Source organism: Rhinoraja longicauda, chromosome 4 (assembly GCF_053455715.1).
Source record: "Rhinoraja longicauda isolate Sanriku21f chromosome 4, sRhiLon1.1, whole genome shotgun sequence".
NCBI lineage: Eukaryota > Metazoa > Chordata > Chondrichthyes > Rajiformes > Arhynchobatidae > Rhinoraja > Rhinoraja longicauda.
The window spans coordinates 8,487,467-8,559,555 of NC_135956.1; the positions used below are offsets into that span (position 1 = coordinate 8,487,467).

At 47.4% G+C, this 72,089-nt stretch overlaps 2 protein-coding genes across 3 annotated transcripts in view; one reads left to right on the forward strand and one right to left on the reverse strand.

The window, feature by feature from the left end:
* Positions 1 to 13,731: 13,731 nt before the first annotated feature.
* tmie (transmembrane inner ear) lies at positions 13,732 to 45,493 on the reverse strand. The gene is made up of 4 exons (XM_078398183.1): positions 45,371 to 45,493; positions 26,315 to 26,429; positions 18,252 to 18,401; positions 13,732 to 14,102 (listed from the first exon to the last, which is right to left on the reverse strand). The coding sequence occupies exons 1-4, from the start codon at positions 45,491 to 45,493 to the stop codon at positions 13,996 to 13,998; spliced, it is 495 nt and encodes a 164-aa protein (XP_078254309.1). The 3' UTR covers positions 13,732 to 13,995.
* Positions 45,494 to 60,277: 14,784 nt separating this feature from the next.
* Positions 60,278 to 72,089, forward strand: part of LOC144592559 (RNA-binding protein 43-like) — a 16,838-nt gene continuing 5,026 nt past the window's right edge. Inside the window, exons 1-3 of one of the 2 annotated variants that reach the window (XM_078397145.1) lie at positions 60,278 to 60,489; positions 67,472 to 67,600; positions 69,883 to 70,085. In XM_078397145.1, the coding sequence (XP_078253271.1) occupies positions 60,452 to 60,489; positions 67,472 to 67,600; positions 69,883 to 70,085 (370 nt within the window). In that variant the 5' untranslated portion in view covers positions 60,278 to 60,451. The remainder of the gene's footprint in view (positions 60,490 to 67,471; positions 67,601 to 69,882; positions 70,086 to 72,089) is intronic. The other variant, XM_078397146.1, reaches the window with a different exon arrangement.

Consider the following 72,089-nt stretch of genomic DNA (forward strand, 5'->3'; position numbering starts at 1 on the left):
TGTGAATGGGTAATTCAGGGACAGTTTCTTCCCAGCTGTTACCAGGCAACTGAATCATCCTACCACAACCAGAGAGCAGTGCTGAACTACTATCTACCTCATTGGTGACCTTCGGACTATCCTTGATCAGATTTTTCTGGCTTTACCTTGCACTAAACATCAATTTCCTTATCATGTATCTGTACACTGTAAATGGCTCGATTGCAATCATGTTTTGTCTTTCTGCTGACTGGTTTAACATCTGGTTAAAAGCTTTTCCAAAGACGTACAGGTATGTAGGTTAATTAATTGAGTAAATGTTTTTAAAAAAGTCCCTAGTGTGTGTGTAGGATAGTGTTAGTGTGCGGGGATCGCTGGGCGGCGCGGACTCGGTGGGCCGAAGGGCCTGTTTCCGCGCTGTATCTCTAAATCTAAATCTAAATATTTTCACTGTACCTTGTTACACCCGACAATAAACTAAACTGAAACTGAAACTGAACAGCCTGTACGGAGTTTGTACGTTCTCCCTGTGACCTGCATGGGTTTCCTCCGGATGCTCCAGTTTCCTCCCACATCCCAAAGAGGTGTAGGTTTGTGGGTCAATTGGCCCTCTGTAAATTGTAGGAGAGTACTAATGTGCGGGGTAATCGCTGGTCGGCGTGGACTCGGTGGGCCGAAAGGCCTGTTTCCGCACTGTATCTCTAAACTAAACTAAACTAGACTCAAGCCTGCAGGTGCATGTAACATCCTGGTATTCACCTGGTATATCATGAGAGGAATAGATCGGGTAGATGCACAGGTTATTTTACCCAGAGTAGGGGAATCGAGGACCAGAGGACAAAGGTTCAAGGTGAAGGGGAAAAGATTTAATAGGAATCCGAGGGGTAACGTTTTCACACAGAGGGTATTTATTTCACAAAATGCTGGAGTAACTCAGCGGGTCAGGCAGCATCTCAGGTGAGAAGGAATGGGTGACGTTTCGGGTCGAGACCCTTCTTCAGACTGATGTCAGGGGGGCAAGACAAAGGAAGTGTATAGGTGGAGACAGGAAGACAGAGGGAGAACTGGGAAAGGGGAGGGGTGGGTTGAAGAGAGGGGCAGAGGAACTATCTAAAGTTCTCTCCCCCCCCTCCCCCTTCCAATGCTCTCCCTCTATCTTCCTGTCTCCACCTATATCCTTCCTTTGTCCCGCCCCCTGACATCAGTCTGAAGAAGGGTCTCGACCCGAAACGTCACCCATTCCCTCTCTCCTGAGATGCTGCCTGATCTGCTGAGTTACTCCAGCATTTTGTGAACAAATACCTTCGATTTATACCAGCATCTGCAGTTATTTTCCTTCACACAGAGGGTGGTGGGTGTATGGAACAAGCTGCCAGATGAGGTAGTTGAGGCTGGGACTATTCCATCGTTTAAGAAACAGTTGGACATGTACATGTATAGGACAGGTTTGGAGGGTTATGGACCAAGCGCAGGCAGGGTAGGGACTAGGGTAGATGCGACATTGTTGGCCGGTGTGGGCGAGTTGGGCCGAAGGGCCTGTTTCCACACTGTATGAAGCTATGACCTTCTGCACCCTTTTTGAACATAATGACTTCCTCCCTGTAGCTGGGTGACCAGGTCTGCACACAGTGCTCCAAGTGTGGTCTCACCAACAACTTGTACAGCGTCATCATGATGTGCCAATCTTTGTGCTCGATGCCCTTCCCATCGAAGGCAGATGTGCCAAAACACCCACGCAACCCCCGTCACAACTCCGTCTGTTTCTGCTCCCCAATTATCTTAAATATGTACAGTATTTCCAGATAACTGACTGTACTGCCATCAAAAACAACTTCTTCCCATAAACTCCACCAAAACATTCCACGCCTTTGAACACCATCTTCCTTTGACCTTCACTGCTCCAGGGCATCCAGTTGCGTCATTTATAAAGTTTAACGAGCAACAAATTTAACCGGGAAAACCTACCATGGAAAAGTTCTAAATGGGGAGAGAATCCAGAAATCGGAGATGCAAAGGGACTGGTGCAGGATTCCCAAAACATTAATCTGCAAGTCGAATCGGTAGTAAGGAAGGCAAATGCAATTTATTTCAAGAGGGCTTGCATACAAAAACAGGGATGTAATGCTGAGGCTCTATAAGGCACTGGTCAGGCCACATTTGGAGTACTGTGAGCAATTTTAGGCCCCATATCTGAGGAAGGATGTGCTGGCTCTGGAGAGGGTCCAGGGGAGGTTTACGAGAATGATCCCAGGAATGAGTGGGTTAACAAATGATGACCGTTTGATGGTACTGGGCCTGTACTCGTTGGAGTTTAGACGAATTAGGGGGGACCTCATTAAAACGTACCGAATAGTGAAAGGAGTGGATGTGGAGAGGATGTTTCCACTAGTGGGAGAGTCTAGGACCAGAGGTCACAGCCTCAGAATTAAAGGACGTTCCTTTAGGAAAAAGATGAGAATGACATGATCATATTGAATGGCGTTGCAGGCTCGAAGGGCCGAATGGCCTACTCCTGCACCTATTTTCTATGTTTCTATGTTTCTATGAATATCTTCAGTCAGAGGGTGGTGAATCTGTGGAATTCATTGCCACAGACTGCAGTGGAGGCCAAGTCAATGGATATTTTTAAGGCAGAGATAGACAGATTCTTGGCTGGTACGGGTGTCTGTGGTTATGGGGAGAAGACAGGAGAATAGGGTTGAGAGGGTAAGATAGATCAGCCATGATTGAATGGCGGTGTAGACTTGATGGGCCGAATGGCCGAATTCTGCTCCAATAACTTATAACTTATAAACATGAGTTGCCGGAGGAGGTAATTGAGGTTAGTACAATAACTGCATTTGAATGGCACAGTGGCGCAGCGGTAGACTTGCTACCTTACAGTGCCAGGGACCTGTGTTCAATCCTGACTGTGGGTGCTGTCTGTGTGGAGTTTAAACGTTCCCCTGTTACCGTGTGAGTTTTGTCTGGACGATCCGGTTTCGTCCCACATCCCAAAGACGTGCAGGTTTGTAGGTTATTTGCCCCTCGTGTGCAGAGAGTGGATGAGACAGTGGGGTAAGATAGAACCAGTGTAAATGCGTGATCGATGGTCAGCGTGGACTCGGTGGGCCGATGGGCCTGTTTCATTGCTGTGTCTCCAACCTAAACCTAAACGTGAACAGGTACATGGATAGGGAATGTTTAGAGGGATATGGGCCAAACACGGGTAAACGGGACTAGCTTATATGGGGCATTTAGGTCGGCAGGGACGAGTTGGGCTGAAGGGCCTGTTTCCCAGCCGTATGACTCGATGGTTTAGTTTTGTTTTGTTTAGTTTAGTTACTATCAAGTGTACCGAGAAACAATGCAAAGCTTTAGTTGAGTGCTATCCAGTCAGCGGAAAGACAATACATGAATAATATTGAGCCGTCCACAGTGTACAGGTACTTGCTAAAGGGAATAACGTTTAGTGCAATAAAGCCCGATTAAAGATGGTCCGAGGGTCTCCAATGAGGTAGATGGGAGGTGAGGACCACCTCTAGTTGGTGAGAGGATGGTTCAGTTGCCTGATAACAGCTGGAAAGAAACTGCCCCTGAATCTGGAGGTGTGCGTTTTCACACTTCTGTACCTTTTGCCCGCTGGGAGAGGGAGAAGAGGGAGTGGCCAGGGTGAGACTGGTCCTTGATTATGCTACTGGCCTTGCCGAGGCAGCGTGAAGTATAGGTGGAATCAATGGGAGGGAGGTTGGTTTGCGTGTTGGTTTGGGCTGCGTCCACAATTCTCTGCAATTCACTTGGGTCGGACAGGTTTAGAGGGATGTGGGCCAAACGCAGGCAGTGTAGATGGGGCAAGTTGGTCGGCGTGGGCAGGTTGGACTGAAGTGCCTATTTCCACACTGTATGTTTCATGACAAATGTGACCAGCATAGATGTGGCGTCTTGGTTGGCTTGGACGGGTTAGACTCGGGGACCCCAGCAGACCTTTCAGGTGAGGCAGAGGTTCACTTGCACCTCCTCCAACCTCATCTACTGTATCCGTTGTTCAAGATGTGGACATTTATAGATCGGCGAGAGCAAACTGGGCAATCGTTTCTCTGAACATCGTCGCTCAGTCCGCCTGGGCCTACCTGATCTCCCGGTTGCTGAACACACTTTAACTCCCCCTCCCGTTCTCACACTGACCTTTCTGTCCTGGGCCTCCTCTGCTGTCCAAATGAAGCCAATCGCTAATTGGAGGAACAGCACCTCATATTTCGCTTGGGCAGCTTACAACTCAGCAGTATGAACGTTGACTTCTCTAACTTCAAACAACCCTTGCATGCCCTCTCTCTCCACCCCTCCCACACCCAAGTCATTGTACTGGTTTTGAAGTCTGAAGAAGGGTCTCAACCTGAAACGTCACCCATTCCTTCTCTCCTGAGATGCTGCCTGACCTGCTGAGTTACTCCAGCATTTTGTGAAATAAATACCTTCGATTTGTACCAACATCTGCAGTTATTTTCTTACAGTACTGGTTTTGAAAGTCGTCTTGTTGAGTCTTATTGTCTGTAACTCGTTTTCACCTAGCCCACAGCTAACAATGGCCTGTTTCCTTTATTATTCTCACTTTATTTGCATATCTTTCATTCATGTGTTCTACATCTCTCTACATCACCGTCTATGTCTCTCGTTACCCTTTCCCCTGACTCTCAGTCTGAAGAAGGGTCTTGTCCCCCGAAACGTCACCCATTCCTTCTCTTCAGAGATGCTGCCTGTCCCGCTGAGTTACTCCAGCATTTTGTGTCTATCTTTGGGCTTGTTTCATAGTTTAGAGATACAGCGTGGAAACCGGCCTTTCAGCCCACCGAGCCCACGGCTACCATTGATACGCTAACACTATCCTACACACTCGGGACAATTTACAATTTTACCGAAACCAATTAATAAACAAACCTGCACGTCTTTGGAGTGCGGGAGGAAGAAACCCACGCAGGTCACGGGGAGAACGTACAAACTCTGTACAGACAGCACCCGGGGTCAGGATCGAACCAGGGTCTCTGGGGCGGTAAATCAGCAGCTCAAACCCGCTGTGCCACTCTCCCGCCCATCACTGTGCTGCCCCTTTAAAATCATGTTCTATTCCTCTCAGTGATCCGGTTATAATGGACTGCAGTATTTCCCCGGTGGTGAGAGTACAAGTGTCAGTGTGTCCTTTTTGGTCACGGGCGTAATGGACTGGGCTACACCCACAATTCACTGCAACGTCTTGCGGTCTTGGGCAGAGCGGTTCAAAAGCCGTGCTGTGATGCTGTAACCCGACTGCATGGTTTCCTGAGGTGCATCTGTACTCGTTTGTAAGAGTCATTGGAGACATGCCGAGTGCCCTCAGTCACCTGAGGAAGTAGAGGCGTTGGCCGAACCATCAACGTGGCTGGCCCTCGGCAGATCACTGGTAATATGAACTCCAAGGAACTTGAAGTATAAGAAAATAACTGCAGATGCTGGTACAAATCGAAGGTATTTATTCACAAAATGCTGGAGTAACTCAACAGGTCAGGCAGCATCTCAGGAGAGAAGGAATGGGTGACGTTTCGGGTTCAGACTCAGTCTGAAGAAGGGTCTCGACCCGAAACGTCACCCATTCCTTCTCTCCTGAGATGCTGCCTGACCTGCTGAGTTACTCCAGCATTTTGTGAATAAATACCAAGGAACTTAAAGCTCTCAATGTCGTGTAAGAGTCAAAGTGACCATTTCAGCTAAAATGTGAAATGGAGTTGCCAGGTAAATTAGCGGCACTGCATTCCACAGCCCCTTGAAAACAAGATTCAATGCAAGACGACCTTGCAACTGTGGCCATCCTATGGGTGAACAGAATACAACAGCAATAGTTGGGTGGACCACCTGGTAGCGCAGAAATGGTGCAGACAAGGGGGGCTTACGAATGGATCGGGGAGGTGGCAGTGGCATCGTCTGCCCTCAGAAGAAATGGCGAGATGTTGCCAACAGTGCCAGGTGATCGAGAACAGGAGCATCCTGTGGCGTACACACAAAATGCTGGAGTAACTCAGCGGGGTCAGGCAGCATCTCTGGAGAGAAGGAATGGGTGACGTTTCAGGTCGAAACCCTTCTGAATCTGAAGAAGGGTCTAAACGCGAAACGTCACCCATTCCTTCTCTCCAGGGATGCTGCCTGTCCCCCGCTGAGTTACTCCACCATTTTGTGTCTATCTTCGATTTAAACCAGCATCTGCAGTCCTGTCCTACACATCCTTATATACACTGGAATTTAGAAGGATGAGAGGGGATCTTATCGAAACGCATAAAATTATTAAGGGGTTGGACACGTTAGAGGCAGGAAACATGTTCCCAATGTTGGGGGAGTCCAGAACAAGGGGCCACAGTTTAAGAATAAGGGGTAGGCCATTTAGAACGGAGATGAGGAAAAACTTTTTTAGTCAGAGAGTTGTGAATCTGTGGAATTCTCTGCCTCAGAGGGCAGTGGAGGCCAATTCTCTGAATACATTCAAGAGAGAGCTAGATAGAGCTCTTAAGTGGCGGCGCCTAACGGCTGCGGCTCGCTAGCAGTCTGTTCGTCTTTTTTCTTTTTTTTTTTGTTATGTGTCGGTGTTGGGATGGTTTTTTTTTTTTTTTGGTTGTGTATGTGTGGGGGGTGGTGGTGTGGTGGTGTGGGTGTGGGGAAACCTTTCTCTTTTAGGTCTCTTCCTCACGGCGCGGGGTGCGGCTCGGCCGCGGGGCCTTCCATCGCTGGTGCGGCTCGGCCGCGGGACCTAACATCGCCTGGTGCGGCTCGGCAGCTGGACTTAACATCGGCCGGCGCGGCTCGGCCGCTGGACTTAACAGTGCCCGGTGCGGCTCGGCCGCGGGACCTAACATCGCCTGGTGCGGCTCGGCCGCGGGGCCTAACATCGCCCGGCGCGGCTCGGCCGCTGGACTTAACAGTGCCCGGTGCGGCTCGGCCGCGGGGCCTAACATCGCCCGGCGCGGCTCGGCCGCGGGGCCTAACATCGCTGGTGCGGCTCGGCCGAGGGACTTTTCATCACTGGTGCGGCTCGGCCGCGAGGCCTAACATCGCTGGTGCGGCTCGGCCGAGGGACTTTTCATCGCCCGGTGCGGCTCGGCCGCGGGGCCTAACATCGCCCGGTGCGGCTTGGCCGCGGGGCCTAACATCGCCCGGTGCGGCTCGGCCGCGGGACTTAGCTGCGCACGGCTCGGCCACGGGGCCTTCCGTCGCCCGGCTCGGCCGCGAGACGTTTCAGCGCCTGGTGCGACTCGGCCGCGGGGACTTCCATCCCCTTGCGGGGACTGTGCGGGTCAGTCGGGGACAAGCTGTCTGTCCGTGGGCGTGGGGAAGAGAGTGGAAGTTTTGTTGCCTCCATCACAGTGAGGGGGTGTTTGGAGTCACTGTGATGGACGTTTGTGTTGGGGTCATGTGTCTTGTGTTCTTTTTTGTGTGTGACTGCTATGTAGTTTCGTTCGGTACCTTGGTACCGAATGACAAATAAAGCTCTGTTGAACTGTTAAGGATAGTGGAGTCAGGGGGTATGGGGAGAAGGCAGGAACGGGGTACTGATTGAGAATGATCAGCCATGATCACATTGAATGGCGGTGCTGGCTCGAAGGGCCGAATGGCCTCCTCCTGCACCTATTGTCTATTGTCTATCCTGGGGCGTGCTCTGCTGTGTTTGTGAGTGCGTGTGGGGAGATATGGAGATACGTGAGTGTGTGTGCCTTATTTGGTAGTGTAATAAAATGCCTAGTGTACCAAACTCTGTTGTCTGTATCCGGTGATCTATCGAACACGACTCTCAGCCATTCCCACTCCATCGATGCTGACTGGGGCACGTCCTCCACTGCGCATCCTGAAGTCGACAACCGGCTCCTACATCACGCTGACATAACCTTTGCTTCACGCAAGGATATAAAGTGCTGGAATAACTCGGCGGGTCGGGCAGCATCTCCGGAAAACAAGGGTGGGTGACGATTTGGGTCGAGACGGGAAGTAGGGTGTCAACCCGAAACGTCACCTATTCTAACTCTCCAGAGCTGCTGCCTGACCTGCTGAGTTACTCCAGCACTTTGTGTCCTTTTGTGTATGGACCACCATTGAGTCGTAGATAGTCATAGAGTGATACAGTGTGGAAACAGGCCCTTCGGCCCAACTTGCCAACACCGGCCAACATGTCCCAGCTGCACTAGTCCCACCTGCCCGCGTTTGGTCCATATCACTCCAAACCAGCCCTATCCATGTACCCGTCCAACTGTTTCTTAAGCAATGGGAAAGTCTCAGCCTCAACTACCTCCTCTGGCAGCTTGTTCCATACACCCACCACCTTCTGTGTGAAAAAGTTACCCCTCAGATTCCCACTAAATCTTTTCCCCTTCACCTTAAGCCTTTGTCCTCTGGTCCTCGATTCCCCTACTCTGGGCAAGAGACTCTGTGCGTCTACCGGAACTATTCCGCCCATGATTTTACATGCAGTTCTTTGCTTCTATTCTTTGACTTGGCATGAAGTTTGGCAGAGACATTGTCAGCCAAAGAGTTTGTTCCTGTGCTGTACTGTTCTATGCTCTATATTCAACGTTCTTACCATAAAGGAACCAAAGCAAAATCTATTTTTGAATTTCAGACTGGTGTCTGCTCATATCATATTTCCCTTTAATTATTTATTTTATCCTTTGCTACTTTCCAAAATTCTTCTCGCACACATACTGCTGTTCTCGAGACTTTTCTTTCAATAGATCATATTTAATTTAACTTACCGAATAGTGAAAGGCCTGGATAGAATGGATGTGGGGGAGGATGTTTCCACTAGTGGGAGAGTCTAGGACCAGAGGGCACAGCCTCAGAATTAAAGGACGTTTCTTTAGGAAGGAGATGAGGAGGAATTTCTTCAGTCAGAGGGTGGTGTATCTTTGGAATTCATTGCCACAGAAGGCTGTGGAGGCCAAGTCGATGTATGTTTGTAAGGCAGAGATAGATTCTTCATTAGTACGGGTGTCAGGGGTTATGGGGGGAAGTCAGGAGAATGGAGTTAGGAGGGAGAGATAGATCAGCAGTGATAGACTTGATGGGGCGAATGGCCTAATTCTGCTCCTATCACATGATCTTATGACTTTAATTTGCACGCACTGTCTTACCTGTCACGTCTATCTTTCTCAAAGAAATCACAAAATGTTTCTTATTATATTCCTCTACTTATCACAGCAGACCTAATTTTCCCCCCTCAAATTTTGGCCTCCCCTTCTATATTTACCATATGCAATTGATTTTATTTGCTTTTGGCGTAGACCTGTGTTATTCACTTTCAACCATTATAACCATTCTTCCTCTAGGGTTATAACATAGAACATAGAACAGTACACCGCAGGAACTGGTCAGTGGTCTGGCAGTTGTCAGGCCGCATTTGGAGTATTGTCAGCAGTTATGGGCCCCATATCTGAGGAAGGATGTGCTGACTCTGGAGAGGGTCCAGAGGAGGTTTACAACAATGATCGCAGGAATGAGTGGGTTAACATATGACAGCACTGGGCCTGTACTCACTGGAGTTTAGAAGGATGAGGGGGAACCTCATTGAAACGTACAGACTAATGAAAGGCTTGGATAGAGTGGATGTGGAGAGGATGTTTCCACTAGTGGGAGAGTCTAGGACCAGAGGTCACAGCCTCAGAATTAAAGGACCCTCTTTTAGAAAGGAGGTGAGGAAGGAAATTCTTTAGTCAGTGGGAATCTGTGAAAGTCAATCTGTGGAATTCATTGACATTAACTACACAGATCTGTAGTTAATCTGTGGAATTCATTGCAACAGAGGGCTGTGGAGGCCAAGTCAGTGGATATATTTTAAGGCAGAAGTAAACAAATTCTTGATTAGAACGGGTGTCAAAGGTTATAGGGAGAAGGCAGGAAAGTTGGATTTGGAGGCAGAGATCAGCCATGATTGAATGGCGGAGTAGACTCGATGGACCGAATGGCCTAGTTCTACTATAATTTGTGAACTTGTGAACGGGCCCTTCGGCCCACTATGTGTATGCTGAGTTACGTTAAGCTCCTCTGCCTGCACGAGATCCACATTTCTCTATTCCCTGCACTTCCATCATCATCATCATCATATATATACAGCCGGAAACAGGCCTTTTCGGCCCTCCAAGTCCGTGCCGCCCAGCGATCCCCGCACATTAACACTATCCTACACCCACTAGGGACAATTTTTACATTAACCCAGCCAATTAACCTACATACCTGTACGTCTTTGGAGTGTGGGAGGAAACCGAAGATCTCGGAGAAAACCCACGCAGGTCACGGGGAGAACGTACAAACTCCTTACAGTGCAGCACCCGTAGTCAGGATCGAACCTGAGTCTCCAGCGCTGCCTTCGCTGTAAAGCAGCAACTCTACCGCTGCGCTACCGTGCCTATCTGAAAACCTCTTAGGCACCACTATCGTATCTGCCTCCACCACCATCCCTTGCAGTGCGTTCTATGCACCCACTACTGTCTGGATAAGATATTTGCTCTGTACAACTCCTCTCACCTGATAGCTATGCCTCCTAGGTTTGGACATTTCCACCCTGGGAAAAAGGTTCTGACTGTCGACCCCATCTATGCCTCTCATCTTTTATACACTTCTATCGGGTTCCCCCTCAGCCTCTGGCGTTCCGGAGAAAATAATCCACGTTTGGCCAACCTCTCCTTGTAGTTAAACACCCTGTGAATGCAGGCAACATTCTGGTGAACCTCCCCCGCACCCTCTCCAAAGCCCCCACATCCTTCCTGTAATGGGACGACCAGAACTGCACACAACACTCCAAATGCGGCCTGACCTATGTCCCATAAACCTGCATCGTGACTTCCTCACTCATACACTCAATGCCCTGACCGATAGGGGTTGCCAACTTTCTAACTCCCAAATAAGGGACAAAAGGTGATGTCACCGCCAGCGCCCCACGTGACCTCACCCAGCCAGCGGCCACGTGCTCCCGCTCCACCAATGGTGGCGGCCCGGACCGGGAGGCGGGTTGCCACGTAACCTCCGTTAGGCAAACACGCTCGGCCCCGCTCCCCAAACACACTCTGTTAGCCTACACTGTCCGGGCCTACAGCGGCCCCCGGGCCTGCAGTGTCCGTGCCTACACTGTCTGGGCCTACAGCGGCTCCCGTGCCTACAGTGTCCGTGCCTACAGTGCCTACAGTGTCTGGGCCTACAGCACCCCCCGGGCTTAATACGGGACAAGGACGGTCCCGTACGGGACAAATTTCGCCCAATATATGAGATGTCCCGGCTAATACGGGACAGTTGGCAACCCTACTGACCGATGAAGGCAAGTATACCATACGCATTCTTTATTACACTATCTACTTGTGTTGCCACTTACAGAGAACACAGAACAGTACTATTGTGCTATTTATTCCATTGACTCCATCGACACCTCACGCTGCCTCGGCAAGGCCAGCAGCATAATCAAGGACCAGTCGCACCCTGGCCACTCCCTCTTCTCTCATTGGGCAAAAGGTATAGAAGTGTGAAAACACTCACCTCCAGATTCAGGGACAGTTTCTTCCCAGCTGTTATCAGGCAACTGAACCATCCTACCGCAACCAGAGAGCAGTCCTGAACTACTATCTACCTCATTGGTGACCCTCGGACTATCTTAGATCGGACTTTACTGTCTTTACCTTGCACTAAATGTTATTTGTAAGAAGGAACTGCAGATGCTGGATTAAACCGAAGATAGACACAAAATGCTGGAGTAGCTCAGTGGGTTAGGCAGCATCTCTGGAGAGAAGGAATGGGTGACGTTTCAGATTGAGACCCTTCTTCAGATTATGTTATTCCCTTATCATGTATCTGTACACTGTGAATGGCTCGATTGTTATCATGTATTGTGTTTCTGCTGACTGGTTACAAGGCAACAAAAGCTTTTCATTGTACCTCGGTACACGTGACAATAAACTAAACTGAGACTAATGTGTAAGAAGGGACTGCAGATGCTGGTTTAAACCGAACATAGACACAAAAAGCTGGAGTAACTCAGCGGGACAGACAGCGTCTCTGGAGAGAAGGAATGGGTGACGTTTCGGTTAACTGAAACTGAGTACAGCACAGGAATAGACCCTTCGGCCCACAATGTTTGTGCTGAACATGATGCCATGTTGAACAGATCTCATCTGCCTGTGATGATCCATATCCCTCCATTCCCTGCATATCCATGTGCCTCTCTAAAAGCCTCTTAAATGCCACTACCGTACCTGCCTCCTCCACCACCCCTGGCAGTGCGTTCCAGGCCCCCACCACCCTCTGTCTAAAAACACTTGCCCCTCACGTCTTCACCCTCTCACCTTAAAGCTGTGCCCTCTAGTGTACTACATTTCCACTCTGTGAAAAAAAGGTTCTGACTGTCTACCCTATCTAAGGCCCTCACAATTTCATGTACTTCTGTCAGGCCTCCCCTCAACCTCTGACATTGTTGAATAAAACAACAAAGTGAAATAACGAACATAAGTTTTATCGAAGCCGGAAGTGGCGGTTTATTGTGTTCATTTCATACAACTGTGAAACTGCCGTTCCTGTTGGTCGAGTTTAGAAATTCAGTGTACATATGCAACCCCAGCATTGACAGAGGTGAGGAGACCGAGTCTGGGACCGTCAACACACTTCCCAAATTAGATCCAACTTAGGACTTCGAAAAAATATTGGCTGGTCAGCACGCAACCATTAAACACTTTGGCAAATAGTTCAGTTTAGTTTTGTGCAGTTTAGTTTAGTTTAGTTTAGTTTAGTCTAGTTTAGTTTAGTTTAGTTTAGTTTAGTTTAGTTTAGTTTAGTTTAGTTTAGTTTAGTTTAGTTTAGTTTAGTTTAGTTTAGTTTAGTTTAGTTTAGTTTAGTTTAGTCTAGTTTAGTCTAGTTTAGTTTAGTCTAGTCTAGTCTAGTTTAGTTTAGTTTAGTTTAGTTTAGTTTAGTTTAGTTTAGTTTAGTTTAGTTTAGTTTAGTTTAGTTTAGTTTAGTCTAGTTTAGTCTAGTTTAGTCTAGTCTAGTTTAGTTTAGTTTAGTTTAGTTTAGTTTAGTTTAGTTTAGTTTAGTTTAGTTTAGTTTAGTTTAGTTTAGTTTAGTTTAGTTTAGTTTAGTCTAGTTTAGTTAGGTACAGTTTAGTTTAGTTTAGTTTGGTACAGTTTAGTTTAGTTTAGTTTAGTCTAGTTTAGTCTAGTTTAGTCTAGTTTAGTTTGGTACAGTTTAGTTTAGTTTGGTACAGTTTAGTTTAGTTTAGTTTGGTACAGTTTAGTTTAGATTAGTTTAGTTTAGTTTCAATTAGAATAGTTTAGTTAAGTTTAGTTTAGTATAGTTTAGATTAATTTAGTTTAGTTTAGTTTAGATTAGAATAGTTTAGTTTAATTAAGTTTAGTTTAATTTAGGGATAAAGTGTGGAAACAGGCCCTTCGGCCCACCGAATCCGCACCGACCAGCGATCCCCGCACACTAGCACTATCCGACACACACTAGGGACAATTTACACATTTACCAAGACAATTAACCTACAAACCTGTACTTCTTAGGAGTGTGGGAGGAAACCAGAGCACCTAGAAAAAACGCACGCAGGTCACGGGGAGAACGTACAAACTCCGTACAGACAGCACCCGTAGTCAGGATCAAACCCGGGTCTCTGGCGCTGTGAGGCAACAACTCTACCACTGCGCCACCGTGCTGCCCAATACATCACGTAAAGACGGCTGTGGAGGCCAAGTCAGTGGATATTTTTAAGGCAGAGATAGATAGACTCTTGATTAGTACGGGTATCAAGGGTTATGGGGAGAAGGCAGGAGAAGGGGGTTAGGAGGGAGAGATGGATCACCCATGATTGAATGGCGGAGTAGACTTGATGAGCCGAATGGCCTAATTCTGCTCCTATCACATGAACATGAATGTATTTCAATGAATTGGCAAAGCTGTGAAAGAGTTGGAGAGGCAGGAACATCCGCCAGAGATCACGGAGAGATTGGAATGAAAGCAGACAGACGTCAGGTCAGACAGGTCGAGGGGTTAATTTCAGAGAGGTGCCATCTCATCTTCTTCCTGAAGGACTGGCAAAGAGTGGACAGATCGGTGTTGCAGTTGACCAGAAACAGTTTGCAGAGGGATAGTGTCAGAGGAATCTAGGAGTCAGGAGAAAGAGAGAGAAAGAGAGTGAGAGAAAAACAAACAGATCAGGACTAGAAAACAGAAACCTTACCTCAATCCAGCTGCAACCTATCATGTCTGAAGAAGGGTCTCGACCCGAAACGTCACCCATTCCTTCTCTCCCGAGATGCTGCCTGACCTGCTGAGTTACTCCAGCATTTTGTGAATAAACCTATCATGACTTCCTGACTCTTGTCCTCAATGCCCCAACCAACAAAGGCAAGACATAGATTCATAGAGAGTCATAGAGTGATACAACGTAGAAACAGGCCCTTCTGCCCAACTTGCCCACACCGGCCAACATGTCCCATCTACACTCGTCCCACCTGCCCACATTTGGCCCATATCCATCCAGACCTGTCTAACTGTTTCTTAAACATTGGGATGGTCCCAGCCTCAACGACCTCCTCTGGCAGATCGTTCCATACACCCACCACCCTTTGTGTGAAAAATGTTACCCGAAAGATTCCTATTGAATCTTTTCCCCTTCACCTTGAACCTATGTCCTCTGGTTCTCGGTTCCCTAGGGCTGTGGAGGCCGTCAGTGGATATTTTTAAGGCAGAGATAGACAACTTCTTGATTAGAACGGGTGTCAAGGGTTATGGCGAGGGCAGAAAAATGGAATTAGGAGGCAGAGATCAGCCATGATTAAATGGCGGAGTGGACGCGATCGGCCGAATGGCCTAATTCAACTCCTATACCTTGTGAACTTGTGAACATTTTTCTCATAACATGGTGCTGAATACTGATCACAATACTCTAACTGCAGCCTCACTGACGTCCTACACAAACTGCAACGTAACCTCACAACTTTTATACTCATATTAAAGGATGTTGTTGAGCTAGAAAGCCTGCGGAGAAGATATACGAGAATCACTTCAAGTAGCCCTTGCTTTCCCTCCCTCCATCCCCTCCCCCTTCCCAGTTCTTACTGTCTCCGACTACATTTTATCTCTGTACCGCCCCCTCCCCTGACATCAGCCTGAAGAAGGGTCTCGGCCCGAAACGCCACGCATTCCTTCTCTCCAGAGATGCTGCCTGTCCCCCTGAGTTACTCCAGCATTTTGTATCTATCTTCGATTTAAACCAGCATCTGCAGTTCTTTCCTACACAGATTTACGAGGAGGTTGCCAGGACTCGAGGGCCTGAGCTATAGGGAGTAGTTGGGCTGGCCAGGACTCTATTCCTTGGAGCACAGGAGTACTGTGAATAGAGTGCTTCAGCGTTGCTGTTTAAGTCGCTGATTCAGCAGCGATGAGCTCATTGCACAACGGACTGTCTCTAACCTTAAACATTCAACACAAAATTTCAAGCCCATAGCGCTGCGTACACGAGCGATTCAATGAGCTGCCACAGCAGAGGAGGGAGGAAGAAAGGCATCGAAGTGATGGCAGTCTAATTGTGAAGTTCATAAATCAGAAGATGGGTATTACTTGCAGCCATTGATGTTGAATTGGATGGAAAGTAATGAAATACCATATCTGCACACTCTGATCTAATCTTCACTGGACCGCAGCTAGCTTCAATAACAGAAGCTTGAATGCATGCACCACCAGACTCAGGAACAGCTTCTTCCCCTCTATGTTCACATTCATAGGCTCTTGGAGCAGAATTAGGCCACTCGGCCCATCGAGTCTACGCCATTCAATCATGGCTGATCCATCTTTCCCTCTCAGCCCCATTCTCCTGTCTCCTCCACATAACCCCTGACACCCGTACTAATCGAGAACCTATCTATCACTGCCTGAAGGAAGGATCTTGACCCGACACGTCACCCATTCCTTCTCCCAGAGATGCTGCCTGCCCCTCCAGCATTTTGTGTCTCCATTGAATCAGAGAGAGATAGATTCTTGATCAGTACGGGTGTCAGAGGTTATGGGGAGAAGGCAGGAGAATTGGGTTAGGAGGGAGAGATAGATCAGCCATGATTGAATGGTGGAGTAGACTTGATGGGCCGAATGGCCTAATTCTGCACCTAGAACTTATGAACATGAACATACTCCTTATGAACTTATGACCTTGCCTCCACAGCCGTCTGTGGCAATGAATTCCACAGATTCACCACCCTCTGACTCATGAGATTCCTCCACATCTCCTTTCCAAAGGTATTCCTTTATGCTTCTGGCTGGACCTTCCAGCTATTATCAGGCAACTGAACCATTATATCACTAACTGGAAAGAGCAGTCATGACCTCCCATCTACCTCATTAAGGACCTGTGTACTATCTATAATCAAACTTTACCACCCTCTGACTAAAGGAATTCATCCTCATCTCTTTTCTAAAGGTACATCCTTTTATTCTGAGGCTGTGGCCTTTGGTCCTAAACTGTCCCACAAGTGGAAAAATCTTCTCCACATCCATTCTATTCAGGCCTTTCACTTTTTTGGCAGGGGATAAAGGGTACAACATTTAGGGCAAGATAAAGCCCGATTATAGATAGTCCGGCGGTCTCCGATGAGGTAGATGGGAGGTCAGGACCACTCTCCAGTTGGTGATAGGATGGTTCAGTTGCCTGATAACAGCTGGGAAGAAACTGCCCCTGAATCTGGAGGTGTTCTGTTCACTTTAGTAGACTTGATGGGCCGAATGGCCTAATTCTGCTCCGAGAACTAATGAGCTGATAACGGAGGGGAAGAAGCTGTTCCTGAGTCTGGTGGTGTGCACGATTTCAGGCTTCGGTTTTATACAAATATTGAAGCTAGCCTGCCATCCAGTGAAGATTAGATCAGTAGACTCGATGGGCCGAATGGCCAAAATTACAAGTACGTACTTTCCCGACAGTCAAAGAGTTGTAACCATTGTTACCTGGTATTGAAGGTCGGCACAAAATGCTGGAGTAACTCAGTGAGTCGGGCAGCAACTCTGGGGGAAAACACTTCAACTCCCCCTCCCATTCCCACACTGACCTCTCCGTCCTGGGCCTCCTCCACTGTCAGAGTGAGGCCACACACAAACTGGAGGAACAGCACCTCATATTTCTCTTGGGCAGCTTACACCCCAGCGGTATGAATGTTGATCTGTATAATTTTACGTAACTCCTGCATTCCCTTTCCCGCACTCCAGTTATCCTACAAGTTCGCATCCTTGTGGAATTCTCTGCCGCAGAAGGCAGTGGAGGACAATTCACTAGATGTTTTCAAGATAGAGTTAGCTCTAGCTCTCAGGGCTAACGAAATCAAGGGATATGGGGAGAAGGCAGGAACGGGGTTCTGGATGATCTGCCATGATAGAGCTCTTAAGGAGAGAGCTAGATAGAGCTCTTAAGGATAGCGGAGTCAGGGGGTATGGGGAGAAGGCAGGAACGGGGTACTGATTGAGAATGATCAGCCATGATCACATTGAATGACGGTGCTGGCTCGAAGGGCCGAATGGCCTCCTCCTGCACCTATTGTCTATTGTCTGTTGTCTTATCATATTACAATAGACAATAGACAATAGGTGCAGGAGGAGGCCATTCGGCCCTTTGAACCAGCACCGCCATTCAATGTGATCATGGCTGATCATTCTCAATCAGTACCCCATTCTTGCCTTCTCCCCATACCCCCTGACTCCGCTATCCTTAAGAGCTCTATCTAGCTCTCTCTTGAAAACATCCAGAGAATTGGCCTCCACTGCCTTCTGAGGCAGAGAATTCCACAGATTCACAACTCTCTAACTGAAAAGGTTATTCCTCATCTCAGTTCTAAATGGCCTACCCCTTATTCTTAAACTGTGGCCCCTTGTTCTGGACTCCCCCAACATTGGGAACATGTTTCCTGCCTCTAACGTGTCCAACCCCTTAATAATCTTATACATTTCGATAAGATCTCCTCTCATCCTTCTAAATTCCAGTGTATACAAGCCTAGTCGCTCCAGTCTTTCAACATATGATAGTCCCGCCATTCCGGGAATTAACCTAGTAAACCTACGGTTTTGAATGGCGGTGCTGGCTCAAAGGGCCGAATGACCTCCTCCTGCACCTATTTTCTCTGTTACTCTGTTTCTGTTAATTCTGCTCCTTGAACTTATGAAATGTGGCCTGACCAGTGCCTTGTAAAGCGGCAACAACCATAGACAATGATCAAGGATCGGTTGAAGCTTCCATGGTGACACCGCACACCGCACACGGACAATGATCTCACCTCCTGGCATCTCCGTCAGTTCGTTCAGCGGAGGGACATTGTCCAATGTGTTGGCGTACTTCTTCGCCGCCTGGCGCTGGGCGTAGCGTGCTTCGATCTCCTTCTTTGTCCTTGGAATGCGACACTTGAAGATGCAACACAGTACGATGACTGAAAGGGAAGGATAAAGTATGGAAACATGTGCATATACACAGAGAAACAAAACGGACAGGTTAGATGCAGGGAAAATGTTCCCCATGCTGGGGAGTAGTCCAGAACCAGGGGTCACACGGTTTAAGAATAAGGGGTGGGCCATTTAGGACTGAGATGAGGTAAAAACACTCTTCACCCAGAGAGTTGTGAATCTGTGGAATTCTCTGCCACAGAAGGCAGTGGAGGCCAATTCACGAGATGTTTTCAAGAGAGAGTTGGATATAGCTCTTAGGGCTAACGGAATCAAGGGAAATGGGGAGAAAGCAGGAACGGGGTACTGATTTTAGATGATCAGATTTTTTTTTAGATTTTTTTTAGATTTAGAAATACAGCGCGGACACAGGCCCTTCGGCCCACCGAGTCCGCGCCGCCCAGCGATCCCCGCACACACTAACACTATCCTACACACACTAGGGACAATTTTTACATATTACCCAGTCAATTAACCTACATACCTGCACGTCTTTGGAGTGTGGGAGGAAACCGAAGATCTCGGCGAAAACCCACGCAGGTCACGGGGAGAACGAACAAACTCCGTACAGACGGCGCCCGCAGTCAGGATCGAACCTGAGTCTCCGGCGCTGCATTCCCTGTAAGGCAGCAACTCTACCGCTGCGCTACCGTGCAAATGGAATCAAGGGATATGGGGAGAAAGCAGGAACGGGGTACTGAATTTAGATGATCAGCCATGATTGATGAGCTGAATGGCAGTGCTAGCTGAGTGGCCTACTCCAGCACCTATTTTCTATGTTTCTATGTGTCCATGTTTCCTTGCTGTATGGCTGTATGACTATCTTGGGATATTTTTAAAGGGTTTTTGTTAGATATGTAGAGCGGAACAGTCCCTTCGGCCCACTGAGTCCATGCCGACCAGCGATCCCCGCGCACTATCAGTACCCTGCTCACCAGGGACAATTTACAATTTTACAGAAGCCAATTAACCTACAAACCTGTGGAGTGTGGGAGGAAACCGCGGATTCCAGAGAAAATCCACGCAGAGAACGTACAAACTCCTTACAGACAGCACTCGTAGTCAGGATCGAACCCGGTTCTCTGGCGCTGTGAGGCAGCAACTCTGCCGCTGTGCCACCGTGCCGGCATCGTTAACAAAAAAATATCATCTTTGACTTGACGACAAGGACCACTTTATTATCCAAAAAACGACAAAAAAAAAGAGTCTGTAGATTAAACTCATGGCTTGGTCAAAGCTAAGATAGTTGTGGAGGATTACAAGTGCAGGAAGGAACTGTTGATGCTGGTTTAAACCGAAGATAGGCTCCAAAAAAGCTGGAGCGCCCATCCCCTCTCTCCAGAGATGCTGCCTGCCCCGCTGTGTCACTCCAGCTATTTTCGTCAATCTGAAAGATTACAGATGGGAATCAGTTCCCGGTAATTCCCATGATTAAAAAGTCATCAGGTTGCCACAATGAGTACATTATGTTCCCCCTCCCTCCCCCACGGTGAATTCACATTGGCTTTGTACCCCTGGGTGCAGTCAGCAAGCTGAACGGTAAACAAATAAATCAAGATTGTTTGTTGCGGAAGGGTTTGGAGTGCAGCCAAGATTAACAATGCCATTGGGAGTGGGCTCCACTCTGAGTGGGCAGTGTCACTCAGTTCCATTGAGCAGGCTCCAGTCCTGTATCGTTTTATTTTTGTACCCATTGTAACTGCGTGCTAATCGTCAAGCGCACACAAGTCTTTAAGTTTCCCATTAATGCTAAAGTCATCTTCAGTTTAGTTTATTGTCATGAGCAAACATAGTGCTCAAACATTTATTTTGAGGGGGCCAGAATACAAAAACAGGGATGCAATGCTGAGGCTCTATAAGGCGCTGGTCAGGCCGCATTTGGAGTACTGTGAGCAGATTTGGGCCCCATATCTGAGGAATGATGTGCTGGCCCTGGAGAGGGTCCAGAGGAGGTTTCCAAGAATGATCCCAGGAATGAGTGGACTAGCATATGATGAGAGTTTGTCGGCACTGGGCCTGTACTCGCTGGAGTTCAGAATGTTGAGGGGGGACCTCATTGAAACTTACAGAAAGGCGGAGATAGAGTGGATGTGGAGAGGATGTTTCCACTGGTGGGAGAGTCTAGGACCAGAGGTCACAGCCTCAGAATTAAAGGGCGCACTTTTAGAAAAGTGGTGAGGAGGAACCTCTTTAGTCAGAGGGTGGTTAATTTGTGGAACTCAAATGCCACAGAGGGCTGTTGAGGCCAAGTCAGTGGATATTTTTAAGGCAGAGATATCAAATTCTTGATTAGAACGGGTGTCAAGGGTTATGGGGAGAAGGAAGGAAAATGGGACTAGGAGGCAGAGATCAGATTGAATGGCGGCATACACCCGATGGGCCGAATGGCCTAATTCTACTCCCATAACTTGTGAACTTGACCTTAATGTTGAAAACTCACGGCGGTACAGAGGTGCGGTGGTAGAGTTGCTGCCACACAGCGCCAGAAACCCGGGTTCGATCCTGACTATGGGTGCTGTCTGTATGGAGTTTGTACGTTCTCCCTGTGACCGTGTGGGTTTTCTCTGAGTGCTCCAGTTTCCTCACGTGTCCCATAGTGGTGCGGGATTGTAGGTTAATTAGCCCTCTGTAAAGATAGATTGAATGGCGGAATAGACCTGGTGGGCCGAATGGCCTAATTCTGCTCCTATCACATGAACTTATGAGAAAACAATCCATATTTGTCCAAGACCCTCTAATCCAAGCTCCATCCTGGACGTTAGACAAACCTAGAACTCTGGCTCTAGCTTAATAGTTTTATTAGGTCAGAGTATCAGGGGGTAGTGGATAAAGGAGGATAAATAGAATTAAAATACCAGAATCCAACACAGTGGTGTAGCAGGTTCAATCATGACAATGGGCAGACACAAAATACTGGAGTAACTCAGCGGGACAGGCAGCATCTCTGGAGAGAAGGGATGGGTGACGTTTCGGCTCAAGACCTTTCTTCAGACTGGCCTGTCTCTATTTCAATTGCATATTCCAATACTTTCTTGAACTTCGTGTGGGAAGGAACACAGATGCTGGTCTCCAATGAAGATAGACACATAATGCTTCTTGAATTGGCCTCCACTGCCTTCTGAGGCAGAGAATTCCACAGATTCACAACTCTCTGACTGAAAATGTTTTTCCTCGTCTCAGTTCTAAATGGCCTACCCCTTATTCTTAAACTGTGGCCCCTTGTTCTGGACTCCCCAACATTGGGAACATGTTTCCTGCCTCTAACGTGTCCAACCCCTTCATAATCTTATACATTTCAATAAGATCTCCTCTCATCCTTCTAAATTCCAGTGTATATGCCTAGTCGCAAGGATATTCTTGCCATTGAGGGCGTGCAGCGTAGGTTTACTAGGTTAATTCCCGGAATGGCGGGACTGTCATATGTTGAAAGACTGGAGCGACTAGGGTCAGTCTGAAGAAGGGTCTCGACCCGAAACGTCACCCATTCCTTCTCTCCTGAGATGCTGCCTGACCCGCTGAGTTACTCCAGCATTTTGTGAAATATATACCTTATGTGTATATTTTGTGTACAGACCAGTTATGCTGTTGCAAGCAAGAATTTCATTGTTTTGTTGTGAACACAAATGATAGAGTTTAGAGTTTTGGTTTAGGGTTAGACTATATATTGTCACGTCTACCGAGGTACAGTGTAAAGCTTTGTTCAGCATGCTATCCAATTAGATCAGACAATACCAAACATATACTGTATACAATCAAGTCAAACACTACCTTGTACACTAGGTAGAGCAAAGGGGAAGATACAGAGTGCAGAATATAGTTCTCAGCATTGTAGCGCACCAGTTCCACAGACAAAGTCCAATGTTCACAATGGGGTAGAGGTGAATCGGACAGTACCCTAGCTTATGGAAGGGCCGTTCAGAAGCCTGATAACAGAGGGGAAGAAGCTGTTCCTGAGTCTGGTGGTGCGCACTTTCAAGCTTCTGTACCCTCTGCCGGACGGGAGCGGGGAGAAGGAGGAATGATCGGGGTGGGACAAGTTGGGCAGCAGTGTGGCGCAGCAGTAGAGCTTCTGTCTCACAGTGCCAGAGACCCTGGTTCGATCCTGACTACGGGCGCTGTCTGTATGGAGTTTGTACGTTCTCCCCGTGACCTGTGTGGGTTTTCTCCGAGATCTTCCCACTTCTCCCACACTCCAAAGATGTACGTTAATTGGCTTGATATAAATGTAAAATTGGCCCTCGCGTGTGTAGGGTAGTGTTAACGTGCTGGGATCGCTGGTCGGCGCGGACTCGATGGGCCGAGGGGCCTGTTTCCACGCTGTATCTCTAAACTAAACTAAACTAAACTAAATACTCCAGTTCGGTTTAGTTTATTGTCACGTGTGCTGAGGTACAGTGAAAAGCTTTTGTTGTGTGCTAACCAGTCAGCGGAAAGACAATGAGTCCATCAGTGGTAGTAAGGTTTGAGTGAAACAAGGTTTGTCTCAGTGCCCAACTTTACTGCAAGGCTTGAGTCCCTATCGGAGAAAGGAAAACAAGTTTTGTTTTTGTAGCATGTTAGTGATTCCCTCCGGGATGAATAAAATGTGATCGTATCGCATCGCATCGTATCGTGATGGAGTTATCCTGGGAGCACTGAGAAGTGTTCTTCCAGGAAGCACCCTGCTGGTATAAGCTTCAGACTGGCAACAGGTGGGGGAACAATCATTAGCTTCGCTCTTGGTCCCTGCAGTAATCAGCCACCGTCTGCACCACGGGGTGGTAATTGTCACTGCATGTTTACGTAGAATGCCACTGCTGCTCAATGCCAAAGATAGACACAAAGTGCTGGAGTAACTCAGCGGGACAGGCAGCATCTCTGAAGTGAAGGAATAGGTGTCATAAGTGTTAGGTGCAGAATTGGGCCATTCGGCCCATCAAGTCTACTCTGCCATTCAATCATGGCTGACCTATCTCTCCCTCCAAACCCCATTCTCCGGCCTTCTCCCCATAACCCCTGACACCCGTACTAATCAAGAATCTATCCATCTCTGCCTTAAAAATAGCCACTGACTTGGCCTCCACAGCCTTCTGTGGCAAAGAACTCCACAGATTCACAACCCTTTGACGAAAGAAATTCCTCCTCATCTCCTTCCTAAAGGAACATCCTTTTCAGGTCATGACCCTTCTTCAGACTGAAATGCTCCTCTCGGGGCCGACCCCTTCTGGACTCCCCCAACATCGGGAACATTTTTCCTGCCTGTCCAATCCATTAATAACATAACATAACATAACAACACTTTATTGTCACTCGGCTTTTTACACCGAACGAAATTTCATTAATCTTATATGTTTCGATAAGATCCCCTCTTATCTTTCTAAATTCCAGTGAATACAAGCCTAGTCAACCAATTCTTTCATCATATGTCAGTCCTGCCACGCTGGGAATTCACCTGGTGAACCTACGCTGCACTCCCTCAATAGCAATAATGTCCTTCCTCAAATTTGGAGCCCAAATCCTCTCACTATGAACTTCTTCTAAGAAGCGTCCCGACCCGAAACGTCACCCACCCTTTTTTTCCCAGAGATGCTTCCTGAGTTACTCCAGCACTTCTACTTTTCTGTACGTTTGTCCTTGACTTGGTGCTCACCACGAAGGCCGAAGGTGTCTGGGTCTAAAGAAGAACCTCGACCCGAAACGTCATCCGTTCCTTCTCTCCAGAGTTGCTGCCTGTCCCGCTGAGTTACTCCAGCATTTTGTACCTATCTTTGGTGTAAACCCGCATCTGGAGTAGACTGAGCGATCGTTTCGCTGAACACCTTCGCTCAGTCCGCTTGAACATACCTGATCTCCCGGTTGCCAAACACTTTAATTCTCCTTCCCATTCCCACACTGACCTTTCCATCCTAGGCATCCTCCATTGTCAGAGTGAGGCTAAACGCAAATTGGAGAACAGCGCCTCATATTTTGCTTGGGCAACTTACAGCCCAGCGGTATGAATATTGATTTCTCTCACTTCAGGTAACCCCGGCATTCCCTCTCTCTCTACCCCTCCCCCACCCAAGTCACACTAGCTTTTCGTTTTCTCCCAACAAACAGCTAACAATGGCCTGTTTCCTTTATCATCGTTGCCTTTTTGCATATTTTTCACTCATTGTTCTTCATCTCCCTACATCATCGTCTATATCACTTGTTTCCTTATCCCTAAACAGTCTGAAGAAAGGTCTCGACCCGAAACGTCACCCATTCCTTCTCTCCGGGGATGCTGCCTGTCCCCCTGAGTTACTCCAGCTTTTTGTGTCCATCTTCAGTTTAGTTTAGTTTAGTTTAGAGATACAGCGCCTTTCGGCCCCCTGAGTCCGCACCGACCAGCTGCGCCACCGTGCCACCCTCTGGCGTAAACCAGCATCTGCAGTTCCATCCTGAGCGATAATCTCACTGATCTGTATGCAAAAAAATAATCTCCCGATACCATGATACACATGATAATAAAGAAGCATTGAACCGCAGACACGACCCAGTCTGAATCATTGACTGTGTATGTGATGAGAGGTCTCAACTAGTCTTCGCCTGGGTAGGGAAAAGCCAAATGGCATTTAATCCCATGGCGATTATGTTTCCATTGGGTCATTCTGATCAATTTGCGGGCAGCACGGTGGCGCAGCGGTAGAGTTGCTGTCTTACAGCGATTACAGCGCCGGAGACCCGGGTTCGATCCCGACTATGGGCGCCTTCTGTACGGAGTTTGTACGTTCTCCCCGTGACCTGCGTGGGTTTTCTCCGAGATCTCCGGTTTCCTCCCACACTCCAAAGACATACAGGTTTGTAGGTTAATTAGCTTGGTATTATTGTAAAGTTGTCCCTAGTTTGTGTAGGATAGTGTTAGTGTGCGGGGATCGCTGGTCGGCGCGGACCCGGTGCGCCAAAGGGCCATTTTCCGCATTGTATCTCTAAACTAAACTAAACTAAACGAGAACTCAGATTAGATTATTTTACCAAACTGAGAATCTGTCACCGTGTGCCACCGTGCCACCCACAGTACGGCCATGGTGGGCTGATGGGCCTGTTCCTGTGCTGTACTGTTCTATGCCCTGTGTTTTATGCTGGTGTCACAATGTTATGTTATATGAATGCCACCATGAATATTAACTTGGCACCTAAGGTACTAAAATAGCATTGGCTTCAATAGGAATTAGCAAATCCTTCTCAATGATTTCTTTGAATTATGCTGCTCCGAGGCTCTTTGACTCGAACCTGCCACGTTCATGTACAACCATCACTGCACACCAGATATCAGTGCATCAACCACTTCGTGACCTGTTCCCTGAAGAACTAAGGTCATCATGAATTGGTTCCACTTGCAGAGTTAAATGCTTCACGGTGGCGCAGCAGTAGAGTTGCTGCCTCACAGCGCCAGAGACCCGGGTTCAATCCCGACTACGGGCGGTGTCTGTACGGAGTTTGCACGTTCTCCCCGTGACTGTGTGGGTTTCCCCGGGTGCTCCGGTTTCCTCCCACACTCCAAAGACGTGCAGGTTTTTGTAGGTTAATTGGCTTCGGTAAAGATCGTAAATTGTCCCCAGTGTGTCCGATAGTGTCGAGGTACAGGATTTCTGGTCGTCGCAGAATCGATGAGCCGAAGGGCCTGTTTCCGCGCTGTATCCCTGAAGTAAACCAAACGAAACAAAATGAAACGAAACTCAATGAAACCTTCTTGACAAACTGCTGAAAGGCGACAATGTAGAACCACTGTGCATGGGTGATCGCTGGTCGGTGCGGACCCGGTGGGCCGAAGGGCCCGTTTCCACGCTGGATCTCTAATAATGTTAAGACTGGAACTGAAAGGGAACAGAGAGAAGGTTTGGCTCAGGACCGCCGCGGAATGGCACGGTGCACACGTATGGTCAGTCGCGTGACTTACTCACGGCCAACGCGAAGATGGAGAACACACCGACCACTTGCCACAGCCGGAGGCCCCAGAACACCACCGTTTCCGACGTCACAGGGTCGGGCTTTTTCGGAGGGACCGTAGTAGACTAGGAATAAAAATTAACTGTCATATGTAACATAGAAACACAGAAAACAGGTGCAGGAGTAGGCCATTCGGCCCTTCGATGCAATATGATCATGGCTGATCATCCATAATCTGTACCCCATTCCTACTTTTTTCCCCATATCCCTTGATTCCGTTAGCCCTAAGAGATAAATCTAACTCTCTCTTGAAAACACCCAGTGAATTGGCCTCCACTGCTTTCTGTGGCAGGGAATTCCACAGATTCACAACCCCGCTGGGTGAAAAAGTTTCTCCTCATCTCAGCCCTAAATGGCCTCCCCCTTATTCTTAAACTGTGTGACCCCTCGTTCTGGACACCCACAACATCGGGAACATTTTTCATGCATGTACCCTGTCCAATCCCTTAAGAATTTAAATATTTTTATAAGATCCCTTCTCATCCTTCTAAATTAAGTGAATACAAGCCCAGTCGATCCATTCCAGTTGGTCATAAGGAGTAGAATTAGGCCATTCGGCCCATCAAGTCTATTCCACCATTCAATCATGGCTGATCTATCTCTCCCTCCGAACTCAACTCTCCTGCCATCTTCCCTTAACCTCTGACACATGTACTGATCAAGAATCCATCTATCTCTGCCTTAAAACTTTCCATTGACTTGGCCTCCACAGCCTTCTGTGGCAAAGAATTCCACAGATTCACAACGCTCAGACTGAAGATATTTCTTATCTCCTTCCTAAAAGAACATCCTTTAATTTTGAGGCTATGACCTCTCGTCCTAGACTCCCCCACTGGTGGAAACATCCTTTCCACATCCATATGATGTTCTACTATCATAGTAATATCAACAACAACTTCTTCTGGACCATCTATATTGAAACAACGACCAAGAAAGCACACCTCCTTCCTTAGAAGGCTTTGGAAGTTTGGCATGTCCCCAACAACTCTCACCGACTTCTACAGATGCGCCATCGAAAGCATCTTATCGGGATGCATCACAGCTTGGTTTGGGAACAGATCCATCCAAGACCGCAAGAAATTGCAGTGAATCGTGGACGCAGCCCAGACCATCACACAAACCAACCTCCTCTCCATTGACTCCATTTATAGCTCACGCTGCCTCGGCAAGGCCAGCAGCATAATCAAGGACCAGTCTCTCCCCCCTCTTCTCCCCTCTCCCGTCAGGCGAGAGGTACAGAAGTGTGAAAACGCACACCTCCAGATTCAGGAACAGTTTCTACCCACTTGTTATCAGGCAACTGAACCATCCTGCCAACAACTAGAGCGGTCCTGACCTCCCATCTACCTCATTGGAGACCTTTGAACTATTTTTAATCGGACTTTATCTTGCACTAAACATTATACCCTTTATCCTGTTTCTGTACACTGTGGACGGCTCGATTGTAATCGTGTTTGATCTTTTCACTGCCTGGTTAGCATGCAGCAAAAAAATCTGAATCTCAACTGCCAGCATGCGATCGATATCCCTCCGTTCCCTGCATATCCATGTGCTGATCCAAAAGCCTCTTAAACGCCACTATCGTAGATGCCTTCATCACCATCCCTGGCAGTGCGTACCTTGCTTTTTATTTAATGGAAGAAGTTGCTTAAAATACATAGATCTCCCGGTTGCTCAACACTTTAACTCCCCCTCCCATTCCCACACTGACCTCTCTGTCCTGGGCCTCCTCCATTGTCAGAGTGAGGCCCAGCGCAAATTGGAGGAACAGCACCTCATATTTCGCTTGGGCAGCTTACAGTGATATGAATGTTGGCTTCTCTAACTTCAAGTAACCCTTGTTTTTCCCTCTCTCTCCATCCCTCCCCCATCCTAGTTCACGGACTAGTTTGACAGCCCTCCTGTTTTAATGTTAGTGATTGTATGCCTCATTGTCACCTTCCCCTCTGTCAACCATGAACCATTCTACACATTTCCTTGAACTTCATCCCCATTGATCTGCGATTTCACACCTTACACTTCCATATTTAGTTTAGTTTAGACATACAGCAGAGAAACAGACTGTTCGGCCCAATGAGTTCAGGCCGCCCAGCGATCCCCACACACTAACACTATCCCACACACACTAGGGACAATTTACAATTACACCAAGCCAATTAACCTGTGTGTCTCTGGAGTGTGGGAGAAAACCAGAAGATATCTGAGAAACCACACGCAGGTCAGGGAGAGAACGTACAAACTCCGTACAGACAGCAGCCGAAGTCGGGATCGAACTCGGGTCTCTGGCGCTGTAAGGCAGTAACTCTACCGCTGCACCACCGCTCCGCCCTGTGTCTATGCCTATGTCTCTCTATGCCTCCCACACTCCTTGACTCTCAGTCTGAAGAAGGGTCTCAACCCGAAACGTCACCCATTCCTCCCGTCCAAAGATGCTGCCCGTCCCCACTGAGTTACTCCAGCATTTTGTGTCGACCTTTACAAAAGTGTTCTGGGCCTGCCACCTATTGACTGGGAGCAGAACTGCAGGCCGCTTGTCATCTTCGGAGTGAACGAATCTTCATGACTGAACAAAGCACAGAGTGCTGGAGGAGCTCAGGCCCGCGGGTCTTCAAGAGGCACCGCCCCGCCAAGGCCCCCACCCGGAGGACCCGAAGGCCTGGCAGACTGCGGTACCGGGAGGGAGCCGCTGGAGTCGTGGAGAGGATGTTTCCACTAGCGGGAGAGTCTAGTCACAGAGGTCATAGCCTCAGAATTAAAGGACGTTCCTTTAGGATGGAGATGAGGAGGAATTTCATGAGTCAGACGGTGGTGAATCTGTGGAATTCATTGCCACAGGAGGTGGTCAATGGATATTTTTAAAGGGCCTGAACCACTTTAAGCGATTTTAAGGCGACTGCCGGCGACTGTCAAAGTCGTAGCAGATCGCCGAACTTTTCTTTTACCCGACGACAATGACCACGACAATGCCGAGTCAGGTCGAGATTATAACGTCTTCGTAAGTACTTGAGAGTTTTGAACTATAACACCTTGTATGGGTTACTTAAAAACCAAGCATCACTGTAACAAGGCATAAACCGGATTTACTTCCAGTTTACTAATAGCTGTATTAAAAAAAATGTGTGGGGGCATTCTTTGAAAATGTAAGGGAGATGCATATCTGGTTTCTGGGTTGCATATCTGGGTTGGGAGCCCACTTTAAATGTAATGGCTGATGGCCATAAACATCGCGAAATTCCCACGCTTACCTGACCGTCAAACTGTCACCACCAATCTACCTGTCAAATGTCCTGACGGTAAATAAATTGGTTAAACACAAGCATTTTATGGTATTTTGAAATGACTTTACTTATTTTAATATTATGTGCTTCTAAATGCATCTAAGAGAAACTAGCAATCCTGGGGACAGCATGCGACAGCGCCCGCAATAAGCAACGATACCTGGCGACAAGCCAGCTGTCGCCGAGAAATTTCACTCAGGATGATTTCTCAGCGACGCGCTGAGATCCACTACGATTCTTGGAAGACTCCTCACGATCATGCCCGCGACACCCCGGCAAACTGTCGGCAACAGCCTAGTCACCGGCAGTCGCCTTAAAATCGCCTAAAGTGGGACAGGCCCTTAGGGCAGATAGATCGATTCTTGATTAGTACGGATGTCAGGGGTTATGGGGCGATGGCAGGAGAATGGGGTTAGGAGGGAGAGATAGACCAGCCGTGATTGAATGGCGGAGTAGACTTGATGGGCCGAATAGCCAAATTCTGCTCCTATCACTTATGACCTTCTGAGACGTTGGACCCATATGGAAGCAACAATAATAATAATAATAATAATAATAATATTCATTTATTGTCATTGCAACGAGTACAACGAAATTAAAAAATAGCCAATCCTGACGGTGCGTACAAACATATATGCAATAAATGCAAAAACAAATAAATACATAAATACAATTAAATACAATTATGTTAAGTACAAAGATTTTTTAGTGTTGCCTAGTGCAAAGGTAGTGTTACCAAGACAGCACACCAATGCCTCTACTTGCTTAGAAAGCTTAGGGAGTTCTGCATGACCCCAACAACTCTCACAAACCTCCACAGATGCTCCATGGAGAACATTTTATCGGGATGCCTCACAGCTTGGTTTGGGAACAGCTCCATCCAAGACCCGCAAGAAATTGCAGCGAATTGTGGACGCAGCCCAGACCATCACACAAACCAACCTCCCTTCCATTGGCTCCATCTACACCTCACGCTGCCTCGGCAAGACCAGCAGCATAATCAAGGACGAGTCGCACCCTGGCCACTCCCTCTTCTCCTCTCTCCCATCGGGCAAAAGTGTGAAAAAGCACACCTCCAGATTCAGGGACAGTTTCTTCCCAGCTGACACAGCCCGAAATTACTGGCTTTACCTTGCGCGAAACGTTATTCCCTTATCATGTATCTGCACACTGTAAATGACCCGATTGTAATCATGAATAGTCTTCATGTATAGTCTGACTGGATAACACACAACAAAAGCTTTTCACTGTACCTCGGTACACGTGACAATAAACTAAATTAAACGAAACAAAACAAAACTAAACTAAACTAGGTTAATAATCTAAACTAAACCCGAGGAGCAAGGGCTGGTAGGAGGGTGAACTGAGTGAGGTAATGCCTCCAGCACCTTCAAGGTCGGCAGTCCCTTCCTGCACAATAGATTTCCGGAGTTATATGTCTCCTCGAGCAGCTTACTAAATTTAATATTGGACCGTGACTGCCATGGATAATTGCACTCTGCATGATAAAAATCTCTCAGTCAGACCAAAGTAATAAGGGAGATTAGAACTGGAAGGTTTATAAAAGGTTATGTTCCACTTGTAATAACAATATTTAAGCTTTTCATGGTTTCGAATTTCCAGCACCTTGTAACCCTGCATCAACAAGGCTGTCAGGAAGGCAGATATGATCTTTTAAACATGAGCAAGCATGAGATGGGAAAAAACGTTTTCACCCAGAGAGTTGTGAACCCGTGGAACTCTTTGCCACAGAAGGCAGTGGAGGCCAATTCACTGGATGTTTTCAAGAGAGAGTTAGATTTAGCTCTTAGGGCTAAGGGAATCAAGGGATATGGGGAGAAAGCAGGAACGGGGTACTGATTTTAGATGATCAGCCATGATCATATTGAATAGCGGTGCTGGCTCGAAGGGCCGAATGGCCTACTCCTGCACCTATTTTTCTATGTTTCTCTGTTTCTATCTAAGCAGGGCTTCATAGAACATGAGGAACAGCCAAACGGGCCGCAAAATGGGTATTTTTAAAGCAGAGATAGATAGATTCTTGATTAGTACGGGTGTCATGGGTTATGAGGAGAAGGCAGGAGAATGGGGTTAGGAGGGAGAGATAGATCAGCCATGATTGAATGCCGAGGTAGACTTGATGGGCCGAATGGCCTAATTGAGATCCTAGAACCTATGAACTTCGAAAACATTGGACATAGAAGAGGGCAGAGCAGGAACAGGCCCTTCGGCCCACAACGTCCGTGCCGAACATGATCCCAGGATAGACTGATCTCCTCTGCCTGCCTGTGATTCATATCCCTTCGTTCCCTGCACCTTTAGTTTTAGTACTTAGAGATACAGCGCAGAAACAGGCCCTTTGGCCCACCGAGTCCGCGCCGACCTGCGATACCCGAACATTAACGCTATCCTACACACATTAGGGACATTTTGTACAGTGATACCAAGCCAATTAACCTGCAAACCTGAACGTCTTTGGAATGTGGGAGTGTGGGAGGAAATAGAATATCTCGGACTCCATCTACACCTCACGCTGCCTCGGCAAGGCCAGCAGCATAATCAAGGATCAGTCTCACCCTGGCCACTCCCTCTTCTCCCCTCTCCCATCGGGCAAGAGGTACAGAAGTGTGAAAACGCACACCTCCAGAATCAGGGACAGTTTCTTCCCAGCTGTTATCAGACACCTGAATCATCCTGCCACAACCAGAGAGTGGTCCTGAACTACTATCTACCTCATTAGAGACCCTCGGATCATCTTCAATCGGACTTTATTGGACTCTACCTTGCACTAAATGTTATTCTCTTTACCCCCCAATATTGGGAACATTTTCCTGCATCTAGCTTGTCCAGTCCATTTTTTAAATATGTTTCTACAAGATCCCCTCTCATCCTTCTAAATTCCAGTGAATACAAGCCCAGTCTTTCCAATCTTTCCTCATATGACAGTCCCGCCATCCCGGGGATTAACCTCGTGAACCTACGCTGCACTGCCTCAATAGCAAGGATGTCCTTCCTCAAATTAGGAGACCAAAACTGCACACAATACTCCAGATGAGGTCTCACCAGGGCCCTGTACAACTGCAGAAGGACCTCTACTCCTATACTCAAATCCTCTCGATATGAAGGCCAACATGCCATTAGCTTTCTTCACTGCCTGCTGTACCTGCATGTTTACTTTCAGTGACTGGTGTACAAGGACTCCCAGATCTCGTTGCACTTCCCTTTTTCCTAATCTGACACTATTGAGATAATAATCTGCCTCCATGTTCTTGCCGCCAATGTGGATAACCTCACATTTATCTACATTATACTGCATCTGCCACGCATCTGCCCACTCACTCAACCTGTCCAAGTCACCCTGTAACCTCCTGGCATCCTCTTTGCAGTTCACACTGGCACCCAGCTTTGTGTCATCTGCAAATTTGATAGTGTTACTTTTAATTCCATCATCTAAATCATTAATATATATAGTGATTAGTTGCGGCCCCAGCACCGAGCCTTGCGGCACTCCACTCGCCACTGCCTGCCATTCTGACTGGAACCCATTTATTCCAACTCTTTGTTTCTTGTCTGCCAACCAATTCTCTATCCATGTCAATACCCTACCCCCAATACCATGTGCTCTAATTTTGCCCATTAATCTCCTGTGTGGGACCTTATCAAAGACTTTCTGAAAGTCTAGATACACTACATCCACTGGCTCTCCATCCATTTTACTTGTAACATCCTCAAAAAACTCCAGAAGATTAGTCAAGCATGATTTCCCCTTCCCACATTGAAAGGGGCGTGGCTGTGTTCTGCAGCTGCGGCTCACCGGCAGTCTCTCTGTCTTTTTTTTGTTTTTTGTCTATTGTCATCGTTTAATGTACGTTTTGTTCTATTTTTAACTCTGTGTATGTGGGGGATGGTGGGGGGGTTGGGGGAAACCTTTTTTTTCTAATCTCTTCCTCAACGGAGATGCGACCTTTACCGTGTCGTATCTCCGTTCGCGCTACGGCCTAACATCGTGGAGTCGGCGGCCTCCAGCTGGGATCGACCTTGAAGACTCCGGTCGCAGGGCCTGGACTTACCATCTCGGAGGCTTCGGCCGTGGGCCCTGCAGACCGCAACATCGGGAGCTCGCAGGTCCCTGGCTGGCGACCGGTTTTTGGGAGCTCCAGCCTTAGCAGCTTCGACCGCCCCGAAGCGCGAGGTACGATCGACCCGCTCGCAGGCCCTTCATCACCCTGCGTGGCTCGGCCGCAGCACTTTCCATCACCCGGTGGGGGCTCAGGACTTTCATCGGCCTGCTCGGCTCGGCCCTGGGACTTTCCATCGCCCGGTGGGGGCTTCAAAAAGTTGGGAGCCTCGATCACCTCGTGGCACCACGAGAGAAGAATGAGGAGGAGATAAGACTTTGCCTTCCATCACAGTGAGGGTGTGCCTGGAGCAATCACTGTGATGGCTGTTTGTGTAAAAATTGTATCTGTGTGTCCTGTGCTTTTTGTTGTCTACTGCCGGACCCTGACGTGAGAGGACGCTGGCGCTGTTTATTCGCCGCTTTTCCGTTAGGATAGTTTGTCTGTTTGTTTTTATGTTGATTGTTTTTGTAAAGCGCTTTGAGCACCCAATAAGGCGCTATATAAAATAAATGAATTATTATTATTATTATTATGAATCCATGCTGAGTGAACCAATCCTTTTACTGCTATCCAAATGTGCTGTTATTACCTCTTTAATAATTGACTCCAGCATTTTCCCCACCAAACTGGTCTATAATTCCCTGTTTTCTCTCTCGCTCCTTTCTTGAAAAGAGGGATAACATTAGCTACCCTCCAATCCACAGGAACCGATCCTGAATCTATAGAACATTGGAAAATGATCACCAATGTGTCCACGATTTCTAGAGGCACCTCCTTGAGTACTCTGGGATGCAGACCATCAGGCCCTGGGGATTTATCAGCCTTCAGTCCCATCAGTCCACCCAATACTATTTCTCGCCTAATTAAAATTTATTTCAGTTCCTCTGTCTCCCTAGATCCTCTGTCCTCTAGGACATCTAGAGGTACACGTGACAATCAACTAAAGTAAACAAGTGGGAGAACATAGAACTAATGTGAACAGGTAATTGATGGTCAGCATGGACCCGGTGGGCTGAAGGGCCTGTTTGCATGCTGTATCTCTAAACTTAACCAATACTAAACTAAACTAAACAGTACATAGAAACATAGAAACATAGGAAAATAGGTGCAGGAGTAGGCCATTCGGCCCTTCGAGCCAGCACCACCATTCAACATGACCGTCCGAACAGGTCCACGGATGATGCGGTCTCCCAGGTTCTGCACACCGCTCTCTCTCATCTGGACAGCCAGAAGGGGGGCTATGTGAGGACGCTGTTCATTGACTTTAGTTCAGCCTTCAACACAATAGTCCCCAGCAGAATGGCTGAGAAGCTGCTGGAACTGGGGCTTAGCACACCCCTGTGTGCCTGGGTCCTGGACTTTCTCACCGCCAGGCCCCAAGTGGTCAGGATGGGAGAACACACATCTAGCCCCCTCACCCTGAACATAGGATCCCCCCAGGGTTGCGTCCTTAGCCCCCTACTGTACTCCCTGTACACACATGACTGTGGAGCCAGGTTCAGCTCAAACTCCATCATCAATTTTGCTGATGACACTGTGGTGGTGGGCCGGATCTCCGACAACGATGAGAAGACCTACCGGGAGGAGGTGGCTGATCTGGCACTCTGGTGTCAGGACAATAGCCTCCTCTTGAATGTCAAAAAGACTAAGGAGCTGATTGTGGACTTTAGAAGGGCTCAACATCCAAGGACGTACACGCCACTGGAGATAAATGGGTCCGCTGTGGATAGGGTGAGCAGTTTTAAATACTTGGGAGTCCACATCAAAGAGGATTTGACGTGGACAACACACATTGCCGCACTGGTGGGTAAGGCAAAGCAGCGCCTATACCACCTTAGACAGCTGAGGAAATTCAGAGTGTCTCTGAGGATCCTTCATTGCTTCTACTCTGGGGCTGTAGAGAGCATCCTGTCCGGCAACATCACAGTCTGGTTTGGGAACAGCTCTGCCCAGGACAGGAAGGCCCTGCGGAGAGTAATGCGTTTGGCAGAACGCACCATGGGAACTACACTCGCCCCCCTGCAGGACCTATACATCAGGAGGTGCAGATCCAGAGCAAGCAAGATTATGGGGGACCCCTACCACCCCAGCAACGCACTGTTCCAGATGCTACGGTCAGGCAAATGCCTCCGCTGTCACGCTGTGAAAACGGAGAGAATGAGACGGAGTTTCTTCCCACAGGCCATCAGGACTGTTAACTTTTATAACTCCAGGGACTAAATTTTGTCTACTCTGTATTAACTTTATTTATATGCTGTAACTGTAATTCTTTTTTGTGCACAATCCGCAGGCATTGCCACTTTCATTTCACTGCACATCGTGTATGTGTATGTGACAAATAAACTTGACTTGATCATTCAAAATCAGTACCAAGTTCCTGCTTTCTCCCCATATCCCTTGATTCCATTAGCCCTAAGAGGTAAATCTCTCTTTTGAGAACAGGACTAGGCACTTCATCCCTCAATGATCCTGCTGATTGTTTTTAATGCACCAATCCCACAAATGAAGGGGAAAAAAAAGATCAAACAATATATATTAAAAAAAAGGTCAAATGTATATTAAAAAATATATATTAAAAAATAGGTCAAACAGTATAATTGCCTTTAATCTTAACAACAAATGACAGAGGTGACCTTTCCCTTTCTTATATTGCTTTCACCTCCAAGGTATTAATTTGTGGGTTGCGGCTCATATTAATTCCATGAATTTCATTGTTGTTGGCAATTAATATAAATGACGTGCCTCTCTGCGTTCTAAAGTACATAATGCCCTTAAGCAAAACTTTATAAAAAACATATGCTTTTATATTCACTGCATACTACATAGATCGATTCTACATTTTCCTTGAACTGTGTCCCCTTTGATCTCTCGTTTTCACACCTTACCCTTCCATATCTCTCGTTTCCCCCTCCTCTGACTCTCGGTCTGAGCATCTCCAGAGATGCGGCTGGTCCCTCTGAGTTACTATGGGAACTATGGGTGTCGGGTAGAGACCACACTGACTGGTTGCATCGCGGCCTGGATCAGCAACTCGAACCCCCAGGAATGAAGGAGATTACAGAGAGTGGTGGGCACTTCCCGGTCCATCACGGGCACTGACCTCCCCACCATCGAAGGGATCTACAGGAGTCGCTGCTTCAAAAAGGCCGCCAGCATCATCAGAGACCCACACCACCCTGGCCACGCTCTCATTTCACCCCTGCCATCGGGAAGAAGAGCATGTCATAAGATCATAAGTGATAGTGAAAATTAGGCCATTCGGTTCATGAAGGCCACTCCGCCATTCAATCATGGCTGATCTATCTCTCCCTCCTCATCCCATTCTCCTGCCTTCTTCCCATAACCCCTGACACCCGTACTAATCAAGAATCTTCTATCTATCTCTGCATTAAATATTTCCACCGAATTGGCCTCCACAGCCTTGTGGCAACGAATTCCACAGATTCACCACCCTCTGACTAAAGAAATTCCTCCTCATCTCCTTCCTAAAGGAGCGTCCTTTAATTCTGAGGCTGTGCCCTCTGGTCCTAGACTCTCCCACTGGTGCAAACATCCTCTCCACATCCACTCTATCCAGGCCTTTCACTATTCTGTATGTTTCAATGAGGTCCCCCCTCATCCTTCTAAACTCCAGCGAGCACAGGCCCAGTGCCGCCAAACGCTCATCATATGTTAACCCACTCAAGGAGGTACAGGAGCCGGAAAACTGTAACGTCTAGGTTCAGAAACAGCTTCTTCCCCAACAACCATCAGGCTGTTAAACACCACACAACACTGACCTCAACTAGGGACTTCTATGGACTGTCATAAGGTCATAAGGTTATAAGGAATAGAAACAGAATTAGTCCATTCGGCCCATCAAGTCTACTCCGCCATTCAATCGTGGCTGATTTATCTCTCCCTCCTAACCCCATTCTCTCCTGCCTTCTCCCCATGACCCCTGACACCCGTACTAATCAAGAATCTATCTATCGTTGTCTTAAAAATGTCCAGACTTGGCCTCCACAGCCTTCTGTGTCTTTGTCAACCAAACACTGTCTTTGGTTGCACTAAGGACTTTGAGCTTTTTAATTGCACTGGCACTGTGTTTATTCATTTAGTGAATTTGGTTTATCATATTTTATAAACGAGCAGCTCCAGTTGCTTCCCCCACAGGCCGCTCTGGCTGCTCGTTCCATGCACCCACCACCCTCTGAGTGATGATAAAAGCCTGGGGTCATTACATTTCTGTTGCTGCTGTTGGCAAAACGATGTGAACAGTTGAACATATTTTCAATTCTTTTGATTCTCGTGTTCATGGTCTAATTTATGACTTTCTAATCCACTCGTTACAATGATTCTTCCTTATCATACCTCGCTCCTGATACGAGCTAATTAAAAAGGAAATGTCAGACCAGTTTGTATTCTATCTTCCTTCCAGCTGCTCGGTGCCCTTTATTAAAGCAGGTTATTGGTCATTTGAACACGGTGTTTAAATTTAGTGGCAATTTCACAGCAGACTTGCAAGTAATTTCCGACTTACTGAGTTGAGACATCAACGTTGGGATTCAGAATGATGAATAAATGTTTACATTTTTGCTTAAAACTAAAGATACAGCACGGAGTGGGTGGCAGGTGGAGCAGCGGTAGAGTTGCCGCCTTACAGCGCCAGAGACACGTGTTTGATCCCGACTCCGGTTGCTTGTCTGTACGGAGTTTGTATGTTCTCCCCGTGACCTGCGTGGGATTTCTCCGAGATCTTCTTTTTCCTCCCACACTCCAAACACGTGCAGCACGAAAACTGATAACTCGGCCCACCGAGTCCATGTCGGGGTCACAGCTTAAGGATAAGGGGGAAGTCTTTTAGGTCCGAGATGAGAAAACATTTCTTCACACAGAGAGTGGTGAGTCTGTGGAATTCTCTGCCACAGAAGGTAGTTGAGGCCAGTTCATTGGCTATATTTAAGAGGGAGTTAGATGTGGCCCTTGTGGCTAAAGGGATCAGGGGGTATGGAGAGAAGGCAGGTACAGGATACTGAGTTGGATGATCAGCCATGATCATATTGAATGGCGGTGCAGGCTCGAAGGGCCGAATGGCCTACTCCTGCACCTATTTTCTATGTTTCTATGTCGACCATCGATCACCCATTCACATTACTTTTTAGCTGATAAGTTCATAGGGGCAGAATTAGGCCATTCGGCCCATCAAGTCTACTCCACCATTCAATCATGGTTGATCTATCTGTCCTTCCTAACCACTTTCTCCTGCCTTCTCCCCATAACCCCTGACACCCGTACTAATCAAGAATGTTGTTATAGTACCTGCCTCAACGACCTCCTTTGATAGACACAAAATGCTGGAGTAACTCAGCGGATTCCTGCTCTATGTTCCATGCTCTGAGTATCTTTGGGATGTGGGAGGAAACCAGAGCACCCTGAGGAAATATGGATATGCAGGGAACGGAGGGATATGGGTCACGTGCGGGCAGAGGAGATTAGTTTAGATCATCATCATGTTCGGCATGGACATAGTGTGGGCATATTCCTGAGCTGTACCTTTCTATGTTCCATGTTTAATTTAGTTTAGTTTAAAAATATAGCATGGGAACAGGGCCTTCGGCACGCCGAGTCCGCGCTGACCAGCGATCCCCGCACACTAACACTATCCTACACGCACTGGGGACAATTTACAACTTGAAGAAGCCAATTAACCTACAAACCTGCACTGCTTTGGAGTGCGGGAGGAAAACGGAGCACCCGGAGCAAACCCACGCGGTCTCGGGGAGAACGTCCAAACTCCGTACAGGCAGCACCCGTAGTCAGGATCGAACCTGGGGTCTCTGGGGACTCGACCACTGTGCCATCGTGCCACCTCGTTCTAATGCTTAATTCTGCACCCCTCATCCATGATGCTTCCAGCATTTCATAGAAACATAGAAAATAGGTGCAGGAACAGGGCATTCGGCCATTCGGCCCTTCGAGCCAGCACCGCCATTCAATATGGTCATGGCTGATCATCCAAACTCAATACCCCATTCCTGCTTTCTCCCCATATCTCTTGATTCCATCAGCCCGAAGAGCTGTATCTGACTCTCTTGAATACATCCAGTGAATTGGCCTCCACTGCCTTCTGTGGCAGAGCGTTCCACAGTCACAACTCTCTGGGTGAAAAAGTTTTTCCTCATCTCAGTCCTAAATGTCCTTATAACTGTGATCCCTGGTTCTGGACTCCCCCAACATTTGGGAACATTTTTTCTGCATCTAGCCTTTCCAATCCCTTAAGAATTGTATATGTTTCTATAAGATCCCATCTCATCCTTCTAAATTCAAGTGAATACAAGCCCATTCGACCCATTCTTTCCTCATATGTCAGGTCCGCCATCCCGGGAATTAACTTGCTTTTATTTCAGAATTCTGGAATCTGCAGGGTTTTTTAACTTTTTGTTTACAACAGCAAAGGGATGGAGATAATTGTGAATTAGCTTTCCTAATTAAAATCCCATCCATTACTCTGATTGTCCCAAGGGAGTGAGGTTCCTCTTTTGGAATTAATTTTTGGGAGAATTCTTTGGAAGTTAAATCTTTTTATAATGCAATATAATGGTTTTATATCAAAACCATCAGAGATACATTCAGAAGAACTGTGCTTAGGGTTGAGGGAACCATGGTGGTTCTGAAAGCTTTCTGAAAGCTTCAGCATGGAAACAGGCCCTTCGGCCCACTGAGTCCATGCTGTCCGGTATTCACCCATTCACACTAGTTCCATGTTACCTCATTTTCTTATCCACTCCCTGCACACTAGGGGCAATTTAAAGACAACTGAGCCATCTTATCACCACCTTGAGAGCATTCTTGACCTCCCATTTACCTCACTGGAGACCCTCAGACTATCTTTAATCAGACTTTGCTGGACTTTATCTTGCACTAAACATTATTCCCTTTATCCTATAGCTGTACACTGTGGACGGCTCGATTGTAATCACCCATTCCTTCTCTCCAGAGATGCTGTCTGACCCGCTGAGTTACTCCAGCATCTTGTATCCATCTTTGGTTTAAAACAGCATCTGCAGATCCTTCCTACACATGGAATCATGTATTGTCTTTCCTCTCACTGGACAGCATGCAACAAAAAAGCTTTTCACTGTACAACTGTAAACGTAACAATACACTAAACTAAACTAAACTAAACCAAACTAAGATCAGTTAATCTACAAACCAGAGATAGACGCAAAATGCTGAAATAACTCAGTGGTTCAGGCAACATTACTGGAGAAAAAGGATAGGAGACGTTTTGGGTCAGGACCTTCTTCAGTCTGAAGAAATGTCACCCATCCATTTTTTTCAGAAATGCTGCCTGACCTGTTGATTTACTCCAGCATTTTGTGTCTATCTTTGGTGTAAACTAGCATCTGTAGTTCCTTCTTATTACATTATTATTATTCAATGTTTAATTTAGTGATACAGCGCGGAAACAGGGCCCTCGGCCTGCCGAGTCCTTGCCGACCAGCAATCCCCACACATTAACACTATCCTATAAGCACCAGAGACAATTTCACATTTATTCCAAGCCAATTAACCGACAAACCTGTACGTCTTTGGAGTGTGGGAGGAAACTGATCTCGGAGAAAACCCACGCAGGTCACGGGGAGAACGTACAAACTCCGCACAGACAGCACCAGTAGTCAGGATCGAACCCTGATCTCTGGCGCTGTAAAGCAGCAACTCTACCGCTGCGCCACCGTGTTTCCTTAGAAGACTTAGAAAGTTCAGCATGTCCCCAACAACCCTCACCAACTTCTGCGGATGCACTGCAGAAAACATTTTATCGGGATGCATCACAGCTTGGTTTGGGAACAGCTCCATCTGGGATCACAAGCAATTGTGGATGCAGCCCAGACCATCGCACAAAACCTCCCTTCCATTGACTGCATCTATACTTCATTCTGCCTCGGCAAGGCCAGCATCATAATCAAGGACAAGTCACACCACTCCCTCTTCTCCTCTCTCCCATCAGGCAAGAAGTACAGAAGTGTGTAAACACACTCTTCCAGATTCAGGGACAGTTTCCTCCCAGCTGTTATCAGGCAACTGAACCATTCTATCACCAACTGGAGAGTAGTCCTCAGCTACTATCTACCTCATTAGAGACCCTCGGACAACCTCTGATTGGACTTTAATGGATATTATCTTGCACTAAACTTACAAGAAACATAGAAACATACTAGAAACACATTTACTAGAAACATAGAAACATAAAAACATAGAAAGATATGTGCAGGAGTAGGCCATTAGGCCCTTCGAGCCAGCACCGCCATTCAATATGATCATGGCTGATCATCTAAAATCATGTACCCCGTTCCTGCTTTCTCCCCATATCCCTTGATTCCGTTAGCCCTAAGAGCTAAATTTTACTCTCTCTTGAAAACATCCAGTGAATTGGCCTCCACTGCCTTCTGTGGCAGAGAATCCCACAGATTCACAACTCTCTGGGTGAAGATGTTTTGCTTCATCTCAGTCCTAAATGGCCTACCCCTTATTCTTAAACTGTGACCCCTGGTTCTGGACTCCCTCAATATCGGGAACATTTTTCCTGCATCTAACCTGTCGAAACCTTTAAGAATTTTATATGTTTCTATAAGATCCCCTCTCATCCTGCTAAATTCCAGTGAATACAAGCCCAGTCGACCCATTCTTTCATTAACTGTCAGTCCCGCCATCCCGGGAATTAACCTGGTGAACCTACGCTGCACTCCCTCAATAGCAAGAATGTCCTTCCTCAAATTAGGAGACCAAAATTGCACACAATACTCCAGTATTCCCTCATCATGTATCCATACACTGTGGATGGCTCGATTGTAATCATGTATTGTCTTTCCGTTGGCCGGCTAGTGAGAACTTGATTTAACACTAGCATGCAACAAAACTAAACACAAAATATCTCATAAATGCTGTTATTGTACCTGCCTCAACTACCTTCTCTAGCTGCTCGTTCCACACACGGACCAGGTGTACAGTAGAGAGCACATTGATTGGCTGCATCACGGCCTGGTTCGGCAACTTGAACGCTCAGCAGCGAAGAAGACGGCAAAAACTGGTGGACACTGCCCGGTCCATCAAGGGTACTGACCTCCCCACCATCGAAGGGATCTACAGGAGTCGCTGCCTCAAAAAGGCAGCCAGCATCATCAGAGACCCACACCACCCTGGCCACGATCTCATTCCACCCCTGCCATCGGGAAGAAGGTACAGGAGCCTGAAAACAGGTTGAGGAACAGCTTCTTCCTGACAACAATTAGGCTATTAAAAACCACACAACAATAACCTTAACCATGATTTTTGAGCCTTCTTTGCTTGCACTGAGGACATTGGGTTTTTGACGCAAGTATTGGAATTTTTAATTTATTACATATTTGTTAATTAGATATTATCTACATCCATTATGCAGTTGTATAGGGCCCTAGTGAGACTACACCTGGAGTACTGTGTGCAGTTTTGGTCTCCAAATTTGAGGAAGGATATTCTTGATATTGGGGGTGTGCAGCGTAGGTTTACTAGGTTAATTCCCGGAATGGCGGGGCTGTCGCATGTTGAAAGACTGGAGCGGCTAGGCTTGTATATGCTGGAATTTAGAAGGATGAGAGGGGGTCTTATCGAAACATATAAGATTATTAAGGCGTTGGACACGTTAGAGGCAGGAAACATGTTCCCAATGTTGGGGGAGTCCAGAACCAGGGGCCACAGTTTAAGAATAAGGGGTAGGCCATTTAGAACGGAGATGAGGAAAAACTTTTTCAGTCAGAGAGTTGTAAATCTGTGGAATTCACTGCCTCAGAAGGCAGTGGAGGCCAAGTCTCTGAATGCATTCAAGAGAGAACTAGGTAGAGCTCTTAAGGATAGCGGAGTCAGGGGGTATGGGGAGAAGGCAGGAACGGGGTACTGATTGAGAATGATCAGCCATGATCACATTGAATGGCGGTGCTGGCTCGAAGGGCCGAATAGCCTACTCCTGCACCTATTGTCTATTGTCGATTGTGCTTACAGGCTTGTTATGCCCCCTGCAAATAAACATAGAAACATAGACAATAGGTGCAGGAGTGGGTCATTCAGGCCTTCAAGCCAACACCGCCATTCAATATGTTCATGGCTGATCATCCAAAATCAGTGCCCCATTCCTGCTTTTTTCCCCATATCCCTTGATTCCGTTAGCCCTGAGAGTTCAATTAGAATTCCCTTGTTCTGTTGTTGGTACATGTGACAATTAAACACCCTTTAGGCAGATAGACACAAAAAGCTGGAGCAACTCAACGGGTCAGACAGCATCTCTGGATAAAAGGAATAGATGATGTTTTGGGTCGAGGCCCTTCTTCAGACTATATCTTCAGTGTCTACCTTGGGTATAAACCAGCATCTGCAGTTCCTTCCTGCACGCTCTTTACACAGAGATGGGACAATTTATAACAGGGAACAAGGAAATGGCAGAGAAATTCAACAATGACTTTCTGACTGTCTTCAAAAGTTCTTCAGTTCATAAGTGATAGGAGCAGAATTAGGTCATTCGGCCCATCAGACTCCTCCACCATTCAATCATGGCTGATCTATCTCTCCCTCCTAGCCCCATTCTCCTGCCTTCTCCCCATAACCCCTGACACCTGTACCAATCAAGAATCTATCTATCTCTGCTTTAAAATATATCCAGCTAGAAATTAGTCCAAGAAACTGATGTGTAAAGCTGGTATTAAACCCAGACCTAAATCTGAATCTAATTATCTGCTATATGGGATATGGGGAGAAAGCAGGAACGGGGTACTGATTTTGGATGATCAGCCATGATCATATTGAATGGCGGTGCTGGCTCGAAAGCCCTTGGCCTATTCCTGCACCAGTTTTCTATGTTTCTATGTTTCGAGAAGATAGACTCAAAATTCTGGAGTAACTTGGCGGGACAGGCAGCATCTCTGGCTATAAGGAAGGGGTGACATTTTGGGTCAAGACCCTTCTTCAGACTCTTCAATCTGAAGAAGGGTCTCGACCCGAAACATCACCTACTCCTTTACTCCAGAAATGCTGTCTGACTCACTGAGTTACTCCAGCATTTTGTGTCTATCTTCGGTGTAAACCAGCATCTGCAGTTCCTTCCTACACTAATTATCTGACCCTCTGACCTGTTGGCTGGCCCCAGCTGGTTTTGCTTGTTTGAGTTTATTATTATCACGTGTGCCGAGGTACAGTGGAAAGATTTGTCTTGCGTGCTATCCAAACAGATAATACTATCCATACGTACAATCAAGTCAAACTCAAGTTACAACAGGTAGATACAGGGAAGATACAGAGTGCAGAATATAGTTCTCAGCATTGTAGCGCATCAGTTCCACAGACAAAGTCCAATGTCCGCAATGGGGTAGAGGTGAATCGGACAGTGCCCTAGCTTATGGAAGGGCCGTTCAGAAGCCTGATAACAGAGGGGAAGAAGCTGTTCCTGAGTCTGGTGGTGCGTGCTTTCAAGCTTCTGTACCTTCTGCCGAACTGGTGACGGATAACATCGAAGCAGCTCATTCATACAAAGATGCAGAGGGCAGGAGAGAGGGGGGGGGGGGGGCTCAGAGAGAGAAAACAAACGGTAAAACTCACGTCAGGGTCCAGAAACTGGGAGGAGGTGGGCGAGATGAAGAGAGGGAGCAGGGCGTTGAAGAGGCCGGTGGTGGAGAGAGCTGACAGGCAGCAGGTGGAGAGCTGGTGTCGGGAGCCGGCCATTGCCTCGGTCTCTCCCCTGCGACGGCAGGCGGTCACGGCGTGGGTACATCAGTAGACACTCACTCACACCCACCGTGAGAGAGCTGAGTGATTGATGAGCTACTAGGCCGGGGCGGGCAGTGTTCACATCTGTCCCTGTTTCACTCGCCTCTTCCCCGCTTCAACGGACACAGGGCCCTGCGATGCACCCTGGGGGCAGTCATCAATTAATTAAAAGGCTCTCCTTTTACACACTGTCTGTTGGCAAACAGCAGACAGCAGAGTGTCGGAAGGAACTGGTTCAAACCAAAGATAGACACAAAAAGCTGGAGTAACTCAGCGGGACAGGCAGCATCTCTGGAGAGAAGGAATGGGTCGAGACCCTTCTTCAGTCTGACCCAAAACGTCACCCATTCCTTCTCTCCAGTGATGCTGCCTGTCCTGCTAAGTTACTCCAGCTTTTTGTGTCTATCTAAGGGAAGAGTGTCGATAAATTCCCTCACTTGCAAAAACGGCGACATTTCTTATTCCACAGTATTCTTCGTTGAAAATAATTCACATCAATTTTAGTTTAGTTTAGTTTAGTTTGGTTTAGTTTAGAGATACAGCACAGAAACAGGTCCTTCTGCCTTCTCTGTCTTGTGGTTGAAAATAATTCACATCAATTTTAGTTTAGTTTAGTTTAGTTTGGTTTAATTTAAAGTTACAGCACAGAAACAGGTCCTTCTGCCTTCTCTGTCTTGTGGTGGAAAATAATTCACATCAATTTTAGTTGAGTTTAGTTTAGTTTAAAGTTACAGCATGGAAACAGGCCCTTCAGCCCACCGAGTCTGTGCCGACCAGTGATCCCAGTGTCTCTAAACTAAACAGTTTAAGAATAAGGGGTAGGCCATTTAGAACTGAGATGAGGAAAAACCTTTTCAGTCAGAGAGTTGTAAATCTGTGGAATTCTCTGCCTCAGAAGGCAGTGGAGGCCAATTCTCTGAATGCATTCAAGAGAGAGCTAGATAGAGCTCTTTAGGATAGCGGAGTCAGGGGGTATGGGGAGAAGGCAGGAACGGGGTACTGATTGAGAATGATCAGCCATGATCACATTGAATGGCGGTGCTGGCTCGAAGGGCCAAATGGCCTCCTCCTGCACCTATTGTCTATTGTCTATAAACTCAACAAAACTAAGAAGTGGGCATGGTAAGTGAAAAAAAGTTTTTCTTTATAAGAAGCCACTGGGGAGATGGAAGTTAAGTTATAACCTAAAGCTGGAGTGGTTTAGTTTAGAGATACAGGGTGGAACCAGGCCCTGCGGCCCACCGTGTCCACACTGACCAGCGATCACCTTGGACACTAAGGGCGGCACGGTGGCGCAGCGGTAGAGTTGCTGCCTTACAGCGAATGCAGCGCCGGAGACTCAGGTTTGATCCTGACTACGGGCGCCGTCTGTACGGAGTATGTACGTTCTCCCCGTGACCTGCGTGGGTTTTCTCCGAGATCTTCGATTTCCTCCAACACTCCAAAGACGTGCAGGTATGTAGGTTAATTGACTGGGTAATATGTAAAAATTGTCCCTAGTGTGTGTAGGATAGTGTTAATGTGCGGGGATCGCTGGGCGGCGCGGACTCGGTGGGCCGAAGGGCCTGATTCCGCGCTGTATCTCTAAATCTAAATCTAAAAAAATCTATTTCTATCCTACACACCAGGGACAATTTGCAGAAGCCAATCAACCTACAAACTTGCACGTCTTTGGAGTGTGGGAGGAACCCGGAGCTCCCGGAGAAAACCCACGCGGTCACGGCGAGAACGTACAAACTCCGTACAGACAGCACCTGTAGTCAGGATCGAACCCGGGTCTCTGGCGCTATGAGGCAGCAACTCTACCGCTGCGCCACCGTGCCGCCCCAGACTGTATGGGTCTGTTGAATGTGTTTTCATGCAGTAAGTTCGGAGATCTCTAAACTAAACTAAACTCTAAACTTGTCTTATTTCTCTCACTGTGTGCTGAGCCAGAATGATGGTAATGACGGAAAATCAGAGACAAAGCCAGCTCTGCAGAATGGGTGCCACAATGGTAAACGTTTCTTAAACACCCCTACAGTATCTGTGTAGGAAGGAACTGCAGATGATGGTTTACACCGAAGATAGACACAAAATGCTGGAGTAACTCAGCGGGACAGGCAGCATCTCTGGAGAGAAGGAATGGGCTAAGACATCCTGTCCCATCTCTCCAGAGATGCTGCCTGTCCCGCTGAGTTACTCCAGCATTTTGTGTCGGTCTCCACTATCGTGCGTGCTTCCACCTCCACCCCTGGCAGCGCGCTCCGGACACCCTGTGTAAAAAAACTTGTCCCGCTCATCTCTAATTTTTGCACGTCTCACCTTAAAGCTGTGCCCTCTTGTCTTTGACATCTACACCCTGACTACGGGGGCTGCCTGTGCGGAGTTTGCACGTTCTCCCCGTGACCCACGTGGGTTTTCTCCGGGTGCTCCGGTTTCCTCCCACAATCCAAAGGCATGCAGGTTTGTAGGTTAATTGGCTTCTGTAAATGGTACATTGTACCGAGTGTGTGTAGGAGAGTGCCAGTGTACGCTGGCCCGCGCGGACTCAGTGGACCGAAGGGGGTGTTTCCGCGCCATATCCCTAAACTAAACTGAGGGAAGATGTGGAAACAAAGAAATGCAGAGGCTGGTTCAGTGTTGTGTCTCTCAGCTAATCTAAACTAAACAAACCTACACTCGACTAGGTGTAAGAAAATAACTGCAGATGCTGGTACAAATCAAAGGTATTTATTCACAAAATGCTGGAGTAACTCAGTGGGTCAGGCAGCATCTCAGGAGAGAAGGAATGGGTGACAACTTTAGATAGTTCCTCTGTCCCTCCCTTCCCCTCCTCCTTCCCAGATCTCCCTCTATCTTCCTGTCTCCACCTATATCCTTCCTTTGTCCCGCCCCCCTGACATCAGTCTGAAGAAGGGTCTCGTCCCGAAACGTCACCCACTCCTTCGCTCCCGAGATGCTGCCTGACCTGCTGAGTTACTCCAGCATTTTGTGAATAAATAGGAATGTGTTTCAGGTCGAGACCCTTCTTCAGACACTCTACTAAACTAAATTAAACTAAAGTACACTAAACTACATTAATCAAAACCAAACCAAGCAGAATTAAACTAAACTACACTAAACTAAACTAAGTTAAACTAAAGTACACTAAACTAATGTACTCTGTACTAATGTTCACTAAACTAAACTACACCAAACTAAACGAATGAACCCTATCTAGCTGTACCCCCCCACTTCCCCCTCGCTCTGCCTGTCTCCCCAGCATTGATGGCCTTGCTGCCGGTTCCAGGCCTGGGTGGACAACCCACATGTCTCCACCGACCTGCAACTGGCCAAGATGATGACCGGCACCGCTGGGCAGGGCTTCCTTCAGATACTTTGGAGATACCACAACAACGGGTGCCGGTGCGGTTGTCATGGAGCTGGGCGGCCAGTAGATGGCACTGACTGGTACAGACCGCTTAATGTATCGTGAGCAATTCTGGGCCCCATATCTGAGGAAGGATGTACTGCCTCTGGAGAGGGTCCAGAGGAAGTTTACAAGAATGATCCCAGGAATGAGTGGGTTAACGTATGATGCACGTTTGATGGCACTGGGCCTGTACTCGCTGGAGTTTAGAAGGATGAGGGGGGACCTCATTGAAACTTACCAAATAGTGAAAGGCCTGGATAGAGTGGATGTGGAGAGGATGTTTCCACTGGTCTAGTCTAGGACCAGAGGTCCTAACATCAGAATTAAAGGATTTTCCTTTAGGAAGGAGATGAGGAGGAATTTCTTTAGCCAGAGGATGGTGAATCTGTGGAGTTCATAGCCACAGAAGGCTGTGGAGGTCATCAATGGATGTATTTAAGGCAGAGATAGATTCTTGATAAGTACAGGTGTCAGGGATTATGGGGAGAAGGCAGGAGAATGGGGTTAGGATGGAGAGATAGATCACCCGGAGTCGACGGTGGGCCGAATGGCCTAATTCTGATCCTATCACTTCTGAACACCAGTTTTCAGGCTCTGAAAACTCCCTCTCCTCCCTTCTCCCATCAGGCAAGAGGTACAGAAGTGTGAAAACGCACACCTCCAGATTCAGGGACAGTTTCTTCCCAGCTGTTATCAGGCAACTGAATCATCCTACCACCAACTAGGGAGCGGTCCTGACCTCCCATCTACCTCATTGGAGATCTTTGGACTATCTTTGATCTGGCTTTATTGAAGTTTATCTTGCACTAAACATTATTCCCTTTATCAAGTATCTGTACACAGTGGATGGCTTGATTGTAATCATGTTCTTAAATAAATTCGAAGATATTTTTCTGAAAGCTAAACTGTAAGAAGGATTTTTCGGGAGACTCAAGGAACTGCAGGTGCTGGAATCTTGAGCAACACACAAAGTGCTGGAGGAACTCAGTGGGTCAGGCAGCATCTGTGGAGGGAATGGGCAAGCGACATTTTGATCCGAAACGTCATCTGTCCAGTCCATTCCCTTCACAGATGCTGCCCGACTTGCTGAGATTCTTTCCGCTGACTGGATAGCACGCAACAAAAATGCTTATCGCTGTACCTCGGTACACGTGACAATAAACTAAACCAAACTAATGTAAACTAAACTAAATTAAACTGTGGGCAGCACGGTGGCGCAGCGGTAGAGCTACTGCCTTACAGTATAAGAAAATAACTGTAGATGCTGGTACAAATCGATTTATTCACAAAATGCAGGAGTAACTCAGCAGGTCAGGCAGCATCTCGGGAGAGAAGGAATGGGTGATGTTTCGGGTCGAGACCCGAAATGTCACCCATTACTTCTCTCCCGAGATGCTGCCAGACCTGCTGAGTTACTCCAGCATTTTGTGAATAAATGAATACTGCCTTACAGTGCCAGAGACCTAGGTTCGATCCTGACTACGGGCGCTGTCTGTACGGAGTTTGTACGTTCTCCCCGTGACCTGCGCGGGTTTTCTCCGAGATCCTCGGTTTCTTCCCACACTCCAAAGACGTACAAGTTTGTAGGTTGACTGGCTTGGTATCAATGTAAATTGTCCCTAGTGCGTGTAGGATAGTGTTAGTGTGCGGGGATCGCAGGTCGGTGCAGACTCGGTGGGCCGAAGGGCCTGTTTCCGCGCTGTATCTCTAAACTAAATTCAAATTAAACTAAACTAAACTAAATTAAACTAAACTAAAGATATTTGGAAGATGGCATAACTGTGCAAATGTATGTCTAAGTGTATAAAACCATTGACATGGGAGCAGTGTCTCAGAGCCTGTTTCGTTGAATAGTTACAACCCCGTGGATACAACTTACTACTTATGAGGGCGGTGAAAGGAATTACAATCATGGCTTTCAAACTGGAAGTAGCTACGTAAGTGCTTATAGAACAATTCTCAATGGAAGGATAAAAGCCAGCAAAATTAAAAAAATTATTATTTACAAAAAGCCAGCCTATGTGATGGTTAAATTGTTGTAATGATTCTATAATTTAATAGAACGGTGGCGCAGCGGTAGAGTTGCTGCCTCGCAACGCCAGAGACCCGGGTTCCATCCTGACTACAGGTGCTGTCTGTACAGAGTTTGTACATTTTCCCTGTGACCTGTGTGGGTTTTCCCTGGGTGCTCCGGTTTCTCTCCCACACTCCTAAGACGTACAGGTTTGTAGGTTAATTGGCTTCTGTAAATTGTCCCGAGTGTGTGATGGGATAGTGCTAGTGCTAGTGCTAGTTCAGGTGTCAGTGGTTATGGGGAGAAGGCAGGAGAATGTGGTTGAGAGGGAGAGATAGATCAGCCATGATTGAATAATGGCGCAGACTTGATGGGCTGAATGGCCAGATTCTGCTGGTCAGTGGATCAGGTAGCAAATGGAGTTCTGGAGTTTAGAAGAATGAGGGGGGACCTCATTGAAACTTACCGAATGGTGAAAGGTCAGGGTAGAGTGGATGTGGAGAGGATGTTCCCTCTCGTGGGGGAGTCTGGGACCAGAGGCCACAGCCTCAGAATTAAAGGACATACCTTTATGAAGGAGATGAGGTGGAATTTCTTTAGTCAGAGGGTGGTGAATCTGTGGAATTCATTGCCGTAGAAGGCTGTGGAGGCCGTCAATGGATATTTTTAAGGCTGAGGTTGACAGGTTCTTGATTAGTTCAGGTGTCAGTGGTTATGGGGAGAAGGCAGGGGAATGTGGTTGAGAGGCAGAGATAGATCAGCCATGATTGAATAACGGCGCAGACCTGATGGGCCGAATGGCCAGATTCTGCTCCTTGTACTTAGATGAATGGTTAGATAATGTTTCGGGTTGAGACCTTTCTACTGACTGGAAGTCTTCAGACTGAGTCTGCAGAAGGATTAAATGTAAACCACTCTGGGCCGCTGACTAGATTTGCTTTTGCTTTTCCACACAGGTGCTGCATATCATATCATATCATATATATACAGCCGGAAACAGGCCTTTTCGGCCCACCAAGTCCGTGCCGCCCAGTGATCCCCGCACACTAACACTATCCTACACCCACTAGGGACAATTTTTACATTTACCCAGCCAATTAACCTACATACCTGTACGTCTTTGGAGTGTGGGAGGAAACCGAAGATCTCGGAGAAAACCCACGCAGGTCACGGGGAGAACGTACAAACTCCTTACAGTGCAGCACCCGTAGTCAGGATCGAACCTGAGTCTCCGGCGCTGCATTCGCTGTAAAGCAACAACTCTACCGCTGCGCTACCGTGCCGCATGAAACATGACAAGAGTTACGAGAGGCCGAACTCACAGGGTTGATTCTTCCACCCATGACCTTACGCGTCACTCCTTTCAGTGCATCTCTGGAGCAGCGGTACACTGCGATACATTCTCCCCTTCTCTCTCACCACCTCTTTTATTTGTGTACCTCACGCTGCCTCGGCAAGGCCAGCAGCATAATCTAGGATATTTCCACTGTGGGAAAATTATTCTGTGCTGTCCACCCAATAAATGTTATACAATACAATACAATACAATACAATACAATACAATATATCTTTATTGTCATTGTACAGGGGTACAACGAGATTGGGAATGCGCCTCCCATACGATGCAATAATTTAATTAATTTAAACAACTACAACAACCCAACAAAACAAATTGTAACAGTTTTAAGACAGAATAAAGTGCAAGTAGATCTGTGCCGGATCACTGTGCGATGTGACCATCCGGCTCAGCAGGACCGGTTCATAGCAGCTATGGCCCTGGGGATGAAGCTGTTCCTGAGTCTGGAGGTGCGGGCGTAGAAGGCTTTGTATCGTCTGCCCGATGGTAGAAGTTCGAACAGACTGTTGCAGGGGTATGAGGAGTCTTTGTGGATGCTGGTGGCTTTTCTGAGGCATCGTGTGTTGTAGATACCCTCCAAGGCTGGTAGCTGTGTTCCGATGGTCCTCTGAGCTCTATGGACTACCCGCTGAAGAGTTTTCCTTTCTGCCTCCGTGCAGCTGAGGTACCACACAGGGATGCCATGTGTTAGGATGCTCTCTATGGTGCAGCGGTAGAAGGTTAGAATGTTATAATTTCTTGTTATAACAAGAAATGTTATAAACCTCTATCAGGTCACCCATTCACAATCTACCATCCAATTTAGTCCAACCTCTCCTTAAAGCTAATCCTTGGAATTAATTCCATCGGAATATAATCAATGGAAAACAAAGGCATTGATAACATGAATATCGCTTTAAGATTGACTCCATCTACACTTCAAGCTCCCTCTTCTCCCCTCTCCCGTCGGGCAAGAGGTACATCTCCATCCGAGATCACAAGATATTGTGGACGCAGCCCAGACCATCACACAAACCAACCTCCCTTCCATCGACTCCATCTACACCTCACGCTGCCTCGGCAAGGCCAGCAGCATAATCAAGGACCAGTCGCACCCTGGCCACTCCCTCATCTCCCCTCTCCCTTCAGGCAAGAGGTACAGAAATATGAAAACACACACCTCCAGATTCAGGGACAGTTTCTTCCCAGCTGTTATCAGGCAAGTGAACCATCCTCTCACCAACTAGAGAGCGGTCCTGACCTCCCATCTACCTCATTGGAGAACCTTGGACTATCTTGAATCGGACTTTACTGCCCTTTATCTTGCATGTAACACCTTTCCCTTTATCATGCTATCCTGTAATCATGTATTGTCTTTCCGCTCACTGGATAGCACACAAAAAAAAGCTTCTTACTGTGCCTCAGTACACATGACAATAAACTAAACTGAACTGAATCGGCACAGGAACAGGCCCTTCGGCCCACAATGTCCGTGCCAAACATAATGCAAGGTTAAACTAATCTCCTCTGCCTGCACATGATCCATATCCATCCATTCCCTGCATGTCCATGTGCCTGTCCAAAAGCCTCTTAAACACCACTATCGTATCTGCCTCCCCTGGCAGCATGTTCCGGGCACCCTCCACTCTAGGCTCTAGAAATCTAGGATCTAAAACTCCTCACACCTCTAGAGTGATCTAGAAATTCGTCAGCCTCCAGATTGATTGACCTGGTTCTAGACTCTAATTGACCCAGTTCTAATATTTCTTGACTGATCTACCTGTAACAGCTAACTAACTGTTATATAATCCTCAGCCTCCATCTCCACTGTGTGTTTTTCAGCTGGAGAAACCGAGGGTGGAAATTGCAACAATCTCCCGTGCAAGTGCGATCGGCGTTTTGTCAACTGCATCTGGACTCAAACCCACTATAACTCCAGATACGTGAACCACGGTGGGTGCTGATAAATGCTGAGCCCCGGGCGGCACGGTGGCGCTGCGGTGGAGTTGCTGCCTTACAGCGAATGCAGCGCCGGAGACTCGGGTTCGATCCTGACTACGGGCGCCGTCTGTACGGAGTTTGTACGTTCTCCCTGTGACCCGTGTGGGTTTTCTCCGAGATCTTCGGTTTCCTCCCACTGTCTACCCCTCCAGACAATTGAGACTCTCTCCACTTTCCTCCCTTGATCTAATCATGCGTTCACCTTGCTCCCCACATCAGTCAAGGGCTATATGCCTGCTATCTGTGTTCACTCCCTGCCGACTAATCAGTTCTGTATTAGAAACATAGAAACATAGAAAATAGGTGCAGGAGTAGGCCATTCGGCCCTTCGAGCCAGCACCGCCATTCAATATGATCATGGCTGATCATCCAACTCAGTATCCCGTACCTGCCTTCTCTCCATACCCCCCGATCCCTTTAGCCACAAGGGCCACATCTAACTCCCTCTTAAATATAGCCAATGAACTGGCCTCAACTACCTTCTGTGGCAGAGAATTCCACAGACTCACCACTCTGTGTGTGAAGAAATGTTTTCTCAACTCGGTCCTAAAAGACTTTCCCCTTATCCTTAAACTGTGACCCCTTGTTCTGGACTTCCCCAACATCGGGAACAATCTTCCTGCATCTGGTCTGTCCAACCCCATAAGAATTTTATATGTTTCAATAAGTTCTGTCAGTTACATTCACGTTTGGACTTTGGATTTCTCCTGGACTTGTCTGGGTGTGCCTGCATTCGAGTCCTCTCCTTTCCTGAGCTTTCTGACACCCACACTCCAAAGACGTACAGGTTTGTAGGTTAATTGGCTTGGTAAAAGTGTAAATTGTCCCTAGTGTGCGTAGGATGTTGTCAGTGTACGGGGATCGCTGGCTGACGTGGACTCGGTGGGCCGAATGGCCCATTTCCATGCTGTATCTCTGAACTAAACAAAACTAAGAGTCTGCAGAATGGTGAGAAACAGAAGGGCAGTCCATTCTTGCGACACAAGGAACTGCAGGTGCTGGAACCTTGAGCAAAACCCAAAGCACTGAACCCTTACGTCTTGTTGTGGTTCTACAATACAATATAGATACACGGTGGCGCAGCGGTAGAGTTGCTGCCTTACAGCGAATGCAAGCGCCGGAGACTCAGGTTCGATCCTGACTATGGGCGCCGTCGGTTTCCTCCCGCACTCCAAAGACGTACAGGTTTGTAGGTCAATTGGCTGGGTAAATGTAAAAATTGTCCCTAGTGTGTGTAGGATAGTGTTAATGTGCGGGGATTGCTGGACGGCGCGGACTCGGTGGGCCGAAGGGCCTGTTTCCGCACTGTATCTCTAAATCTAAAAAAAATCTACAATGCAAATAAATGGTGGATACAATGAAATATCAGGAGACACTAGTGAAGTGTCAGAGAAATGTTCCTCTTTTATTTTCAGACCTTCTCACGCTCTGCTCTGAATGGGAACACAAGTAACTGCAGATGCCACAACCTTGCAAAACACAGAGTGCTAGAGGAACACAGCGGGTCAGGCGGCATCTGTGGTGGGAATGGACAGATGACGTTTCAGGTCGGGAACTTTCTTTGGACCGAAGTCAGATCAGTCTGAGGTAGGGTCCTGACCCGAAAACCTGCCAGTCCATTCCCTCCACACAGATGCTGCCTGACCCGTTGAGTTCCTCCAGCGCTTTGTGTTTTCAGTTTGGTTTGGTTTAGAGATTCAGCGCGGAAACTGGCCCTTCGGCCCACCTACTCCATGCCAACCTGCGATCCCCACACATTCCATCACAGTGAGGAGGGGACTGGAGGAGACTCACTGTGATGGATGTTTCTTTTTTTTGTGTGTTGGTTGGGGTTGTGTAATTTGCTTATTTTATTGCTTTTATTGTCGGACTGTGGGTGACTAAATTTCGTCCAAAAAACATGTTTTTTGGATGACAAATAAAGATATCTTGAATCTTGAATCTTAACACCATCCCACACATACTAGCGACAATTTACATTTATACCAAGCCAATTGACCTACAAATCTGTACATCTTTGGAGTGTGGGAGGAACACCTGGAGAAAACCCACACAGGTCGCGGGGAGGACGTACAAACTCCGTACAGACAGCAGCCGTAGTCGGGATTGAACCCGGGTCTCTGGCGCTGGGAGGCAGCAACTCTACCGCTGCGCCACCGTGCCGCCCAGGAGACCCCAGTGAAATCTCAAAAAGATATTCGTTTTTTTATTTTGAAACTTTCTTCCACTCTGGTCTGAATCAAGACACAAGTAACTACAGATGCAGTTTTGTCCTGCCCTTAATCTTATTTTAAGCCATCTTTAATAAAATCAGACACAATGAATGCTCGGACAAATTATTTGAAAAGATCATATTTGTGTGCGTGTGTGTGAGTGTGTGTGTGTGTGTGTGTGTGTGTGTGTGTGTGTGTGTGTGGGCATGTGTGCATGTGAGTCTGCATGTGCGTGTGAGTGTGCATTTGGAGTATTGTCAGCAGTTTAGGGTCCTATATCTGAGGAAGGATGTGCTGGCCCTGGAGAGGGTCCAGAGGACATTTACAAGAATGAGTGGGTTAACATATGATGAGCGTTTGACAGCACTAGGCCTGTACTCGCTGGAGTTTAGAAGGATGAGGGGGGACCTTATCGAAACTTTCCAAATAGTGAAACGCCTGGATAGAGAGGATGTGGAGAGGATGTTTCCACTAGTGGGAGGGTCTAGGACCAGAGGGCACAGTCTCAGAATTAACGGACCTTCCTTTAGGAAGGAGATGAGGAGGAAATTCTTTAGTCAGAGGATGGTGAATCTGTGGAATTCTTTGCCACAGAAGGCTGTGGAGGCCAAGTCAAGCAATATTTTTAAAGCAGAGATAGGTAGATTCTTGATTAGTACGGGTGTCAGGGGTTATGGGGAGAAGGCAGAAGAATGGGGTTAGGGGGGAGAGATAGATCAACCTTGATTGAATGGCGGAGTAGACTTGATGGGCCGAATGGCCTTTTTCTGCTCCTATCACTTATGAACTTATGAATTGGGCAAATAGGGAAAAGTTGAATTCTTTTATAAGAAACTATATAAATATAATTTTATATTAAATTATTTCATAAGATTCTTTTATAAGAAACCATCAGGGACATGAAACTTCAATTATGTGAAGCTCTAGTGATTTTATATTGATGTGATACATGATTTTGATACCGTAAGTTCGGAGAAATAGTCTAAGCTGGCAGCAAGAGTCAGGTTTAAGATGTTTGGTATGAGCTTGGGCCAAAACGGTGGCGCAGCGGTAGAGTTGCTGCCTTACAGTGCTTGCAGCGCCAGAAACCCGGGTTCAATCCCCACCACGGGTGCTGTCTGCACGGAGTTTGTACGTTCTCCCCGTGACCTGCGTGGGTTTCCTACCCGATCTTCGGTTTCCTCCCACACTCCAAAGATGTACAGGTTTGAAGGTTAATTGGCTTTGGTAAAATTATAATCTGTCCCTTGTGTGTAGGAACACGGGTTGATCACTGGTCGGCGTGGACCCGGTGGGCCGAAGGGCCTCTTAGGGCTGAAATCAAGGGATATGGGGAAAAAGAAGGAACGGGGTACTGATTTTAGATGATCAGCCATGATCATATTGAATGGCTTGAAGGGCTGAATGGCCTACTCCTGCACCTGTTTTCTATGTTTCTGTTTCCCTGCTGTATCTCTAAAGTGCAAAGTCTGAAGTTGCCGCTTGACAAATCACGGGACAAACAAGACGAAAAACATACAACACGTTTAATAGAACATGGAACAGTACAGCACAGGAACAGGCCATTCGGCCCATACTGTCTGTGCCGAACATGATTCCAAGATAAACTTCAGATCAATCTGAAGATGGGTTCCAACCTGAAACGTCACCTATCATTATTTAGTTTAGTTTCGTTTAGTTTAGAATACAGCCCAGAAACAGGCCCTTGGGCCCTGTGAGACCGCACCGACCAGCGATCCCCGCACACTAACACTATCGTACACTCACTTGGGACAGGTTTTTTACACTTATACCGTCAATTACGTCTTTGGAGTGTGGGAGGAAACCAAAGATCTTGGAGAAAACTCACGCAGGTCACAGGGAGAACGTACAAACTCCGTACAGACAGCGCCCGTAGTCGGGATCGAACCCGGGTCTCTGGTGCTGCAAGCGCTGTAAGGCAGCAACTCTACCCAACTGTGCCACCGTGCCACCCGATTCTCCAGAGATGCTGCCTGATTCATTGAGTTACTCTTGCACTTTGTGTTTTTTTAAAAACAAATATCCTCTGCTTGCAAATGATCCATGCCCCTCCATTCCCCGCATATCCTTCCATCCCCGCATATTGTTGTTTAGTTAGAACCACAGAAACATAGAAATTAGGTGCAGGAGGAGGCCTTTCGGCCCTTTGAGCCAGCACCGCCATTCAATATGATCATGGCTGATCATTAAAAAACAGTATTCCGTCCCCCATATTTTTGTAATATATTTTTCCCCATATCCCTTGATTCCCTTAGCCCTAAAAGCTAAATCTAACTTTCTCAAAAACATCCAGTGAATCGGCCTCCACTGCTTTCTGTACCAGAGAATTCCACAGATTCACAACTCTCTGGGTGAAAAAGATTTTCCTCATCTCAGTCCTAAATGTCCTACCCCCTATTCTTAAACTGTGACCCCTGGTTCTGGACTCCCCCAACATCGGGAACATTTTTCCTGCATCCAGCATGTCCAATCCCTTAAGATTTTTTTTCTGTTTCTACGTTCCCTCTCATCCTTCTAAATTCCAGTGAATACAAGCCCAGTCGACCCATTCTTTCATCGTGTCAGTCCCTCCATCCCGGGAATTAACCTGGTGAACCTACTCTGCACTCCCTCAATAGCAAGCATGTCGTTCCTCAAATTAGGAGACCAAAACTGCACACAATACTCCAGGTGCGGTCTCACCTGGGCCCTGCACAACTGCAGTAGGACCTCCTTGCTCCTAAACTCAAATCCTCTCGCAGTGAAGGCCATCATGCCATTCACTGCCTGCTAAAACGTTAAGTTTAGTTTATTTAATGTCACATGTACCGAGGTACAGTGAATAGCTTTTTATTGCGCACTACCCAGTCAGCAAAATGACTATGCATGATGACAATCAAGCCGTACAGATACAGATACAGGATAAAGGGAAGAACATTCTGTGCAAGATAAAGAACAGTGAAGTCCGCTGCCTCTTAAACACCAATATTATATCAGCCTCCACCACCACCTCTGGCAGCTCATTTCAGGCACTTACCACTTTAGACTATAGAGATACAGCGTGGGAAAAGGCCCTTCGGCCCACCGAGCCCGTGCTGACCAGCGATCGCCCCGTACACTAATACTATCCTACACACTAGGGACAATTTACAAATTTTCCAAAGCCAATTAACCTGCAAACCTGCACGTCTTTGGAGTGTGGGAGGAAACCGGAGCACCCGGAGAAAACGCACGCGGTCGCAGGGAGAACGTGCAAACTCCACAGAGTTGTCCTGTTGTCAGGATCGAACCCGGGTCTCTGGCACAGTGGGGCAGCAACTCTGCCGCTGCGCCACCGTGCCACCCCGTGTCATGTTTGGTCTTTCCGCTGATTGGGTAGCACGCAACAAAGAAGCTTTTCACTGTATCTCGGTGCACGTGGCTATAAACTAAACTAAACCAGTCCGAACAGGGGTCTCGACCTGAAACGTCACCCGTTCCTTCTCACCAGAGATGCTGCCTGTCCCGCTGAGTTACACCAGCACTTTGTGTCCAGGCTAAACTCAACGCCGTTCAGACAGCACCCACAGTCAGGATCGAACCTGGCTCTCCGGTGCTGTCAGGCAGCAACTTTACCGCTGCACTTCTGGGCCGCCCTGCTGTCAAGCTGGAAAGAGTGCAGGGCAGATTTTACGAAAATATTGACAGGACTCTGCACTCTGTGTGTAAACAACTTGCCCCTGTCAGCTTATTGGCCTGCCGTCTAGTCTTTGACATTTCAAGGACGCTGGGATGACTCCAGTTCTCATTCACAGTTCCTGTAATTTCTTGCTATCGCAGCTGCCTGGAGCCTGTGGATGGGAAATAGAGGGAGTCACTGTCAGGGACACAGGCAGCTTCACTTTCACTTTCACTTTCATTCTCTCCCTCTCTCACCAACACAGTCAGTCAGCCTGTGGCTATTGTGATCGGTGAGATGAAGAGACACGGGGCCCAGTTTGGTGCAGGCTGCAGGTAAGGACCTGAGGGTGAGCTCCCTCTCGGTCACACTCCGTAGGTCGGTCCCTGCTAGGGCACGGGTTACAGGATTACCAGGAATGAGTGGGTTAACACGTGATGATGACCACTCCTGTACTTGCTGCAGGTCAGAAGAATGAAGGGCCTCACTGAAACTTGAATAGTGAAAGGCCTGGACAGAGTGGATGTGGAGAGGATGTTTCCACTAGTGGGAGAGTCTATGACCAGAGGTCACAGCCTCAGAATTAAAGGACGTTCTTTTAAGGGCGGCACGGTAGCGCAGCGGTAGAGTTGCTGCTTTACAGCGAATGCAGCGCCGGAGACTCAGGTTCGATCCTGACTACGGGTGCTGTACTGTAAGGAGTTTGTACGTTCTCCCCGTGACCTGCGTGGGTTTTCTCCGAGATCTTCGGTTTCCTCCCACACTCCAAAGACGTACGGGTTTGTAGGTTAATTGACTGGGTAAATGTAAAAAATGTCCCTAGTGTGTGTAGGATAGTGTTAATGTGCGGGGATCACTGGGCGGTGCGGACTTGGTGGGCCGAAAAGGCCTGTTTCCGCACTGTATCTGAAATATGAAAATAAATATGAAATAAGGAGATGAGGAGGAATTTCTTTAGCCAGAGAGTGGTGAATCTGGGGAATTCTTTGCCACAGAGGGCTCTGGAGGCCGTCTGGATATGTTTAAGGCAGAGATAGAAAGATTCTTGATTAGTACGGGTGTCAGGGGTTGTGGGGAGAAGGCAGGAGAATGGGGTTAGGAGGGAGAGATAGATCAGCCATGATTGAATGGTGGAGTAGACTTGATGGGCCGAATGGCCTAATTCTACTCAGGCAGCATCTCTGGAGAAAAGGAATGGGTGATGTTTCGAGTCCAGGCCCTTTTCAGATGGAGAGTCAGGGGAGAGGGAGTCTAGAGATATGGATGGGTAAGGTGTTAAAACGATGGATCAAAGCAGATGGTAGTAAAGAAATGTAGAATGGTTCATTGTTAGCTGAGAGGAAGGTGACAAGGTATACAATGTAATATTTAATCAGGAGGACAGTAGAACCCGGGCGGGGGAGGGGATGGGGAGAGAGGGAAAGCAAGGGTTACTTGAAGTTAGAGAAGTCAGTATTCATACTCTGGGGTGTCAGCTACCCAAGTCAAATATGAGGTGTTGTTCCTCCAATTTGCGTTGGGCCTCACTCTGACAATGGAGGAGGCCCAGGACAGAAAGGTCAGTGTGGGAATGGGAGGGGGATTAGGTGAGGGGATTTCTTTGATTGGTCAGGGAGTGGAGGTGGCCAGATGGGATGGTGGTGAAGTCGAGCATTTTCTACGAGTGTTTGCTCAGGAGGTCTGATCCGTGCTCACCCTGACGGATAGGCTTGCATAAAGCAAAGCAAGGCGGCACGGTGGCGCAGCGGTAGAGTTGCCGCCTCACAGCGCCAGAGACCCGGGTTTGATCGCGACTACGGGCGCCGTCTGTACGGAGTTTGTACGTTCCCCCCGTGACCTGCGTGGGTTTTCTCTGAGATCTTCGATTTCCTCCCACACTCCAAAGACGTGCAGGTTTGTAGGTTAATTGGCTTGGTATAAATGTAAAATTGTCCCTAGTGTGTGTAGGATGGTGTTAATGTTCGGGAATCGCTGGTCGGTGCAGACTCGGTGGGCCGAAGGGCCTGTTTCCATGCTGTATCTCGAAACTAAACTAAAATTTACTGGAGTAACCCTCTTGTCCCCTCTCCCATCGGGCAAAAGGTACAGAAATGTGAAAACGCACACCTCCAGGTACAGGGACAGTTTCTTCCCAGCTGTTATCAGGCAACTGAACTGACCCTCAGACTATCATTGGTCGGACTTTGCTGGCTTTACCTTGCACTAAAAGTTATTTCCTTACCATGTATCTACACACTGTAAATGGATCGATTGTAATCATGTATTGTTTTTCCGCTGACTGGTTAACACACAACAAAAGCTTTTCGCTGTACCTCGGTACACGTGACAAACTAACCTGAACTGAATGTAAACAAAGAAAAAATAATTGGGAGGGATTGAATGATATCATCCTCTCAAACAACAGTGCAGGCAGCGTGGAATACAATAGACAATAGACAACAGACAATAGGTGCAGGAGGAGGCCATTCGGCCCTTTGAGCCAGCACCGCCATTCAATGTGATCATGGCTGATCATTCTCAATCTGTACCCCGTTCCTGCCTTCTCCCCATACCCCCTGACTCCGCTATCCTTAAGAGCTCTATCCAGCTCTCTCTTGAATGCATTCAGAGAATTGGCCTCCACTGCCTTCTGAGGCAGAGAATTCCACAGATTCACAACTCTCTGACTGAAAAAGTTTTTCCTCATCTCCGTTCTAAATGGCCTACCCCTTATTTTTAAACTGTGGCCCTTTGTTCTGGACTCCCCCAACATTGGGAACGTTTCCTGCCTCTAACGTGTCCAACCCCTTAATAATCTTTACGTTTCGATAAGATCCCCTCTCATCCTTCTAAATTCCAGTGTATACAAGCCTAGTCGCTCCAGTCTTTCAACATATGACAGTCCCGCCATTCCGGGAATTAACCTAGTAAACCTACGCTGCACGCCCTCAATAGCAAGAATATCCTTCCTCAAATTTGGAGACCAAAGCTGCACACAGTACTCCAGGTGCGGTCTCACTAGGGCCCTGTACAACTGCAGAAGGACCTCTTTGCTCCTATACTCAACTCCTCTTGTTATGAAGGCCAAATTCCATTGGCTTTCTTCACTGCCTGCTGTACCTGCATGCTTCCTTTCAGTGACTGATGCACTAGGACACCCAGATCTCGTTGTACGTCCCCTTTTCCTAACTTGACACCATTCAGATAATACTCTGCCTTCCTATTCTTACCACACAATCTGTGTAAGAAGGAACTGCAGATGCTGGATTAAACCGAAGAGAGACACAAAACGCTGGAGTAACTCAGCGGGTCAGGCAGCAGCTCTGGAGGGAAGGAATGGGTGACATTTCGGGTCGAGACTCTTCTTCAGACTGGTCAGGGGAAAGAGGAATGGTTTGCTGTACTCATGGAGCTTGGAAACAGGCTCTTCGGCCCACCTCGACAATGCTGACTCTACCAAGTTGGCATTCCTGGCTAGTCCCATTGACCTGGACTTGCCCCATAGTCCTCTAAACCTTTCCCATCCCACTGAGATGCTGAGGTACTCCAGCTTTTTGTGTCCTTTCTCCAGAGATGCTGCCTGAGTTACTCCAGCCTGGGTGAAAAAGTTAGCCTTGTGTTCCCTCGTAAATCTCTGCCCTCTCACTTTAAGCTTGCGCCCTCTAGTTTAGTTTAGAGATACAGCACGGAAAGAGGCCCTTCGGCCCACCGAGTCGGTGCTGACCAGCGATCGCCCAGTACACTAGCACTATCCTACACACACTAGGGACAATTTACTACATTTACACCAAGACAATTATCCTGCAAACCTACATGTCATTGGAGTGTAGGAGGAAACCGAAGGTCTCGGAGAAAACCTATGCAGGTCACAAGGAGATCGTACAAGCTTCGTAGAAACGGCACCCGCAGTCGGGTCTAACCCGGGTCTCTGTCACTGCAAGGCAGCAACTCTACCGCTGTGCCACCGTGCCACCTTGTGTCATGTTTGTACTGTGCAATAATTACTGAAATATATCTGCAAGGTCGTTCCGTAGAGACGGTACCCGTAGTCGGGATCTAACCCGGGTCACCGGCGCTGCAAGCACTGTAAGGCAGCAACTCTACCGCTGTGCCATCGTGCCGCCCTTAAATTTTAATATTCTCTACCCTGGAACACTGATTGCGATTGTTAATTTTGTGCAGCTTTCCAACACCATGACTCTGTGGAGATCTACTGTCGGCCTGTGTCAATTAGTTTAGTTTAGTTCAGAGATACAGCGTGGAAACAGACCCTTCAGCCCATTGAGTCCACACTGACCAGTGATCACCCAGTACACTAGCTGTATCCTAGACACACTAGGGATAATTTACAGAAGCCAATTAACCTACAAACCTGTACATCTTTGGAGTGAGAGGAAACCAGAGCACCCGGGGAAAACCCACTCAGTCACGGGGAGAATGTATAAACTCCATACAGACGGCACCCGTAGTCAGGATTGAATCCCGGTCTCTGGCGCTATGAGGCAGTAGCTCTACCACTATGCTACCGTGCCACACCGTGTTTGCACTGTGCAATAATTACTGAAATATATCTGCAAAGTCTCATTACAGAGAATGCTTTCGATGTTTTTGCGTGTGTTTACAGTGCCTTGCCCATGTGTTTACACGTCTTTTAGGTTTATTATTGTCACGTGTGCTGAGATACGGTGAAAAGCTTGTTTTTGCATTTTCACAGCCACAGAGTGATACAGTGTGGAAACAGGCCCTTAGGCCCAACTTGCCCACACCGACCAACATGTCCCAGCTACACTAGTCCCACCTGCCTGCGTTTGGCCCTATATCCCTCTACTCTTTTCCTGTCCATGTCCCTGTCCAAATGCCTTTGAAATATTACATAGAAATTAGGTGCAGGAGGAGGCCATTTGGCCCTTCGAGCCAGCACCGCCATTCATTGTGATCATGGCTGATCATCCACAATCAGTAACCTGTGCCTGCCTTCTCCCCATACCCCATTGATTCCACTAGCCCATAGAGCTCTATGTAACTCTCTTTTAAATTCATCCAGTGAATTGGCCTCTACTGCCTTCTGTGGCAGAGAATTCCACAAATTCACAACTCTCTGGGTGAAAACGTTTTTTCTCACCTTAGTTTTAAATGGCCTCCCCTTTATTCTTCGACTGCGGCCCCTGGTTCTGGACTCCCCCAACATTGGGAACATTTTTTCTGCATCTAGCTTGTCCAGTCCTTTTATAATTTTGTACATTTCTATAAGTTGTTACATATGACTGCCTCAACTACCTCCTCCAGCAGCTCGTTCCGTACACCCACCACCAATCAGATGTGCAGCACTTTGGTCAACGTGGGTTGTTTTTAAATGTGCTATACAAATAAAATTGACTTGACTTGACTTGACCCTCTGTGAGTGAAAAAGTTACCTCCCAGGTTCCTTTCAAATCTTTCCCCTCTCACCTTAAACTGCCCTCCAGATCTTGATTCTCTAAACTGAGTAAAAAGCTATTGCTCCTCACGAGTTATCCCACGGAATTGATAGTAGGCTTTAGGAGAGCTCTCCCTCCCCTCCCCCCACTCACCATCAACAACACCACAGTCACATCTGTGGAGTCATTTAGGTTCCTTGGAACCATCATGTCCATGGACCTTAAATGGGGGGCCACCATCGACTCCACAGTCAAAAAGGCCCAAGAGGATGTACTTCCTGTGGCAACTGAGGAAACACAATCTGCCACAGGCAATGGTGGTCCAATTCTATACTGCAATCTTTCAGTTCAATTCAATTCAATTCTTTCACATCCACTACTTGGAGGAACTAACAAACCTGCACGTCTTAAGGATGTGGGAGGAAGGCGAAGCACTCGGAGAAAACCCACGCGTCACAGGGAGAACTAATTAGGGTTATTAATTTGTAAGATGGAACGGCAGATGCTGGTTTAAAGCAGAGATTGGCACAAAAAGCTGGAGTAACTCAGCGGGACAGGCAGCATCTCTGGAGAGAAGGAACGGGTGACGTTTCAGGTCGAGACCCTTCTTCAGACTCGGGGTCCCATCTGCCTGACGCTGGAATTTAGAAGGATAAGAGGGGATCTTATTGAAACATATAAGATTATTAAGGGATTGGACACATTAGAGGCAGGAAACATGTTCCCAATGTTGGGGGAGTCCAGAACCAGGGGCCACAGTTTAAGAATAAGGGGTAGGCCATTTAGAACGGAAATGAGGAAAAACTTTTCAGAGAGTTGTAAATCTGTGGAATTCTCTGCCTCAGAAGGCAGTGGAGGCCAATTCTCCCAATGCATTCAAGAGAGAGCTAGATAGAGCTCTTAAAGATAGCGGAGTCAGGGGGTATGGGGAGAAGGCAGGAACGGGGTACTGATTGAGAATGATCAGCCATGATCACATTGAATGGCGGTGCTGGCTTGAAGGGCCGAATGGCCTCCTCCTGCACCTATTGTCTATTGTTTATTGCTTGCATTTGGCCCATGTCTGAAGAAGGGTTTCGACCCAAAAAATCACCCATTCCTTCTCTCCAGAGTTATTAATTTATTGTGTTATTGATTATTATATATCACATGTGCGTTATTGCATTATAGGGCTGTGAAGCTGCTGCGGGTAAGAATTTCATTGTTCCATTCTTGATACATATGCCCATTAAACACTCTTGACATCAGACTGAGGAAGGGTCTCGACCAGAAACGTCACCCATTCTTTCTCTCCAGAGATGCTGCCTGTCCCGCTGAGTTACTCCAGCATTTTGTGTCTCTCTTCGATGTAGACCAGCATCTGCAGTTCTTTCCTACATAAACACTCTTGACTCTTGACTTGAGTCAATTATTAACTGCAGTATTTTTCGGAGATTAGTTTAGTTTAGTTTCGTTAGAGATACAGTGCGGAAACAGGCCCTTCGGCCCACCGAGTCAGCGCCGACCAGTGATCCCCGCACATTAACACTATCCTGCACACACAAGGGACAATTTACAATCTTTACTGAAGCCAATTAGCCTACAAGCCTGTACGTCTTTCGGGTGTGGGAGGAAACCGGAGAATCAAGGGATATGGGGAATAGGCAGGCACGGGTTACTGATTGTGGATGATCAGCCATGATCACATTGAATGGCGGTGCTGGCTCGAAGGGCCAAATGGCCTCCTCCTGCACCTATTTTCTATGTTTCTAAGTTTTTAATCCTAATTTTTTGATTAGCACGGGTGTCAGGGGTTGTGGGGAGAAGGCAGGAGAATGGGGTTAGGAGGGAGAGAAAGATCATAATATGATTGAATGGCGGATTAGTCTTGATGGGCCGAATGGCCTAATTCTACACCTATTCCTTATGACATGACCCGGAGAAAACCCACGCAGGCCACGGGGAGAACGTACAAACTCCGTGCAGGCAGCACCCGTAGTCAGGATCGAAACCGGGTATCTGGCGCTGTGAGGCGGCAACTCTGCCACCGTGCCACCCAAAGATTTAAAAGGTAAATTTTGGAACGCAAGGTGAGTTACTGCCGGAGCCCAAAGCTGAACTGCTTCACAGGCATTTTAAGAACGTTGGCAAAAAGAGTGTGACAGTGACACCTGGTGGCTGTGATTTGTTGCTACTAGTTTGCTGACAGGAACTTCCAATTTCAAATGCGGGTAAAATCTGGCTGCCCGGTGGCGCAGCGGGTCGAGCCGCTGCCCCACAGCTCCAGAGTCCCAGGTTGGATCCTGACCTCAGGTGCTGTCTGTGTAGAGTTTGCACGTTCTCCCCATGACCGTGTGGGTTTCCTCCGGGTATCAGGTTTCCTCCCACATCCCAAAGTCACGCGGGCCTGTTGGTTAATTGGCTCTCTGTAAATTGCCCCTTGTGTGTGGGGAGTGGATGAGGAAGTGGGATAGCATAGAACTAGTGTGTGAACGGGTGATCGCTGGTCGGCGTGGACTCGGTGGGCTGAAGGGCCTGTTTCCTTGCTGTTTCCTTTAATCAGTCGATCAAATGATCTCATCTGCTCTGAAGAAGATCCCGACCTGAAACATCGGCCATTCCTTCTTGCCAGAGATGCTGCCTGTCCCGCTGAGTTACTCCAGCATTTTATGTCTATCTTCGGTGCAAACCAGCATCTGCAATTCCTTCCGACGAAAATTATCTAACCTTGCCGGTTATATGTATTGTTTTAGTTTTAGAGATACAGTGCGGAAACAGGCCTTTCGTCCCACCGAGTCCATTTACATTTTTACCAAGCCAATTAACCTACTAACCTGTATATCATAGAAACATAGAAAATAGGTGCAGGAGTAGGCCATTCGGCCCTTCGAGCCTGCACCGCCATTCAATATGATCATGGCTGATCATCCAACTCAGTATCCCGTACCTGCCTTCTCTCCATACCCCCTGATCCCTTTAGCCACAAGGGCCACATCTAACTCCCTCTTAAATATAGTCAATGAACTGGCCTCAACTACCTTCTGTGGCAGAGAATTCCACAGACTCACCACTCTCTGTGTGAAAAAAAACGTTCTCATCTCGGTCCTAAAAGACTTCCCCCTTATCCTTAAATTGTGACCCCTTGTTCTGGACTTCCCCAACATCGGGAACAATCTTCCTGCATCTAGCCTGTCCAACCCCTTAAGAATTTTGTAAGTTTCTTTGGAGTGTGGGAGGAAACCAGAACTCCCAGAGAAAACCCACGCAGGTCACGGGGAGAACGTGCAAACTCCGTACAGACAGCATCCGTAGTCGGGATCGAACCTGGGTCTCTGGCGCTTTAAGGCAGCAACTCTACCACTGCACCACCGTTTAGGTTTAGGTTTATCATTGTCACAGGCAGCAAGGTACAATTGAAAGGTTTGTTTAGGTTTAGGTTTATCATTGTCACGTGTACCGAGGTGCAGTGAAAAGCTTTTTTTGCATGTTTTGCAATCAAATCAGATAAAACTATCCATAAATACATTCAAGTCAAAGTCAAGCACAAGAGATGGAGCAAAGGGGAAGATACAGAGATCATTAGTCAAGCACAGAATACTGAATAAAAATCAATGTAATATCTCAGGAGCACTGGTACTCTGTGGTAGGTTCTCCCCATCTCTCTCGGCCCTCTCGGATTTGTGTACCTCATGCTGCCTCGGCAAGGCCAGCAGCATAATCAAGGACGAGTCGCATCCTGGCCACTCCCTCTTCTCCCCTCTCCCATCGGGCGAGAGGCACAGAAGTGTGAAAATACACACCTCTAGATTCAGGGACAGTTTCTTCCCAGCAGTTATCAGGCAACTGAATCATTCTACCACAACCAGAGAGCAGTGCGGAACTACTATCTACCTCATTGGTGACCCTCGGACTATCCTTGATCAGACGTTGCTGGCTTTATCCTGCACTGAACGTCATTCCCTTATCATATATCTATATACTGTTAACGGTTCGATCTAGATAGAGCTCTTAAGGATAGCGGAGTCAGGGGGTATGGGGAGAAGGCAGGAACGGGGTACTGATTGAGAATGATCAGCCATGATCACATTGAATGGCGGTGCTGGCTCGAAGGGCCGAATGGCCTCCTCCTGCACCTATTGTCATGAAAATAGACACAAAATGCTGGAGTAACTCAGCGGGACAGGCAGCATCCCTGGAGAGAAGGAATGGGTGACATTTCGGGTCGCAAACCTTCTTCAGGCGGCTTGATTGTAATCATGTATTGTCTTTCCCCTGGCTGGATAGCACGCAACAAAAAGTTTTTCCCTGTGCCTCGGGACAATAGACTAAACTGAAATATTTTTTTCTTCACAGCGCCCAGCAACCAGGAAAGAATTTGCAACAGTCAAAGAAGATCCAAGTCTTCAACGTTCCTGCGATCATTTCTGAGCAGCGGACTCTGGACAAACTGATCATTCATTTCCAGACGCTCAGCAATGGAGGAGGCGAGGTGTTGGATGTGCACTACCCCACCAGAGTTCCTGGCAATGCCTTCATCACCTTTGCCAAAAAGGAAGGTCGGTGTCTGAGATGAAGGACCCTTGTGTCATGCAGGCCCTCCAGTACCACTAGTGTAGACGTCGTAAGGTCATAATCATGTGATAGGAGCAGAATCAGGCCATTCAGCCCATCAAGTCTACTCCGCCATTCAATCATAGCTGATCTATCTCTCCCTCCAAACCCCATTCAGAGCCTTCACCCCATAACCCCTGACACCCGTACTCATCAAGAATCTATCTATCTCTGCCTTAAAAATATCCACTGACTTGGCTTTCACAGCCTTGTGTGGCAAAGAATTCCACCAATTCACCACCCCCTGACTAAAGAAATTCCTCCTCATCTCCTTCGTAAAGGAACGTCCTTTAATTCTGAGGCTATGACCTCTGGTCTCAGACTCTCCCACTAGTGGAAACATCCACTCCACATCCATTCTATCCAGGCTTTTCACTATTCGGCACGTTTCAATGAGGTCCCCCCTCATCCTTCTAGACTCCAGCGAGCACAGGCCCAGTGCCGTCAAATGCTCATTATATGTTAACTCATTTATTCGTGGGATCATTCTTGCAAACCTCCTCTGGAGATTCTCCAGGGCCAGCACATCCTTCCCAAGATATGTTGCCCAAAATTGCTCACAATACTCCAAGTGCGGCCTGACCAGCACCTTATACATTCCATTTAGATGTCCCATCTACACTAGTACCACCTACCCAAGATTGGCCCTTATCCCTCTAAATCTGTCCTATCCATGTACCTGTCCAAATGTCTTTAAGTGTTTACCACTCTATAGTCAGAGAGTGGTGGAATTATTTGCCACTAACCGCTGGGAAGGCCAAGTCATTGGATATTTTTAAAATGGAGATTGATATGAATCTTGATCTGTACGGATGTCAGGTGTTATCATATCATATCATATATATACAGCCGGAAACTGGCCTTTTCGGCCCTCCAAGTCCGCGCCGCCCAGTGATCCCCGCACATTAACACCATCCTACACCCACTAGGGACAATTTTTACATTTACCCAGTCAATTAACCTACATACCTGTACGTCTTTGGAGTGTGGGAGGAAACCGAAGATCTCGGAGAAAACCCACGCAGGTCACGGGGAGAACGTACAAACTCCTTACAGTGCAGCACCCGTAGTCAGGATTGAACCTGAGTCTCCGGCGCTGCATTCGCTGTAAAGCAGCAACTCTACCGCTGCGCTAATGGGAGAAGGCAGGAGAATGGGGTTAGGAGGGGAAGTTAGATCAGCCATGATTGAATGGCGGAGTAGACTTGATGGGCTGAATGGTCTAATTCTGTCCCCATAACTCATAAACTTATAAAAGTTGTTTCTCGTACCTGCCGGAACTACCTCTTATAAGGGCACAGATACAGCATGGAAACAGGCCATTCGGCACACCGAGTCCGCACCGCCCAGCAATCACCCCGTACACTAGCACTATCCTACACACACTAGGGACAATTCACTATTTAAAGAAGCCAATTAACCTGCAAAACTGGATGTCTTTGGAGTGTGGGAGGAAACCGGAAATACAAGAGAAAACCCATGCAAGTCACGGGGAGAATGTACAAACTCCGTACAGACAGCACCCGTAGTCAGGATCGAACCCGGGTCTCTGGCGCTGTGAGGCAGCAACTCTACCGCTGCACCACCCCTGACAAACTCACCGTTTTTATTTAATAGTTTTATTTATTGTCACGTGTACTGAGGTACAGCAAAAAACATTTGTTGCGCGTTATCCAATCAGCAGAAAGCCAATACATGATTACATGAATCATGAATACATGATACAGTCGAGCCAGATACATGATAAGGGCGGCACGGTGGCGCAGCGGTAGAGTTGCTGCCTTACAGCGAATGCAGCGCCGGAGACTCAGGTTCGATCCTGACTACGGGCGCCGTCTGTACGGAGTTTGTACGTTCTCCCCGTGACCTGCGTGGGTTTTCTCCAAGATCTTCGGTTTCCTCCCACACTCCAAAGACGTACAGGTATGTAGGTTATTTGACTGGGTAAA

Excerpts from the sequence above, each read along its gene's own strand:
- tmie (XM_078398183.1), bottom strand. The coding sequence starts at position 45,493 with ATGGCCGGCTCCCGACACCAGCTCTCCACCTGCTGCCTGTCAGCTCTC. Across the intron at positions 26,430-45,370 it reads CCCAGTTTCTGGACCCTGAC|TCTACTACGGTCCCTCCGAA; the intron begins GTGAGTTTTACC and ends TTTTATTCCTAG. Across the intron at positions 14,103-18,251 it reads ACTGACGGAGATGCCAGGAG|ATTCCTCTGACACTATCCCT; the intron begins GTGAGATCATTG and ends CCTGACTCCTAG.